Source organism: Salarias fasciatus, chromosome 17, assembly GCF_902148845.1.
Source record: "Salarias fasciatus chromosome 17, fSalaFa1.1, whole genome shotgun sequence".
Classification (NCBI taxonomy): Eukaryota; Metazoa; Chordata; class Actinopteri; order Blenniiformes; family Blenniidae; genus Salarias; species Salarias fasciatus.
Window position 1 is genome coordinate 18914428 of NC_043761.1, and position 72089 is coordinate 18986516.

Here is a 72089-nt window from a genome sequence, read left to right on the forward strand (position 1 = left end):
CGATAGCTGACAAATCTCCTCTTTCAGGTCAGCAATCTTTTGAGACTGGGAGACGTGATCGTCCCTGCAGCACTAAGTAGGATAAAGGGAGTCTGGAATATGTATGGATGAACCAACAGTATCCCTATACTGACAGCTCCACTGAAGCTGTTTTTCACAACTGATTGGATTAATTTAAAACAGCATTCGTACCTATTCTGAGAGAAAGAACACTGTCGAACAGAGAACATTCCTTTTAGAAGGGAAGAGCTCACATGAATGAAAGAGAAAGTAAAAGCATGTTGTTAAACCTCCCTTGTGAGGTGTGTTTTGGCTTGTCAACCTGACAAACAGGTTATACACTCATTAAACCTCTGAAAGGAAGATTTTATTTTGAAACCACACCTCTCCACTGTGTACCACGCAGTTTTAAGTAATTGACTTCAGCCCCAAAAAAGGAAAGTTGAATGTTAGCATTAATTTTGACTCAGGACATCAAGTCAAGCCAGAAATCTGGATGTAATTATGAACAGAGACCTGACATTCACCAATGACAAAGTCAGCTGACTAATATCTGAAAAATACTGCAAGAATTAAAGGATTTATGACTGAACAAAATTTGAAAAAGCCTGTTCGTGCATTTATCTTCAGTGGGTTGGATTATTGCAGCAGTGACAAGTCTTAGTGTAGCTCTTCTTCTCCTACTTTTATGAGAATGGGCCCCAGGTTCATTTCAGTTATGCTCTCATATATTTCTGTGATGTTCTGGATTAAATAATTCGGTCACTAAAACACCTTAAACTTAAAACTGGACTACTACTAAGACTATTGTAATTAACTGGATACATCGATAACTGTATAACTAAATCATAAAAAAAAGCATTTTTTTACAAACACAAAACATGATTTAACATGAAATTTAACAATAATGAAAACATCAGATTTCTGATGTTGTGTTGTGCTGTGCGCCTGTATATCCTTCCATGGAGCACTGTGCTTGCGCAGGTCTGTGTGTATCAAAATGTTATTTTAATGGATTGAAAAGAAAACACAACTTTTAAAGTGTTTCATAACCATTCGGATTTACTTCATGTGCTAATACACCATCCCCTGGACCACCGGAAGGAGTATTTTGTCCACTTTCGTCAATCCGGCTCTGTCTCCTCTTCACCTCCAGCAATTGAGCTCAGCTAACTATGATGCCAACAGCTGGGATCCAGCCACTGGATGCACAGACACAAAAAAGATTTTTGTGAGCTTGTCTAACTTAATCAATGACAGGGAAAGGGCGTGGGCCCAAAATGTTCGGAGTATTCCTTTAACTCTCGAGGGATGTGTTTTGGCTTGCCAACCTGAGAAACAGGTTATACACACAGCAAACATCTGCAGGGAAGATTTTATTTTGGACCCACGCCTCTCCACAGTGTACCATGCAGTTTTAAAGGATACTCCGAAGATTTTTGACCACTGGAAGATTCTGTGACTCATTCCAGAGCAGACCTGTCAATCATGTAGTCACGCCCCCTCATTACGAAAACTTTTAACGCTCTATAAAAATTTCAGTATTAATATATTTTGAGATGGACCACCTGATTTCTCTTCCTGATGATGAAATGCAAAAAAAAAAAAAAAAAAATTGTTAGCTGTAGAAACTCAGCTGATCCTGTTTTATTGACGTTTCATTTTGAATAGGATCCATAGAGTCACAGCCTTTTTGGAGCAGCCGCTGGTGGACACTGTGATATTGCAAGTTTTTGACACGAACCCCAGGTTTTCAACGGAGGCGGTGAATGCGACTGCATTCACACCGCAAATGAAATCGCACGGCGCTAGACACTCGAGTTTTATCGCTGGTACAAATCATAGATCATTAATACAATGAATAGACCTTTCGTGATGTCACCCATAGCGTCCCGAAATGCCATTCTGAAGACTTCAGCGAGTCCAGCAGGACGTCTCCACATTGAACGTTTGAAACTGGATGTGATTAGTCCAGCCCGTCACGTGGTAAAATCAAGTGGACAGAGGAGGCGCTGTGATAGGGCGATTTATGCAAAACTTTAACTCCTAATATAAAATCAACAGATAATTTATGTGAAAATCAGTCTGGTGAAGCAGCACGGTTGTAGAAACTAGTGATAGAGATGAAAAACATGTTCTGAAACCGGGAACTTTATATGTTTATTTTCACTCTGAAAATCAGCATTTTTGTATGGGTTCCAATGACACCGGGGCTCTTTTATGAAACCAGCATCATCGCCCCCTGCTGGAATTTCCCTGGAATTACAGTTTGTTTGTTTTTTGGGTTTTTTTTGCACTTCTGCATTATCTTCATGCTTTTATGAGTGGAAGTTGGCGCTTGGTTCAAGTATGCAAAAAAACGTCCGCCGCTCGCCGCGGCATCACGTCACTACAAGCCTGCCAATCATTTCACTGTTGAACACGGCACATAATGGGAGTGTGTCACATGAGAGTGTGTCTGTTTGTATTTGTGTGTGTGTGTGTGTGTGTGTGTGTGTGTGTGTGTGTGTGTGTGTGTTACAGCCCTTGTTGCCTTGAAAAAAGACGTCAAAAGAGTCCAGCTCATCTTTGTGGAGGAGGTTTGCGACTCATTAAAATAAAAAAGCACTCATGGAGACCTTTTTGTCAGAGAGGTGATATTTATTTCCATAAGCAAAATTATGTAGGCTCTCCGTGGTTGACTTTCTCAATACATAATTACTATGCAGTGTGAACTGCATACAGAAAAATACAAGAACACATGTGGAGGTTAATATAAACAGAGGGGAGGGAGCAGGCACGACATGATAGATAATGGGTAACAGGTAACAGGATAATCGAATAATAGATTGGTAGTAGGAGAGAGGGAGACATAACACAAGAGGAAAGGAAACATAAACTAATGAGGAGGGGGAGGAACCCTGATTCAATAATTATTCCACATTTGAACATTTTCTTTGAATAAATATTTATATGACCAAAATAACAGCAGGAATCTTTACATTTGACATTCCTTAGGCCGTGTTTCCACCGGACGCGGTGAACGTGACTGCATTCGCGCGACAAATGAAATCATGCTGCGCTTCATGCTCAAATTTTATCACTGGTACAAAAATCCAAAAAACCCTCGTCACTCGCCGTGGCATCATGTCACTCCAAGCTTGCCAATCATTTCACTGTCGAACACGGCACATGATGGGAGTGTATCTGTTTGTTTGTGTGTGTGTGTGTGTGTGTGTGTGTGTGTGTGTACTGATCGATGGTGTGGTTTTTGTTCTTTTTTGTTTTTATGACTGTTTTTACTGTTCAGCACTTTGCATTGTTTTTATGAATATAAAAAGTGCTTTTACAAATATAGACTGAGACTGAGATGCTCCACCTGCCACCATCGCTGCTCTGTATTTGGCATGGAGAAGTCAGCTCCGGCTGTGGGCGAGGCGCCGGCATCGCTTCTGGATGCATGCTGCCCTACGGAGGCAGTATGAGCTCGGTGAGTTCCACCATCTTCTGCAGGAGCTACGCCTGGGGGACGGCCTGTTCCAGCGCTACTTCAGGCTGACGCCCGGTTTCCGCCAGACTGTGAAATTCACTTGTGCAGAGATGAATAATTCATCTCATATCTGGAGAGCAACTTTAATTCATTTGATTTATTAATCGAGAACTCAGCAAATTGTGATCCTGCTGACATTGTTAACATTTCAGTTCTGTTTTCAGCTGTTAAATGTTAGTGTTTTTATTATCACTGTTTTCAGTCATGTTCCATGTTGTGATTGATGGTGATGTCCTAAGTGCCATCGTTATCTGGGGCAGACTGGTCATTCAGGAAGTCTTCTCCGTAGTCAAGGATCTTTCTCATTGCGCTCAGTATCAGTGAATCCGTCTCATCCTCTGTATCGATTTCTGAGCTGTAGTTCTTGACTGGGAAGATGCAGTTCATTGGAATTCCCAGCACAACATTCACTGCTTCCATCTAAGTTTGAACAGAAAATTAACTGTTTGAGAGATTATCATGGTCAGACTATTTTAATTCACTTCAAAGACCCACTCCAATGAAAACCATGTTTTTCACATGTCCATGTGGCATTTTTCTGATGCTACAGGACAGCTGTTGTGAAAACTATGCTCAACGTTGCATTTCTGAATATTTCTGTATTCAAATTGCTGTGAATCATAATCCAACCAGAAAATTCAGAATGAAAAAGTTAAATTTAGTACGGAATTTCATCAAATTGTGAACTTTGGAGAAACACAAAAACATTTTTTTAAACCCCCACTTTGTTTCGTGTGTATTGCACTGCATTTCAGGATAAATAATTTTCTGCAAACTAGCCCCTTAAACATTGGACGTCGTATGGACGTCCAGATCATGTCCATATTGCGTCGGTCCGTCCAAGACCAATTATCGACCTATTTTAGACGTCCAAAATAGGTGCGGTATTTGGACGTCTTATTATTACCCAATTTCGACGTCTAGATGACGTTGAAGATCTGGACGTCGAAATTAGGACCCAATATCGACGTCTACATGCGATTGAACATTCGAAAGTCGGGGAAACTTTATGTTCCTTGATTAAAAGTGTTTACCATCTGAAAGAGATGAGATGAGTATTATGTATGAAACGGGTTTTGATGTATTTTATTTTTGTTTTATTTTGAAGGGCGACAGACAGGAAGTTCTGTGTCTGTGTTCACTTATTGGCTGCCATAATGTATATTAGCTTGACTGAGTGAACCCGGAAGTGGAGGTGTGTCAGATGCGTACACTTTACTGCGAAAACCATGGAGCTGGAGACGCTGCTGTCGGGCTAATTAAGTGTTTTTCCCTTGATCGCTAGTCCAGCGGTTGTCGGGGAACCCTGATTCCTGTTTTGTGGACCGACGGTAGTCTGGAGCCACCTTGGACTGGCCGGTCACAGTCCCTTTTGAGGGCAGTCAGCACCATAGCATGCTGGGACAGCGGATGGAGGAAGAGTTAGCTGCAGATTCGTCACTGGTCCGGTATTTTGAGTACTGTGAAGTTTTTGCAATAAAATATGTTTAAAAAGAATTGGATTGTGATCGTAGTTTCCTGTACCTGTGAATTTTGCTGTACCTTGGCTTGTCAGGAGGTTGGTGCCGTCTTTACGCATTTCGAGTTAGCATCTGCAGGTGATTGATTCAAATGAAGTAATAGGAAAATAACCTTGGACTCAAAACAACGTTGATAGTAAATGGTTGAAGTTGTGTCGTAAACTCACTGTGGATTCAACATTGAAATATCAACATTCTTCAGATGTATACACTCGTCAGTATTTTTAAAATCATGACTTATAAAAATTTTCCTGAAATATGTCAGTTGAAAAACGTTTTTTCAACATCCAGACAGCGTTGATAATTTACCATTGGAAAAGTGTTTGTGTGAACGTTAACCCCGCCTTGTATTTATTTTTCTTTGAGTCTGTTTGTTTTCATTGTCTCGTAAAGATAGAATTATGTCTAACAAAAGAGCCGCCCAAGCGGTTAAATTTAGTACGTAATTTCATCAAATTGTGAACTTTGGAGAAACACAAACATTTTTAAAATCACCACTTTATTTCAGGATAAGTAGTATTCTGCAAAATAGTGGTCATCCTCCCGTTTACAGAAGGTTTACACAATAAACTAACAGCTCAACAGGTAACGCTAAGGATCGCTGAACAGTAAGTCGTGAGTTCGAATCTCGAGCGTCTCCCGTGTGTGATAAATGCTGAAATAACTGAAAGAATATACCGCGAATTCGGGCCGCAAACCCGGAGGTTTTGGTCAACTTAAATTAAATTTTCCCCTCTTTTTTTGGCCCTTGTCTGAAGGTCCTGGTGACGTCGATACCCGACGTCGAAATTACGTAAAAAAAAAGACATCATCTGGCGTTACATTCTGCACCTTGTGGGGACGTTGCTGGGACGTCCAACAATGACCTTAAAAAGACGTTGATTCAACGTCTTTTTGCTCAGTGGGTATGTGGATATGGGAGTATCTAATTATCTCCAAACCAACTGCAAATCACACGAAAGTGAAATGGGCAAGTAAATGTTATTGTTTTGAATGTGAAATAAGGCCAAATTGTAAAAAAAACGGCTGTTCCGCTTTAACCTCAGATACAAGGGGGAGAAATTAGCCGATTGAAGAGAATTGAAGGATCTAACTACCGTATTGGCCCGAATATAAGACAATGTTTTTTTTCCAGAAATTGGATCCTCAAAAGTGGGGTCTTGTTATAACCGCGGACTTACGGTAGATGGTCAATACGCATCCGCGCTGCTAGATGGAGCCAAAGTATCACTGACCAGAGAGCGAGTGGAGCGATGAAATGAGATCAAACGATCTGACGAAAAATGGCGGATCATCTGGAACAAAGGGGCTGAACGCTGGACAACTGAGCAAACAACAGAGGCGAAGTTATACCAACTTTAAACTGATGGTGATCAACGCAGCAGGAGATCTGGTGGAGCAGAGCCTCGTTCTTATTGGAGAGCACAGAAAAAACGCCTACAGATGCTAACACTATGAGAAAAGCTTTCCGTGGTCCCAAGAGCGACGCTTCAGAGAGACTGATAGAAGGGTGAGTGAATACGTCACTGAAAAACGGAAAGACGGAATGTCCACCACCAGAGCCTGATTCAGCTGAAGGAACTGGAAAGTTATTTGCATCATTTATGCAGTTTGGACCCCTTGAGGCTTCTTATTTGTTGCTTATTTTTTTCTTATTTTGGGAAAGAGAATATATTTTTTTATTCAATACTGTAGTAGTATTTTTTCATTTTATATCTCGTGAAATGTTACCTCAAGTTGTGAGTTTTTGAGTTTATAATAATTGTATAATAAAAAGTTGTTTTATGAGTGACCTTACTGTCTTCAGCATTTTTTTTTTTTTTTCACAAAATGATCTTTGAAAAATAGGGGTCGTGTTATAATCGGAGTCGTCTTATATTCGGGCCAATACGGTATATTGACACCTAAGCACCTAAAGCCAGAGGGGCTGAACTTAAAGGTAATATCTGATGGGCGAAGTTGCATTGCCAGTTTATTAATGGGGTAGCATTCACTTTTTGATATATTAGTTTCATATCCTGAAAATAAACCAAATATATGAAAAAGGGAGATAAGATGTGGAAAAACAGACCTGGGATTTGTAATATACAGTAATAAATCATCCACATACAGTGAAAGTTTGAATTCTGTTTGAAGCCTGGTAATACCGGTGAAATCGGAGGAAGACCTCAAATAAATTGACAGGGGCTCAATGGTAAGTGCGAATAAGAGGAGCGACAGAGGACAGCCCTCCCTGCAGTCTCTATTCAGAGTGAAATATTTAGATATAACATTATTGGTGATGATACAAGCATATGGTGATGTGTAAAGGAGCTGTATCCATGATATAAATTCACTGCCAAATCCAACTTTTGATAGAACAGCAAACAAATATTGCCATTTGACTCTATCAAATGCTTTTTTCTGCATCGGCTGACAAAATTATTTCTGGTGTATTGGTGGTACCCTTAGAGTAAATTACATTCAACAGGGTGCGAACATTATAAAACGGCTGTCGCCCCTTTATAAAACCAGTCTGTTGCTGAGAGATAATACTTGGAAGCACTTTTTCCAAACAATGAGCAAGAGCCTTAGATAGTATTTTACAATCTACATTAGAAATAGGTCTGTATGAGGAACATAAATGTGGATATTTTTCTTTTTTTAGAAGAACACTAATAGAAGCTTGTTTTAATGTAAGGGGTAGTGTGCCACAAGACAAGGATTCTACATAAACTGAATATAACATCGGAATGAGTTTTGTGTGAAGTGTTTTAAAGGAGAACTATGCAAGATTTGCTTTAGTGCTCCCCCTACTGGTCTCCTGTGAAAGCTCACTGTCGTAAACAGTCTCCGCATCACCCCCCATCCCCCGCCCCCGCCTCCGCCCCCGGGTGCAGCGCCGTCCCACTCCCGTTTCCTTTTTTTTCTGCTAGACAGACAAAGGTTTTTTCTGTCTTTTTGGTTCTGCCATCCGTGAGCACCTAAGGGTGGCGTTGCTAACGCTAGCGAAGGTTTTACGTGCTTTTATCCTTGTACTCCCGTATGAGTGCCGTAAAGCAGGTTTGTTCTCACGAGATGTAGTCGGGTCTGCTCCCCTGCGAGTTGCAAGTGCTGTTTTCAGGACACAAACCCCGGGGGGAGTGGAGGGACCGGCAAATCACCGTGACAAGTCTTTGTTTACCCCCACAGTGATTCTGAAACACATTTATTGAGGTAAAAAAGTTGCATAGTTCTGCTTTAAAGAACTCCACCGGAGCTCCATCTGGACCCGGCGCTGTATTATTATGTATGTTTTGTGAAGCCAAATTAAGTTCCGCAACTGTCAATTTTGAGTCCAATTGGTTAAAAGTATCTGAGTTTACAGTAGGAAATATAAGCCCATCTAAAAAAGCTTCCATATCTGTTGAGTCAGGGGGGAATTCAGATCTATACAAGGACTCAGAAAGAAGAGAATAAAGAATTAATAAGGGAAGGTTCCTCCACCAAGGCACCAGAACCACTTTTAATACGAGGTATTAGTCTGGATGATGCTTGGCGGCGCAACTGATGAGCAAGTAGTCTGCCCGATTTATCTCCATGTTCGTAGTATCTGCAACGTGAGTGTAATAAGAGACACTCTGCCTCATTGGTAGTAATGATGTCCAACTCTGTCTGTATGGCAACTCGACATTTAAGAGATCAGCAGATAGGACAGTTGCAAGCTGTTGGTCTAGGGATTTAAGATCAGCTGATAATTTATGGATTTTTGATGTCCTTTTTTTACATGTGCAGAGTATGACATTATCTGGCCTCGTAAATAGGCTTTCAAAGATTCCCCTAATAACGTCATTGAGACAGGCTGTGATTCAGACTGATTAAGGCTGATGAAACCTCGACACAGATCTGATGCTGCACTGGTCGTCACCAGCTCATGGAATCTCACCATACCTGCTTTTTGATGTACTTGCTCTTGTAGACATTCTTCAGGTCTTTGTTGACTTCAGGGCAGGCTTCATCGATTTTGGTGAGAACAGCAATTTGTGGGATTCCTGCCAAGAAAGAGCAGAAACCATGGAAATTAGTCTCAGAATTTATACGAATGTTTGACATTCAAATGTTTAACCTGGAAACTATCAAATCTCTTCCCAGAGTTTACTTTGTCTTTTTTTTCGTGCTGTCAGTCCAGTACATTTCTTAAACTAATCAATGACAACTCTGACCAAAATTAATAGTGCTGAATCATCTCATTTGTAAACTTGAAATCAACACAAAATCACCAATTTGATGCCGAAAAATGTGTTTCACATCAGAAAACACTCTGAAATGTAGAATTTGAACCATCCAACATTTCTAAATTGAGATGTTCAAGGGAAGGCCAGTCCCGTTTTCTCTTTGGGTGTTGAACAGTCCAGAACATCGACGTTACAGGAGGATATTTGTAACATTTTCAAGTTTCAGATGTCACACCCCCTACCTCTGGCTCCAGCTAGTGGCAGGACTTTCTTTTGTTTTCTCCCTGCTTTCTTCTGGGCGTGGTCTTGTGTGGACTGGTGCAGGGAAGCAGTTGATTACCTGAGTGCATTCACCTGCAGTGGGGCGTGGACTAAACCTGATAAAGCTGGTTCAGACCACAGTGCAGCGTTGGACTGTGAAACTACCAATAGTCAGTTGAACCTGTGTTGCTCTGCTGCTCTAACCAGTTTGTCCTCTGCAACATTCAGGAATCACCCTGCTGATGACAGCAGTCCTTTTTTTTTTTTTTTGAATAAGATGTGTGTTTTGTGATGTGCAAGATATCTCATCCTCGGTTTGAATGCTGCATCCTCTGCTTTCTACAAGGAGGCTTCATGAAAGGAAAGACATTTGGATCAAGGTCCAGAGTATGATCTACATCTAGAAAGTCAACAGTATTTTGAGGGGAATGAGCTGATGATACACTGGTCATGTACACGGCCTGGCAGGAGGCTTCAGGACAGACACGTCTGGACATATCCTCGATGCACATTACATGTATTATAAGTTTTTCTGCTCCATAACAAATGCATATCTTCACTCTACATGATTTAGCCAAGATGGTGACCAGTGTCATCACAGATTACTTGAAAAGGTAATCCAATTACTGATTACTCATCAAAAAGGTAATCTAGTTACTTTACTGATTACTTCAATATCAAAGTAATTAAGTTACTTTAAAAGTAACTTAGGTACTTTTTACCGATTTCCTCCCTTTGCTGCCGCAACGTAAGAATGACAACTGGCTTTAGGTGTAATACAGGATTTTCTATTTGCTTTGAGTTCCGGGTGGATCATCAAAATAACTGGTGGGTCTGTTTGTCAATCATTCTGACGAGCTGCTTTCGTCAAGCTGCTGTGTGCTCTCTCCCAATCACGTTCTACGTATTGCGCATGCGCATTCAGAGTGTTTATGTAGCCGGTGAGCTTCCGTTTCAGCTAGTACTTACCAATGGCAAGTCTGACATAATGAAACTGTTTCGTAAAATCAGCTTTATGAGCGAGGCCGATCGCAGAAACTGTAAACAGAGCCGTGCACGCCCGGGGAAGATGGGTCGCGCTTGCACGCTTCCGCCACTGATAGGCGTTTCCTGGGAGAAGCAGGAGAGCACTGTGGATGGTCTGGCGCGTGCGCGTTTTTGAAAAGTGAGTAACAGACATTTGGCTTCGTCTTTTCAAGAAAATCCGGTATTACACCTTCAGTATACGTGACCCGGCGTTTTGTCCTCCTCTGGGAAAACGTGACATGCAACGTCACTCCCAAATGCAAGAGAAACATTTTCTCCTAGAAATTCACTTATACATATTAGTCAGTTAAATGTGTTGTTGCACCATTGTTCCTGAAGGTGGCCCTCTAAGATTAGATAGGTGGCTGAAGCCAGCCTGTTGGTGTTATGTTCACGGACTGTTGGAGAGAGTTTGAGTGGAGAGTTTTGACGTGGGTTACGGCTGCAGCAGTAGCCCTGTGTTAATTGATTGTCTGCTTGGCCTCAGTAAAATAAAAAAGCCATTTGGAACGATCCAGGGACATCTTGTGCTTCGTGGATTGCAGAATGTTACAATATATTATGAGGTAATAACAAAATAGTAACGCACAGTCACTTAGGAAACTAACTTTAATCAGATTAATGGTTTGGAAAAATGAACGCGTTAGATTGCTCATTACTGAAAGAAAGTAATCAGATTAAAATAACGCGTTAATTAGTGGCGAGTCAGTGACAACACTGATGGTGATTGTTAAGTGTGAAACAATTTCAACAGTGAACAATCTGAATAGCAGGAGAACACAGTCTGTAGTCTGAAATTTCTCTGCTCAAGGATGAACACACAGGATTTACGTTGATGTGGGATGAGGCACAAAAGTATTTCAAAAACATGACATGAACATCATAAAGCCCTTTGGGGAATGTTCAAGAGTTGGAAAAGCACGATATCAGTTTATCATTTACAAAATATATACATCAACTCTTACCTAACTCACTGGCTGCTTCTCTGACGTCCCGTATCTTCTGAACGACTTTATCATCCATTAGTGCTTGTGTGTTGGCAGGAACAACACAAACTAGAACACTAACTTTATCATTCTTAGTTGGTGTACCGTTGTAGAAGGGGTCAGTCTCAGACAGGGGACAGCCAGGGTTGAACTGAAAAAATGAAAAAAAAGTTACATTTATTCCGTTTATTCCTGCAGTTTTCAGCTTATGTGCCATAAAAATACAAATTATTCATTTCGGTCAGAATTTCAAACATTTATTGCAGAGCTGTGCTGACTGTTTTGAATTAATTAAGTCTGAGGGAAATTCCTTGGTGCAGTTGTCTCACCTTGTATCCTTCTTTGATCTTTCCTTTTAAGATCAGTTTGATGTCTTCGATATGTACCCCTTCCTTGTCGCTCTTCTCAATGCCCATGGTGTCATTGAAGATGAAGGGATAAAAGGTTCCAGGATCTTCTTTCTCGATTTTATAACTTTTATGCTGCAAAGTAAAAAGTCATAATGTCATGACAATGTCACCATTTGCTCTCAGGTCCAGTCAGCTTCTCACTCGACCACACTAGTTCTTTTTGTAAATTTTCATAACACTTTAAAGGGGCACAGCGCAGTTTTAAATATTAAATTATCAATTATTCACACCCACACACGTTTGTACCTTTGCCTGATGGGCAGCAAGAGCTATTTTTGCAAGATCGCAGTCGCTCCCATTTCCCTGAGCAGGGCACTGAAGGCACAGCAATATGAGTGATTCGGGTACGAATCACTCTGAGCATGACGTAATGCACGCTCCCGCTGGCCTGGTAATCCTAAGTTTCGCTTTGTCCGCCATTACTCCGCCAGATGCTGAGCAGCAACAACTGAGCAGTACTGAGGATGGATCTCCCAGAAAGTAAGAACAGACCGGCTTCTAGCACTGCCACAGCTCCAGCACAGACCCCACCAGGCAGGGATGATTTAGAAAAAGGACAAATGTAATGTTTTCATTGGCACTGATGGAAGGACAATATTTTTGGGCACTTTAAGGCCCTGTCCACACGGAGCCAAGCTCAGACAAATCTGCACAAATATTTGCACTAAGTCACCCATCGTCCACACGGAGCCAGCGTCACAGGGCTCTGAAAACAACAAAGTTTGAAGCCGGGTCCCAGAGTAGAAAAATCTGAAGACGCGCCTAAGACGTCTCCGCTGTTACGCCTTTGCTGCACATATTTATTGAGACGATTGCGTCATTGCCCCGCTTCTACAACAGGACGCATGCGCGGAAGTCCAACAGAACCACAACAACAATGGCGCTTCAAAATGTCTTTTAAATATCTGTGCAAAATAATAATTGTACCTCGTCATCCGTCCACACCAAACTTTCCTTAACTTTCGCTCCGGAGGTCGCCGTCTTTGCGTTTGTTTGCAATACAATGTGAATATAACGCGTTTTTATATACATGCGCACTACCAAACTATTACTGCACTGCAGCGCCGCCAGTGGGCGTGGTTATGTATTACAGCGTTTACATGCGTCTTCAGTTCACTGATGTGGACTTTTTTTTTTTTTTTTTTGCTGACTCCGTCTTTATGCAATTCGTTTTGTAAAATATGACCGTTTTGGCTCCATGTGGACAGGGCCTAAAAAAAGAAGATGCTACCTTGTAGCCTACAAATCCGGATCTGTAGGACTTCCAGTCTAACCTGACACACCAGATGGACAGTTTCATATGTCCACCATGGAAATATTACACAAGTCCATCTGGGTAGCCGCACTGCCGATTTGATTTCAGAGGCGGGACCTTCAAAACAATCAGTAGCTGGCGATTGGACGACCGTTCGAACCAAAGAAGAAGATGATTGGACCACCGTTCTGATTGACACACGACACACTCACCACAGACCAATCCACATCAAGCCACGGTGTGACGGAGCTGATGTGCGCTTCTGCTGAGAAGCAGTAGACATCGTTTCCTGACAAAAAGGCTTGAAGTGATGTTCTGTGCTCCTCTTTCAAAGAAGAAATTGAGTTGATTTCTTATAAAACTGCAGGTATTGAAGTGTCCACAGAGATATGTCACATGCCGCCATTGTTTTTGAACTTTCAGGCGATCCCGCTGTCGTCACATTTTCTTGTCACTTCCACTCTTCGTGCAGCTCCCGCCTATTTTCCCAGATTGGGCCGGTAAAATTTTAACTGAGTGAAACCATTGGTCAACGGAACGCTACAAGATGGGATCGGTAGGATTTCAGGAACTCAATCAGGCAGGCCCATCTGCTATGCAAGGTTACTTCCAGTCCTCACAACTGCAGTTCTGGGGACAAAATGATGCTTTGAGTATGTTTAGCTGTTTCCTGTTCTATGTTAAATGTCTAATGAGCTGTAAACCAAGCTGCAGTTATCTCTCAAAGTCAAAGTCTGCCTAGCACGAATGTGTTAGGCGGCGCCTATCTCCGTTTCATAACCCCAGGCCACACAGCTACTCTAAGTAGTGAAAGTTACAGTGGGGGGGCAGGTTTAGACCTCGAGTAGCTCTGTGCGTTCAGCACTAAAAGGCAGTAGGTATCATTTTTAAGGTCTTTGGTATGACCCGGCCGGGATGCAAACCCACGACTTCCCGGTTGTCAGGCAGATGCTCTTCCATTAGGCCATCACTCCAGAAGTTATCTCTAAATACAAAAAAAAGGAAGTCTACTCTAAAATGTTCAGAAACATTTATGGAGTGTTTCCACCGGACGTGTTGAACGCGACTGCATTTGCGCGACAATGAGATCGCGTCGCGCTAGACTCATGAGTTCTTAATTGCTGGTGTGTGAATTCATTCATGTGACAAAATCGTGCCGCACTAGGCTGGTACAAATACGCAAAACAAAACATCCTGCAGAAACATCACACCCCTCCTCATCGCCGTCTCCTGCAGCAGCAGTGGGCAGGATTCTTCTGATGCTTGTCCCACAGTCCTGTGTGCACCCGGCTGTCTGTCTGTCTGTCGGTCTCTCTCTCTCTGTCTCTCTGTGTGTGTGTGTGTGTGTGTGTACTGATCGATGCTGCGTTTTTTGTTCTTTTGTGTTTTTATGACTGTTTTTACTGTTCAGCACTTTGTGTTGTGTTTATGAATATAAAAAGTGCTTTTACAAATAAAGACTGAGATTGAGATGGCTCCGACTGCCACCATGGCTGCTCTGTATTTGGCATGGAGGAGTCAGCTCTGGCTGTGGGCGAGGCGCCGGCATCGCTTCTGGATGAATGCTGCCCTATGGAGGCGGTATGAGCTCGGTGAGTTCCACCGTTTTCTGCAGGAGCTGCAGCTGGATGACGGCCGGTTCCAGCGCTACTTCAAGCTGACGCTGTGTTTCCACCAGAACCGAACAAATGAAATCGCACATGCCGCACACTGCTCACCTTGGCATCAAGCCAACAACTGTTTTGGTGGTTGGAGCCCTGCATACCCTACGTCAGCACGTCCATGACGACCTCCACGCTGATAGGCTGTCCTGGCATGAATTCAGTTGAAAAGTTCAATAACTTCAACTCGAGCGACAAGCGTTGAGTGATGAAGTGGCGGGCGGGGAGCGGCAGCGGGTGGCAGCGCGTGTCTACCGGCGTGCCAATTTTTTGCTGGAGATGCCCACCGCCGGCATCGCTTGCTGCCCGTCACCGGCCTCTGAAGATTGAGCGACAATCGCGTCATTACATTGATTTTGTATGTAATCTCATCGTGCGAAAAATTCACATCGCGTCTGGTAGAAGTACGGGGTTAAACTTCTAACTTTAAATAAATTGCATTTCCTTAATGAATTCAACCATCTTTGATATATTCTTCCTCGTTACAGATCAAATATAAAATACAATATTCATCCCTGTTCACGTCTTTCAATAAAATTAAAATCTTCATCAAAATGAATCCATTTATACACCTTGAAGAATGTCAAATGTAAAGAATAGCTGCATCAGCTTCAGGAGCAACACTGCTGCCCTTCAAAGAAAAATAGGCGGCATTATGGTCGCAGCCAGATTGGTACATGCATGACCATATTGGTACATGGGTGCCACCATATTGGATTCTGCACCGCCTTCCTCTACCAATATGGTGGCATCTTTAAGATCACAACACTACCAGTGGAGGGTGGGATTACATAATCATCGCCAAGATCACCGCCATGTTTATTCTGACACCACCACAGGGCCACTATTGGCGGGAGGTCATAGAATAGAAACAGCATAATGCAACTGTCCACAGGTTGTTGTTGTTTTTGAAAAAAAAAACTCTTCTTCAGCACATTTAAATTATTTTAAAAAAAAGTAAAAGAGGCATCCTCTACACAACCAATAAAGGAGGAAAAAAAACCACTAGAGCTTAGAAAATAATTTACATTTGTAAGAAAATAAATATTTATTTTCAACTTAATCCAAAAATAAAAAGGAAAGCATATGCATTTACACACAAACACACGACAAACACTTTTTTGCCACTATTGTCATACTACATTCACTATTGTGTGCCAACTCCATTACAGTTTGCTTGCAGATGTATTAATAATTTGTATGGTTTGAAATAAAGACAGACAAGACAAGACAAGACAAGACAGATTCATTGTATGTGATAAAATGAAACAGTCCTACATATTTTTTCCAACAAATGATTTTTTTTTAAAAATGCATTTAATAAAAGACTGTATAAAGATAATAGTTGTGTTTCAAGCAAGAAGCATAAGAGAAGTATGAGGCATATTTCCACTTTATTTCATTGTAAAAACTGAACAGCATATGGAAGGTATACAAACAATGAACATCAGTAGATCATAAGTCAGCTTGTTGACGCCACTCTCTCTGAAAAACAAAGATGAAATTCCAATGGCCAAAGTCTATACTGTAAATTATGTTATATTTATAATTCATATCACTGCACCCACCTACTTTTTCTATAACTTGTAATATAAGATATAAAAAAGTAGGTGGTATTAGCTAATACCGACCGACCATACCATACCTCTTCTGGAAACATCCCTGTTTGACATATACATTTCAGGGACACATGTGAGACTCAACTGTGTAGATTTTAAGACGAGAACCCAAAATGACAACAAGGGGTTCCAGTAAGTTCAAACAAAGTTCTCAATGAAGAATTTGGCCACTATATTTGAGATAAATTCAATTCAATCACATTTCATTCTGTTGAGCCTCACATTTCTCCCTGAAACGTACATGTCAAACAAGCCTGTGTCAAGAGGAGGGAAAATTAAAAATGTGTCATAGGACTAAGCATGATACATCACTGTAAATGACTTCATCAGGGGAGTAAGATTATGGCAGACTGGAAGTTTGAATTTGCTCCTGCTCAGATGTATTGACTTTTGAACCTTGACTTTGCTGCTTCTTTTAAAGCTTCTATTTTGACAATGAAAAATGCTAGAATCATGGGACCAACTGTTACACAAAGCTCTTGAACTCCACTATCCTGTCAGGTTTGACTTGATATTATCACCAGCAGGGGGCATCACGATGTGTGGTAAAAACTAAATTTCATCTATGTATATCAGTTTTATTTGAAAAAATAATCCAAAGGAGCATGTTCCATATCACTCTAAAACCCTAAATGTACTTATTTTGTATACTTCACTCTTCTATTTAGGGAAAAGGGGTATTTTGAAGATAGAACTACAACTCCCATGGCGGCATGATGCAAATCCATTGATGACGTCTTGGATTTTGTAGTTCTTTCTGGGGTTTTAACGTAGGGTTACGTTTATCAGTTTATGAACACCAATAAGCCATATGAACAGCTGAACATGTACTATTGGTAAAGTATAATGCGTGCTTTGTGAATTGAGTGTGAAGAAATACATCGCTCTGGATTTATTTCAGTGCAGTGATTTGCCAGCAATCGTGTGACTGCTAGGTGTTGCAATTCCCATGAGATCTTGTGCTCTCGCGATACCGACAATCCTGCTCTCCGAATCAATGGGTGCGCGACGCAGGGAGCAGCTGAGCAGCCCGCGGCTGAGCTGTCGGCAGCTGGTGACCAGTCGTGGCAGCCCCCTGCGCTGCATGTCCGTTCCTCCCCGGTCAAACTCGCTTTGATGTGTCGCTTTACTCACTATTGAACACATTTGAACTGAGAATGTAACCACGTAGATCGCCGAAATGTATTTCGACCATGCAGAAAGTGGATAATTTTCTTCTCCCCATTTATATTTGAATAGATACGATCGCGATGTTTCCAGAATATTCCTGTTCAGCAGTGTGGGTGCACACATCTTTAAAGTTAGCTTCAGCGTGGACAGGGCAATAACAGTAAAACTGGCTATTATTTGAGTGTCTGGATAAAACAATAGTATATACCTCATTTAATCATGAGGGGGGCGTGGCCAGGTGATTCTCATTGAAATGTATTAGTTTCAAAAGAGAGGCATGGGACACGAAAAAACTGCAAATCGTGCTCCCGGACGCGATTCAATAGATTAATTTATGTGACTCATAGCACGAATTGCCGTGAGACTGCCGGTTGATAATAAAAGTGCTTCAAAATATGTTTCAAATTTCCATATCCCATGAGGTTATGAGGCTTGTTCAATCTGGTTTTTAATACTTTTTTGCACTTAGTGAACATTTTCATGACAGAGTCTGGTTAAAGAGTTTAACATAAATAAATAAATTAAAAAAAAAACATCAATAAAGAATTCCACTGGTAAGGCACTTTTCAACTGCTTCAACTGTCCCCAAAGGAACTGTTAATCACATTCATCCATTCACACATACAGAGCTTCCATGCAAGCACTCAGTCTATTCATTGGAATCAGTTTGGGGTTCAACGTCTTGTGCAAAGGGGAGATGGGAATCTAACCTGCAACCTTCCAACTGAGAGATGACCACATCTGAGCCACAGCCAACACTGAACTTGTATTAGCACATGAACTGTAACATAACCAGCCATATCTGGAGACTACAGAAAGCCAAACAGCCTGAAATGAAAAAAGAGAGATCTTTCAACACTTAAATTCATGAAATGATTGGTGCTTATTCATCCGTTGAGACAATGGCTTGTGTGTGTCTTTTGTTTTGTCGATAAGCACATTCTGATCTACCAGATTTATGATTGCCATACCTGTTTTCAGGTATTTCTGTGTCTTGTAGACTCACCCTCTCCACTCATATTCATATGATGTGCTTGTAGTCAGGCTTGCCATTCTCGACATATCTCTGATGGTTTATCATCTTTTCCTGTTTTTAACCATTGTTTTTGTGCATCCCCTCATGGGACCATAACCGCTTTTATTTTCTTTTATAATGCAGCCTGTCTGACTAGCTTCTTATCTTATCTTAAAAAACTTGTTGTAAAATGACTCTTGCCTGTCAGAGATGTTGACTGTCTGAGCAAGGCAGGGCCCTGTGCTCTTCAGGTCAGCTTCTGCTGAAAGTCCAAAGGTCGAGGCTGAAACAGTGGGGTGACTGTTCTTTCCCTGTCACAGCTCCCAGATTGTGATGTCGGCCTTTTCAAATTGAAGTCGAAGACTCATCTTTTAAGACTGGCTGTTAATTTTGACGAGGGTGATCTTATTTTTTTAGGTTACACATATTTTTTCCTGTTGTAAGCTATTTATTTCTTTATTCATTTTCTGGAAGGCTTTGAGAACCTCTAACATAACGGCACCTTCTTCAGTACTTGGCACCTTCCACAGCCAAAGCCTGTGTGTTTTTTTTTTTCTGTTCTGTTTAATGACTCATTTTTTGAAGCACTTTGAGGGCCTTTTGGGTTTTGAAAAGGGCTCTATAAATAAAATTTGATTGAATTAAAAGGCTACACGTCCTCATCAGAACAATGCTCAACCTGACATCAGCTGATATATTGTCTACAGTGGTATTGTAGAGGATATATCACACACCTTGACTGTCACTGTTTTCCAAAATGCTGTTAAACTGTAGCCGCCAGTAGCCCCTGAAGCAATGACCCGTACTGTACATGCGCATGGCCTCTGAACTGAAAGCTTTGTTTACGGCTGCCGCGTGCAAGCGCAGTACAGCTCATTGCTTCAGGAGCTACTGGCGGCTACAAAACACGTTTCTTCTTCCAGTTTAGTGCAAAATGGGCAAATATCTATCGAATGAAGATGTTGGGGACGTGGAGGAGTGGCGTGAGTGGACCATGATGAAACTAATGAGTTTTTGAACGATTAAAGCCGTTTTAGGAGCGGCTTGACGCAAAATCGCGTTTGGTGTGAAGGCAGCATTACACATACCCCGTCTGCTAGCCGTATTCGATTTTGGATCTAAATTTGTCCCGAAGCACTGTTTGGATCAGAAAAGCCTTCTGGGTGAGGATATTGCTCTACTTCATTCTATAAACAACATGAAAGCTGTTTAAACCGTACTTTTCCTTTAAGACAAAATAAAGGCATCCAGGCCAACAACATTATCGAACATAAAATAAAAACTTATGCGGATGATGTATTACTTTTCCTGAAGAACTCTTAAGCCTCTATCTCCAAGACAAACACACTTATTGACACTTATTGCTCATGTGAAAAATAGAATGAAGCGGAGCGGGCGCGCTGCAGAGCGCGTGCCGCGGCGCGTGCAGCCAGTCAGATAGGTTAACATGGGAGGCGATCAGAAGCGCTGTGCGCGGCGCTTCCGCGTCCAGTGCGTTCGGGCCATCATGCCGCTGTCTCGGTCCTACTTCCACTGGTAAAAGGCCTTCGGAAGTCCACACAGACAGCCTTTGAGTCTGTGCCTGTCAACTCCTTCCAAACAGCAGCTGCAGAGGAGATTACTTCAAGGTTATTATCACTTTTAGTCTCATAACGTTATTGTAGTTAGCTTACTGAAATACTGAATGTCTTTTTTTAATTCACCTTTCCCAATTTGCATATTTTAATCAGTATTTTCCCACTATGGATAGAGCTATTGATTCGATTAGTTTTATCTCTCTTGTAAAGCAGCTTTATTTTGTGTTGAAGGATTTCATTCTGTGTGCTAATAAAACCCATGTTTTTATTAAAGGTGGGTGAGCGACACTACTTTCAAGGATGACGGTCAAAATGTGTGCATCATTGCCACAGCCCTTGATCCTAGATTCCGCAAACTGAAGACCCTGTCTTCTGAGGATATCCTGAAAGTGAAGATCAAACTTCAGAGCCTTCCACTTGAAGCCAAAACACATGTGAGGGAAGAGCCTCAGCAGGATGACTCCCCCAAGAACCCAGGCAGAAGACCCCAGACAGAGGCCAAAATCTGTGCTCCGTGTGCTGGACACGTTGCTTGGCTCAAACAAATCAGAGGAGCACAGTGGTGGTGAAAACAGTGATGGCCAACAAGAGATTGATGACACTGTCAGGAATGAGACACTTGTGTATTTTAGTGAGAAGGCCATCCCGAGGGACAAGAATCCACTCATGTGGTGGAAGGAAAACGAAGCAAAGTTCCCCACACTGGCACTTCTTGCAAAATTCTACCTGGCTATCCCTGCAACATCCACACCCTCTGAACGCCTATTCTCAGCTGCAGGGAACATTGTGACCAAAAAAAGAGCAAGTTTGACCTCCGAGCATGTAGACATGCTCACATTCCTTCACTCTAATGCATAGGCTGGAGAACAGAGTAGAGATGATGGACACAGTTAATCCAGAGAAAAGAGGGAGGGGAGAGCATTGAGACAAACGGAGAAAAGTGTGGTGATTTGTTTCTGTTCAGAAAGTTATTTCAGTTAAAAATTAACAGAGTTGTTGGCTTACGTTTTGGTAAAGGCCTATTTTTCATAAGAAATATTTTATGTTTTGTTGTGCATTTATCTGATGTTGGCTACAGTCTGTGAGAACTTTTTTTTTGGAGGTTTTGATATTTGATTAATTTTGCACAGTGCTTTTGTTTAATTTGACCATAGCCAATTTTTATTTTATTTTTTAATTTATTGTAAATCAGAATTTATTTTTATATATATTTTATTCTATCCAGAATTGGATTTTTGCTGTGTGCCTTTATTTAAATTTTTAAGATTGCAAACTTTGATAAAATATTTGAAAATGTTTTTGATATTTATTTGGGGAACATTTGGAAGGAAATAAGATATTATTAATCGAGAAATTGAAAAATAATCATTAGATTAATCGTAAAATTAGTCGATAGATTAATCGATTAATCGAAAAAATATCGCTAGATTAATCGATTTATTAAATAATCGTTTGGTACAGCTCTAATGTTAAACAGATGTGCCTCCCCCTAACTGGGTGGGATATGGCTTTTGTGTTATTGTTTTAGAATGCATTCCAGTGAGTTGGGATCTTGGAGTGTCTGTTCTTTTGTCGTTTGATATATTAAATGGGTGTCTCTTCCTAACCGAGTACAGCATCTAAGACATGTTAATGACACTCTGCTGTACCCCTAGCCACAGGGGTTCAAGGGGGACAGGGGGAGAGAGTATAAATATCTAGCCTCATAAACCAGCCCTGCCCACTCCTCATCCACATTTGGATTTTGGAGCTGGGGAGGGTCTGGAGACAAGGCAATACAAACTTTGTGCAGGGGTTGTCGGTTACTCCTTTGACTGACAGCACACTTCAGCCAATCAACGCTTCAAAACAAATACGTCATCAAAATGTGTTAGCTTCTCCACACGCAGAGACATGCAAATATGTCCTTTCCTGTGAGAAACTCACCAAACACAGACTCTTGCTCTTGGTTGATTGTTGTAATACTTCGTATTTTGGCTATAACTTTACTTATTGCAGCTTTCAGATGATGGCCATCTCCGTAATCTCCGCTATGTCTGTTTTGGAAGAAGCCACGCACAGTAACGGCGTCAGCCCCGGTTTAGCCACCGGAATTCGCCAAAAAAAATTTCAAAACAAAAAGCAGAAACACTGATCTGCTCAGTCATTTCACGGCTCCGTCGCATTCTCTTTCTATTGCGTTGTCCCCAGACCCTCCCCAGCTGCAAAATCCAAATGGGGATGAGGAGTGGGCAAGTAGTGCCGGTGCCTCAGGAGGAAAGCAGGTTTCCACTAACACTGTTTACAGTGGAGGCGGGGAGCTGCTGACCTCAACTGGGGATATTGTAGGACTGTGGCAGGAATACTTCGAGGACCTCCTCAATCCTGTTGCTACGTCTTCCGTAGAGGAAGCACAGGCTGAGGTCTCAGAGGTGGACCCGTCCACCTGAAGCTGAAGTCACCGAGTTGGTTGGGAAGCTCCTCGGTGGCAAGTCACCGGGGGTGGATGAGGTTCGCCCCGAGTATCTTAATTCTCTGGATGTGCAGGGACTGTCTTGGTTGACACGTCTCTGTAACATCGCGTGGCGGTCAGGGAGGGTGCCTCTGGATTGGCAGACTGAGTTGGTGGTTCTCCTTTTTAAAAAGGATGACCAGAGGATGTGCTCCAACTATAGGGGGATCACACTCCTCAGCCTCCCTGGGAAAGTCTATTCCAGGGTACTGGAGAGGAGGATTTGACCAATAGTTGAACCTGAGATGCAGGAGGACCAATGCGGTTTTCGTTCTGGTCGTGGAACAGTGGACCAGCTCTATACCCTCCATAGGGTGCTCGAGGGTTCGTGGGAGTTCGCCCGACCAGTTCACATGTGTTTTGTGGACTTAGAGAAGGCATTCGACCAAGTCCCTTGTAGCGTCTTGTGGCAGGGTGCTTCGGGAATACGAAGTCTGGGGCCCCTTGTTAAGGGCCGTCCGGTCTCTGTATGACCAAAGCAGGAGTCTGGTCCGCATTGCCGGCAGTAAGTTGGACCTGTTCCCGGTGCATGTTGGACTCTGGCAGGGCTGCCCTTTGTCACTGGTTCTGTTCATCACTTTTTTGGACAGAATTCTAGGCGCAGCCAGAGCCCGGAGGGGATCCGGTTTGGAGACCACAGGATTTCATCTCTGCTTTTTGCAGATGATGTTGTCCTGTTGGCTTCATCGAACCCAGACCTACAGCATGCACTGGGGCAGTTCACAGCCGAGCGTGAAGCGACAGGAATGAGGATCACCACCTCCAAATCTGAGGCCATGGTCCTCGATTGGAAGAAGGTGGCTTCCCCCCCTCCAGTCCGGTGGAGAGACTCTGGCCCAAGTAGAAGAGTTTAAGTATCTAGGAGTCTTGTTCACGTGTGGGGGAAGGATGAAGTGTGAGATTGACAGACGGATTGGTGCAGCGGCTGCAGCAATGCAGTCGTTGTTTCGGTCCGTTGTGGTGAAGAAGGAGCTGAGCCGAAAGGCGAAGCTCTCGAATTACCGGTCAATATACATTCCCACCCTCAGCTGTGGTCATGAGCTTTTGGTCATGACCAAAAGGACAAAATCCCCAATAAAAGTGGCTGAAATGACTTTCCTCCGTCGGGTGGCTGGGCGCTCCCTTAGGGATAGGGTGAGGAGCTCAGTCACCAGGGAGGAGCTCGGAGTAGAGCTGCTACTCCGGGTTTCACATTGTTTGCGGGGGACAGCGACAGATCTGGCAACCTCTTCCAGCAGACTGCAGAGACACCGGAGGTGGTGCGAATCACAGTGCTGTGGTGATTTCGTTCCGTAGACAGACCGCAGCTGTTCCAAAACTGGAATGCATCCAGTGTGCATCAGGCCTTAGAAAACTCTCTGTCAGTGTCTCTGTGTATTTGGATTTAATACTGATGAGGCTGTTCAAGTGTGAATTTGGAAACAACCTAATGAAGTCAGCTTTTTCCTGGTAGAAGTAAGAAGACTTTAAATAGTTCTTATTGTGCTACTTATATCATCATGAGGAATCATTCTATGTGTGTTTCAACATAGAGATTATCATGAAATGGGCTCTGGACAAATATGTTTTAACTGTGATAGGTTAAAGAATTTAATGACGCAGATCTATGGCATGTATGGAATGTTTGAGAGCAGAAAGCATCTCTGGCTGCTGCACTTATCAAACCTTGATCCGATCAGTCTGGATCAGATTAGATTCCTATTTTTAGAGGTAGAAGGACTCAGATGTTATGTTTTCATGCAAAAGGTTTGCATTAGCTGAAGCCTGTCCCAGGTCATATCAGGTAAAGTTGAAGCAGGTTGCAGATCCATCTTCCTAACAAGTATGTCTTTGAATTGTGGTAGCTCACGCGAGTATCTGGAGAAGCTATCTGGACTACTGTCTGGGTTGGAACATCAATTATCCTAAGGTGTATGTTTCAGTCTGCAGGTAGAAGCTGTTGAAAAACCTCTGCAGCGTAGAGAATGATAGTTACTCACACGCTCAAATGGGGGATTTCATTGTAACAAAATGTTTTATAGCTAAAATGAAATACATCCATTTGATTTGCTTATTCTGGTAGTCTAACATCATTACAGTATGGGTGCTATGAGATCCCTGAACTGAAATTCAATTCAGTTTTATTTATGAAGTGCCAATTACAACAGTCATTTCTAGACACTTTTACAGAGAAACCCAACAGATCCACATGAGCAAACTTAAGCAACTGTGGCAAGGAAAAACTCCCGTTTTGACAGGAAGAAACCTTTGCAGAACCAGGCTCAGAGGTGGCGGCTTTCTGCTATTCTGGTTGGGGACAGAAAGAGAAAGAGAAAGAGATAGAACAGACGTGTTACTTTTGAATTACTTCAGTGTGTTTAGCAGGGCTTTGGTTGTTAATTTAGATGATCAATTGTAGAAATAAAGAAAACAATCTTGGATTAGGGTTAATAATTTTTCCTACCTCTGTCAAAGGAAAAAAAATCAAATTAATTGCAAAAAATAATAAATATATTAACATATTAATTCACAGAACAGATGTTACTAATTTCATGTTTTTTAATATAATTAAAAGTAAAACAATAAAAGTCATTTAAAAGAGCCGCAGATCTGCTGAAGCACTGAATCAAACCCGCCTCTGACAGAAAATTGTTGCATCTGAGATGATTGATGAAGAGAGTATGCAAAGGGCTAATGAAACACGCCTAAAAGACAGTTAAATTGACTGTCATTTTAAAAAAGAAGGGGGGGGGGGGGGGGCGCGATGATGACTCAAAACGAGTCCGAATAACACCAGCAAGTGACGCTGAGTTGAAACAGGGAGGAGGAGGAGAATCCGGACATGGCCGTGATATGGGCTGTTTTGGACTGTTAAATATGGTCAGCACACTGTCTGTTATTAGGTTGCCGTGCCAGATTTTAAATGATAACAATAGAAGATTTGTGTGATCCATTGTAAGCTCAGTGCAGCTCCTTCTGCTTTCAGGGACACTTCGGAAAAGTAGCCTGTTGATAGGCGCCACCCGTGTCTCAGTCAGCTGATGGCTTAGCTTTTAGCCACCAACGAACTAGCTGGATTTGAACGATTCCTTCATGCTCCAACATCAGTGGATGGGACGAGATCTCAACTTCTGAGACGGTGGAAAGAAGATTTAAATGCTGAGCTTCTGGGACAGAACGGGAAAAGTTGTTATTGACGGACAGTTCAGTTCTGAGAGGAAGTATCTGAGCGTTGTTGTTTACTGTTCTGTTGTTGTTTTATCTTGATCTTGTTGTTCAGTGATCATTATGTAGCTCTCAGGAGTGAGGAAGCTGTAGCTGACAGTTGCAAAAAAAAATCCAAACAAAAATTGGCCCGACGCCAAATCAATCAATCATACAATAATAGAAAATAATCTTCACAACATTTATACCATGGTTGCTATTTAAAATGTAGGCTTGTAAGTCCCACAGCATGGTGCGTGGGCATTTGCGTGTTGTTTTCAGCACTGTTTTCTGTATGCGTTCCGGTACCTGTATCTGTCTTGACATTCCCACGCTGTCATGTTCACCATGCGTTCCGGTACCTTATGATTTACAAATTAAGCACCATATCTATCCATCTATCTATCTGTGTCCAGCTGGGAGACGTGATCGCCCCTGCAGCCCTAACCAGGAGAAAGGGAGTCTGGAATATGTATCGATGAACCAACAGTATCCCTATACTGACAGCTCTACTTATTCTGTTATTCACAACTCATTAGATTCCTTTAAAACAGCATTCATATTCTGAGAGCAACAACACTGTCTGGACAGAAAGTAAGTCTACTAAAGTTCCCTTTAAGAGATTAGAAGTTTAAAAGCATTAAACGTAACAAACGAGTGTTTTGACAGTTGTATGGGAGAAGAACACGCAGCATTGATGATTCATGACTGAAGAATAAGGCTTTTATTGGAAGAGCTGCTTCATTCATAGTGCGTTGTTTACTCACTGGCACCTTAACTGTGGCGATATGCTGTTAAGTATTCAAACAATATGACCCAAAACGATTACTTTAAATACGGGTTACGGGTCGGGCTGCAGGTCATGTTTCAACAGGTCAGATCGGGTCGTGGTACTAATCGGGCTGATGCGGGGGTTTGTGGTTCAGTTGCGGGTTTGTACGTCCCCGGGTCGGGCTGGGGCGGATCTTGAAAATTGGACCCGTGCAGGACTCTGGTTTGGAGTCAAGCTCACAGCTTGCTGTGTTTTGTGCGGTGTGCTGTGATTTGAAGAGTGGCTCTGGCCTTACCAACCCCTGGCAAAGCTGAAGTTGGTTTGCTCGACACTTGCCGCTGACGTTGGTGACTGTTGGTGACGGCCTACCCTACCCTTCCCCCCTATGCAGACTTATCCCTCATCTGTGTGTGAGAGGGAGCAGAGAAGCAGCTGGGAGAGACGCACCATGGGGCAGTGGAGGAGGGCGTCTGCCAGCTCCCCCCTCCCCAAGCCATTGTCTTCAGAGACATTTCCAGCGTGGTTGAATGTTTTATTTTATCAGAGGGACTCTAATAAAAAAACAATCAGAGGACTTGACAGAGTGAGTGATTTTATTCCAATGCAACAATCTAACAAGCACAAGATCCTCCATTCTCAAACTGTGGTACGTGTACCACTGGTGGTACGTGAGCTCCCTCTAGTGGTACGCGGGGGAATCACAGAAAGTTGAAAGTCAGAACTTTCAGAAACAAATAATACCACCAAAATACATAATAATTTCAAATTTAAACACATCAAATCCACTGCAATTCACATTCAGTTTTTCTCTTCTAATATAATGTGTTGGACTGCGACGTGGTCACGTTCAGTCACGTAGTAGTCATCAACGATTAACCTAGCTTAGCTTCACCATCATGAGCGTGCAGAGGTGAAACGAGAGGTCCGAAAACTCTACAAATGTAGCTCCAAACAGGAGCTATTAGGAAAAGAAGTGAGAACAGGAGGAGAATACAACCAGCAGCCCTGCTGAAACTGAGGTTGACGTCACTGAAGCGAACACGAGGCTATCAGGTGGCTAATTAAGCAGCGTAGCCAAAGCATCACCAGCATCTGCTAGCGTTAGCAACAAACGACGCTGCATGAGTGCGCACGCACGTGTGTGAGAGAGAGAGAGAGATTTTTTTTTTATTTTTAAACCACACTTTTATTTACACAGTTTATAGCGATAAAGTGTGTGTCAGACACTTAAAAACCGTTCATATTTTCAAATTAAAAAATGTGCAAAGTGAAGTTCGTTGTTTTCCAGACAGCACAGAATGTCCTTAAAACACCAGACCTCTTTAAAAGCGTTTAAATCATTGTTTTGTTTAAAAAAACGGTATTCGAGCCAGAGTCTGGATTTGACGTTGACCTGCCACACTTCCTTGACATCCTGTCCTTCTCTGCCCTCCACCTTGTTCCTCCTGCTGATGTAAATTGCCATCTTGGCTTCCCCTGAGATAAAATTTAGGAGCTGCCACTTGTTTTTTTCTTTTTGTTTGTAGCCAGCTCCCATGATAAAAGTTCTCTCAGTAAAAGCAACACTAAAAAGACAAAAAACCGCCGTTAAAAGAGTGAAGAAGCCTGTGAGCCTCTTGCACTCAGTAAAAACGTGGTAGACAGTCTCTCGCTGATGGCAGAAGGGGCATGTGTTTAAAACAGCAGGGTTGAGGACAGAGATAAAAGCATTGGAGGCGATGGCACCGAGTAAAATCCTCCACTGGAGGTCTCCAGTCCGTTTTCTCAAGGGGGGCTTGTTTAAAATCCTCCACTGTGGGCCGGGTCCAGGTCCAGCCTGTCCCAGTCTCTGTGACCGCACAGTGGGGGGCCTGCTGCTCAGTCCACCCTTGTGGATGCTCTTCACACAGTTCCTGTAAAAAATCCTTTTGTCTGCTCTGTGTAAAGACAGCCTCTCAGGCTGTGTGGTCTTCAGGAGGGGGCCGGACAGATCCCCCAGTTCCAGGCTCAGCAGGACCTCAGGGAAGGGGTCGTCAGCATCCGGGGAGAGTTCTCCTCGGCTGTATCTCCTCAGCAGGCTCCTGTCTCTTGGCATCAGTGCACTCCTCCACTTCTCCAGGAGCCCCTGGGACACCGAGATGGACTGCTTCCCCAGCAGTGAGCCCAGAGCCTGGGCGTCGTTCGGCCCCACAACATCCACCAGCTGACCCACGGTGAGGGTCCCAGACTGGATCAGCCTTCCAGTCAGGCCGGGGGTCGAGGCTCCGCTGATGTCCAGTTTTGGCTCCGTGGATCAGGGGTTCTTTCAACAGCCAGTGCAAAGAGTCGGCTTTCAGGCACCTTCTGCGTGAAAACAAGGCCCAGCATTTAAATAAACTCTGGTAAAACGGAGGCAGCCACTTGAGATTTAGAAATTTGGGATCAGTCAAAAACAGAGCATTATTAAACCCCAACTTATTGGCACGCCTCAGGATGCAGCTGGCCACGCCTCTCCACACCAGATCCGCCGGTCCTGCGAGGTACCTCTGCAGGAACTGGAGTCTAAAAGTGGCGGTCCGGCTGGCCAAGTGGACCAGGCCCTGGCCCCCCTCCTCTCTGTCTAAAAACAGCACCCCCTGTGGCACCCAGTGCAGACCATCCCTGAAGAAATCTATCATTTTCCTTTGAATTTGAGCCAGGAGACCTGGAGGAGGGTCTGCACTGGTGAGTCGATGCCACAGCTGGGATGCAACCAGGTTATTTAAAACCAAGACTCTGCCCTGAAGTGACATTTTTGGGAGGAGCCACCTCCACTTGGAGAGCTTAGCCTCCACCTTTTCCATGACGGTCTCCCAGTTCCTCTGAACAAAGTGTTCCTTTCCAACATAAATGCCCAGATATTTGAGGCCCTCCCTCCTCCACGTTAAATTTTGGGGAAGAACTGGGAGACCGCCATGCCACCTGCCGACAGCAAGGGCCTCACTCTTCCCCCAGTTGACCCTTGCTGCAGATGCCATATTAAATCATTAATAATATTAACTAAAATATCTACGTCCCCTTGATTCCTTATAAAAACAATAAGATCGTCTGCATAGGCCGATAAAATCATGCTTTCACTAAAACCCGGTAAAAGCAGACCCTGCAGACTGGAACGTAGCTTAGAGAGGAGGGGCTCCAGGGAGAGCGCATAGAGCATCCCAGACAGAGCACAGCCCTGCCTGACACCTCTACACACCCTAAAAGGAGCACACAGACTGCCGTTGATCTTCAGCACACTCTCAATGTCCCTGTACAGCACCTGGATCTTAGCTATGAAACCAACGCTGAACCCAAAACTTTCCATGACCCTCCAAAGGAAGCTGTGTTCAACACGGTCAAAAGCCTTTTCCTGATCTACTGAAATCAGACCAACATCGATGTCCAAAGAACTAGAGACTTCCAAAACGTCCCGAATCAGGTTGGACGTTGTCCACCATGGACCTGCCGGGGACACAGTAGGTCTGATCCCGGTGGATGACCTGCTCCATAGCCCTCCCCAGCCTGGAGGCCAAGACCTTGGACAGGAGTTTGTAATCCACACAGAGCAAGGACACGGGGCGCCAGTTCTTGATGTTCTGCAGGTTTCCCTTCTTGGGGAGCAGAGTGAGCACTGCTCTCCTGCAGGACACTGGCAAGGAACCAGAGGCCAGACACTCGTTGTGGACGTCCAGGACATCCCTACCCAGGATGTCCCAGAACGCCTTGTAGAACTCGGCGGTGAGCCCGTCGATCCCAGGAGACCTGCCCGTTGGCATCGCCTGCAGCGCTGTCCAGGCAGGCCTCCAGTTGTTTGTTGGCCTCAGAGACCTGAGGTAGTCCCCTCAGGAACCCCTCCAGGAGCTCCTGCTCCTCCTTGAACTCACTCCCATACAGGGAGGAGTAGAAGCCCACCGCCGTCCTCCGTATCTGGCCTGGTACGGTGATCTCCTCCCCCGTGTCTGAGCGCAGTGCGTGGATCACTCTCCCCTGTCCGGCCTTTTTCTCCAGGCTAAAGAAGAAGCTGGAGGGAGCATCCATCCCTGTGATGGTCTGGTACCGGGACCGAACCAGTGCGCCCTGCACTTTAACGTTCAGCAGGCCGGCTAAAGCCATTTTTTTTTCCTTTTGAGGTTTTCAAAGTCACCTCGATTTCCTGAGGACTCACTTAAATGCTCCAGCTCCACTATCTCAGTCTTCAGATCCTTCATAGATCTGGTGATATCACTGGTGACATTGAGGGTGTGCTGCTGACACAGAAGTTTGATCTGCGTCTTACCGTGGTCCCACCACTGCCTAAGACTGCTAAAATCTCCCTTCCTCTGTCTAAAACCCTTCAAAAAACATTAAAGCCTCCCTAAAACTTTTATCAAATGTTAAAACAGAGTTAAAATGCCAGTAAGCACTCCTTGGCCTGACATCCCTCTTAAAAATACTGCTTAAAAGTAGACAATGATCAGTAAAACCAACCGGTAAAATATCACACCTCCTAAAAACGTTAAAATGATGCTTAAAACAATAAATAGGATCCAGCCTGGCTGAGGAGACCCTGCTCTCTCTACAGTTGGACCAGATGTCCTGCCGACAGTCAGGATGCATCCTTCTCCAGACGACCACAACGCCCTGAGAGTGGACCAGCTGCTTCAAGACGTGCTGAGAGGCTGGATGAGGCTCTGCATGGTCCAGATCTAAAGTTGCGTCTTCTGTGCAGTTAAAATCCCGACCCACAAACAAATAGTCCTCCGACCCACACCCACTTACAACCTCAGATAGTTTGAGGAAAAACTGCTTCCTCTCTGCACCGGCTGTTGGAGCATAAATGTTAATAAATACAAGTTTAAAATGGTGGAACTGAGCTTTGACTAAAAGTAGCCTCCCCTCTACACAATGCTGGACCTCCAGTGAGTCGGGGTTAAAAGCCCTGGAGAAGAGGAGGCCCACTCCTCCACTGAGAGGAGTAAGATGGCTTCAGATGGCCTCCCCCCTCCATTCCCTCCTCTTTTCAGCCTCAATGCTAAAATCACGATGCGCTTCCTGAAGGAACAGGACGTCGATCTTCTTAAGTGTGGCTGTCTCATAAACTGACTGTCTCTTTCTCAGATCTCTGGCTCCATTTATGTTTAAAACACCCAGCTTAAAAACATCCATGGTAAATGAGATGTCTAAAACCAGGATAAGAACAAATAAATTAATTAAAAAACACTTGGCTGCCACCCTCATCATTTAGTTGTTTTTTTGCCTTCGGCACCAGTTTTTTCAACCTGTAGCATTCCTGGTCAGTTAGGCCGGACTCATGTCTATTCCTCATGTGTACCCTGGCTGGGAAAATAAAACCATTTAGATCCGGAAATGATCCCCCACCTTCACCCTGTGCTGATTTTTGGTCTGGTGTAAAAATGTCTTGATTTTGTCTGTGCTGTATGGTGACCTGTTTTTCTGTGAACTGCTAAAAGAAATATCGCTGCTGTCTGACACACACTCACTGTCACTGTCTGACACTTGCCCCTCCACACAGCTTTTCTTTGCATCTGCATTCTTACCTTCTTTCTTTCTTTTACCTGGTTTAACTCTGTCCATTCTATCTGCCTCCATCTCCTCCTCCTCGACCTGTTCACCCCAAGAGGCGCTCCTGCCTGCCTCTCCTTCCTCCTCCATCTCTTTTCCTCCCTGTTCCTCTTCTGCTTGCTCTTCTATCACTGTCTCACCCTGATCCCGCTCCACCTGTCCCTCCACCTCACCTTGCTTCTCCTCCCCTCCCTCACCCACTTTTTTTTCTTGTTTTTTATCTTTTTTCCCCTCCACCTCCGCAGTGTTATTTACAGTAGTGTCAGTGTCCCTCCACCCGGCAGACTCGCTCTCCTCTCCCCTGCCGCCACCCGCAGCTTCACCCGGTGTATTTACACTACTCCCCCCGTGCTCGGTGCTCTTCTGTGGGGCCACGACAGATCGCCTCCTCGGGAAGGTCCGAGGAGCCGCAGTCGGCCGCTCGGACTGAGCCGGGGCCGCCGCGTCCCCCGGGAGCCCGGAGCGCGGAGCCGCTGCCGGGGGGGGGACCCCCCAGGCGTTGGCCCGCGGCGCCAGGCCCGGAGCGGCTGCGGCCGTGGCGGCAGCGCCGGGTCCCCTGGAACCCGGTCCCGCCAGATCCGCCTCCGCCGAGCCAGACCCAGCAGAGCTGGACTCCGCTGAACCAGATGGAGCAGACGCGGCCGGGCAGGCCCTGATGGTGTGTCCCTCCTGTCCACAGCCGAAGCACTTCATGCCAGCTGAGCTTGCGAAAACCACGTGATCATAATCATTTACTCTCACGCGGAATCGGAGGTTCAGCTCCTCGCTCCGGTTGTTGAGTATCATAAATACGTGTCTTCTGTGGCACACGGCGTTCTTCAGCAGCTGAGACTTACATCCAGACAGGATGTCCTTCACCGAGGACACCACCTTTCCAAATCTGGACAGCTCGCGGATCAGAAGCTCATCTGGCACGAAGGGAGGGACGTTGGACAGGACGACCCGGACAGCAGGCTGAGACAGCGGCTGGACCGGGACGAACCTGTCCGCGATGGTAATGCCCGACTCCACCACAGCGTTAGCCTGCTACACCTGGTCCAGGAAGACCACCACGGCGCTGTTCATCCTCGCGACCGACCTAACATTATCGTAGCCCACTTTCTCCCCCACAGCCAGGGCCACGTCCTCCACGCTGCAGGGGGCGGGGCCACCACCCGGACCCCGTGTTTGCGGGTGAGCTGCCTGAGGTTGGTCATGGCTGCAGCCAGACCTCCCCCAAACAGACCAGAACCACCAAGAACCCAAATAAACGATATAAACTAATAAATGTGCTCTGTGATTAATAAACTACAGTGAATGTGAACATTAACAACTTAAACAGAAAAAGCAAGCTAAACGCCACACACCACGCTCTCACACACTCCCGCCGCCGCCCACTCCCAGCATGCACCGAGAGAGAGAGAGTGAGTGAGTGAGGATGTAAGTGAGAGGGAGAGTTGCCCCTTGTGTGTGGCAGTTCTGGTGTTATGTCTTTGCTAACTGTGGCTGACAGAATTAAACAAAAACACAAAGACTATTAGAAATATACCTGCTTCCTGTGGGTGTTTTTTTTGTTTGTTTTTGCTTTGGTTATAATGGTGGTACTTGGAAAGCCTAATTTTTTCTGAGATGGTACTTGGTTTAAAAAGTTTGAGAAACACTGCACTAGATAAAGGTAATAAACCATCAGAAATTAGCCAAGAATGGGATGTCTGCTGTGATAACGGGTGTAAACAGCGTGGCGTGAGCGGCGGAGGAACAGTGAGTACGAAGAGTAGTTAGTCGAAGTTCAGTGGTCCACTTCTTTTTTATTTTCTTGTGCAAAAAATCAACGATAAGGTGCAAAAAGGTGCATTGGAGGATTTCTGGAGTCAGGCTTCCCCAGCAGCAGCACACAGCTCACAGCTGCCGCCAGCACAATCACAGGTCTCGGTCTCTCTGCTGAGTGTCTTCGGACCCTTAAGTACACCCAGCTTAATAGGGTAAAACCATAAAAACTCCAGGAGGTATAAAACATAATATTAGATCTCTAAAAATATGTTAAAATCCTCCACTACAAACTCATAATATTAACCTAACGAAAACAAAACCCATACTTAAAAATAAACCAAACTAACGACCCAAATAAATACATGAAATCCTAAAACCATATCTAAAATCCGTGAAACCACCCCCCACCCATTTCCACTCTTGGTCCAGCCCAGAACTTTCTTTAGTGGTGTCCGTCCCCCGGGGAATCTTTTGGCTGGACACCACTTCTGGACACAAGAGCAGAAAGGTGAGTTAAAAATCACACACACACTTCACCACATTCACACACCCAACACCTTCTCCACACTCACTGCATGCATGCCAACACCTAAAAGAAAAGCTAATTAAAACCAAGCACGTATATTGCACATTCCCCAATTTCATTTGTCATATGTTTGTCTTGCAGGTCCGCCGCCACACCCGACCAAACCCACAGACAAACAGCCTTCAATAAATAAATAATTTAAAATGACAATCGCTGTGACAATCTTCTTTAAAGTGCTGTGTGCAATAGTGCAATGTGAATGAGAGAAAGGTGTCTCAGTGCAAAGTGCAGTGCATTTAACCAGTGACGAACGCCTGTTCGTCACAACGGGTGACCAGCGTTCAGCACATAAATATAAATGGTGAGAAATGTTGAGCCAACAAGGCTGAGAGCTGTGATCAGTACAGAGATATCTGGAACCAGGCCTGGAAAACAAAAAACAGGTCAATCCAGAATCTACTGATCTCAGGGGATGAATAAACACCAATTCACTTCATGAATTTAACTGTTGGATTTTTTTTTTCCAGAGTAATCAATAGAATGTGAAAATAATATCAACAGATCAACAACTGTTGCTGTTTGTTGTGAGTTAAGTGGAACAAGTTCAAGTCATTTTGCTTCCATGTTACAGGTCTCCCAAACTCTTTCTCCCGAAGCACATGTTCAGTGGAGGCTGTGGCTCAGATGGTAGATGGTCGTCTCTCAGTTGGAAGGTTGTGGCTTAGATTCTCCATCTGCCCCTGTCAACACGCTAAAGTGTTCTTGAGCAATACACTGAGTCCCAAACTGCTGCTCTTGGGTGGACAGAGACTGACTGGTTATTTGGAGCTGGAGGGGCATGGCCCCACCTGGTGTCACCAGTCAGTACTGCAGGCAATCAATGTCAAATTCTTTAAGACCATCTGCAGTATTTATCTGTGAATATCACTCCCTAGGAGAGAGGGAGACATGACACAAAGGGAAAGGAAACATAAGCTAATGGGGGGGGGGGGGGGGGGGGGGATGGGCTGACAGGAAGTCGTGACATTGAATAATTATTCAATCAACTTAATCACTTGGACATTACTTTTTGGATAAATAATGATATAACCAATTTATATTTGGCATTCCTGAACAGCAGAACCTGGGCTAACCAAATACATCAGCCATTTTTACACACCCCAAACACAGCTCAAACATGAACTAAATGAATTATGAATCATATTCATGACCATGTCAACCCATTCGCTGAATTATTAGTTGTAGCGCTATGAAACTTGATACGAAACACACAAACCCCTACTCAAACAAAAGCAAAACGACCGCTGAATACAACCATATCACTCAAAGCCCTCGAAAACCACAGCATCTGCAAGAAATTGCCACAGAACAGCGAACAGCAAAATCGCTTTTTCAAACTACAGTATAAAAATTGCTTCTTACCTGTACTTTTTGCCATATAAAGTCCAAGTTATTCCTTACGGCCCGAACGCACTGGATGCCGTGCACAGCGCTTCTGATCGCCTCCCATGTTAAACCTACACTAAGGAACTTTTCAACCTTAATAAAACATTTTAATATCTTTTGTGATGATACTTCGACTTACAACTAGTTGAATGACCCTCTGTCACGGGCTGAGGGCGTCAGTATTGCTTTCACTTGGACTGAGCAGCTGTGAGGAGGGTGGTGGGAACCCTGCACACTAAAAAACTCCAAATGTGCAGACTGCTTTACAGCATGCGTCACATCACGATATAACATTGTTTAGCCACTATTAGATTCATTTAGATTCATTACCTCGTCGCTATCCGTCCTTCACACAGCCACTGGAAACAAATGAAGGCGAGTTCAGTCCGACAGCATGCCCACCGGGAGCAGCATTTTACGATGTCCCGCGCTAGTCCTCATGGGAACTGTAGTATTCGGTCAGGCAAAACACTACCGCTTTTGTCCACTGGCGCCGCCAAAATCAACGAAAACTGAAAGTTCCTTAGTGCAGCTTTAACTGACTGGCGGCACTGACTGACTGGTCGCACACAATGCGCAGGGGGGCGCCGCACGCGCCGTGGCTCCCGCCGTGGCTCGCGCTCTGCAGCGCGCCCGCTCCGCTTCGCTCTATTTTTCACACGAGCCGCGAGAGCGCCAACTGTCAAGCTGGATCAAGCAGATCGGACCAGACAGGAAGTCGGAAACAGAAAAGGCAAGAGAATCCGGTCAATTTTCAAAATAAAATACATTGAACGACGATTAGTTACAGTGTTGCTCGTCCATCTGTCACTTGGGTCTAATCACAAGAGAGATGGACACACACAAACAGACAGACGCACGTACGCACCCAATCGAACACACACACACACACACACACACACACACACACACACACACACACACACACACACACAGCGACAGAGATTCGCATGATGCAGAAAAAAAGAGGACAGGAGGAGAAAGTCTCTCCACAGGTCACCAAAACACACACATCCATACTGGCAGAGCGAGACAGAGGGAACAGATGTGAAAACCGAGAGCAGACGGATCCAGCCGAGTGCAGTCAATGTGTGACCAGCGCAGAGAGCGCAGGCAGTAGATACGCCTCCAGTGCGAACAGCCAAGAGCCGGCGCGGAGTGGTTCTCGGCGCGCACAGCGCCTCCGCTACGCTTCCGCGTCCAGTGCGCGCGCCGTGGCGCTGGTGATTCGCTCCAGTTCTATTTTCTGCACTGCCGCTTCAAAGCCTCGTAAATTCCCTGTTGTTGAGAAAGCAACAGACAGGAAGTTACACCGGAAGTTTCAAAATAAAACAGAATGCACGACCTCACGGAAGTAACTTTTTTTTCTAAATGTTGTGATTACGCCGCCTCGGTATAGGCACGAGAATCAGCTCAACAGGGTCCCAGACAGTAACAAACGCGGAAATTACTGTTTTTATCTAGAATAAACCATACAAAAGCAACTATTGGATAAAGAAAAGTACTCATTTGAGATCAAAACATAAACAAGGGATGTCCTGATCAGGTTTTTTTGCCTCCAAGTCCTGTCATTTTGAGTATCTGCCGATTCCGAGTCTCGATCCGATTCTTTTCTAATATAGTGAAATATGTACATTATCTATGAAAAAAACTGAAAAACTTATGAAAAGTTCTCCTTTTTTATTTTCTTAATGTCAATTCAAAACAACACTTAGAACAGTGCATTTCTGTGACTAAAAATAACGATCTCATTTAACTCATTAAAGCCGGACATGCATTACCGCTGAAGCATGCGTCAGTGTGCAGCAGTGGCCAGAAACATTCAATACAAAGGTAGGAGGCAGTGCAGCAACACGATCTGTACCCGGAAACAGGATCAGTTATGCATATGCGCGAGTTTGATGCATTTCATTGCCCAAGAAACAGCTGATTAGCGCAAGAAAAAAAGACCCAGCGTCAATGGTAGAACTGTGCAACAGCGCTTCTGGGTTTAATGATAGAATTGTGCAACAATGCCACTATCGTAAATCATGTGATCGGATCGGGACATCCCTAACATAAACCATGTTCTCACCCTTGCTGGAAGTAATATAAATTACAGATCAATTGGGCTGGGACAAGCAGAGCGACCTTGCAGAAGCGAAATGAGGTGTTTTTTTTTGTGTTTTTTTTAATTTTCTGTTTATATCATGTGTTGTTCGAGTGATATCGGGAGCACGAGAGCTGCGCTGCGCTGTAGGTGTGCGTTGAGTTTAGGAGCAAGACGCTGGCACTCTGCGGCGCGGCGCAGCGCCTTTGCATCCGATGGAAATTGGGGGTAAGACAAGCATGCTGCGCACGGGCCCTGCAGAGCGCAAATCACGCACAGGGTGCAATCGCAGCTGTTTTTATGCGTGTAGGTGATTGTTTATGAGCACATTATGCATGACACAGAAGCGAAAGTTGTTTTTTTTTTCGTGTTAGCAACTGGTTGCTTCTTGAAAATGGCAAAAAAAGCACCAAAAAAACTTTTTACTGCTGTTGAGGTGAGCACATAATTGGACATTTGAGTGATGAAAAAAATATTTTGCGTGTGCACAGAAAGCTCACACCATACTGCCTGTTTAATTTCATTCATGAACATCCATACAGGACTCAGTAAATTGTGATACTGCTGACATTGATAACATTTCAGTTCTGTTTTCAGGTGTTAAATGTCAGTGTTTTTATAATCACCATTTTCAATCATGTTCCATGTTGTGATTGAGGGTAATTTCCTGGACGCCATCGTCATCTGACGCAGACTGGCCATTCAAGAAGTCTTCTCCGTAGTCAATGATCTTTCTCATTTTGATCAGTAATAGTGCAGAGTCCTCATCTGTTTCACAGTTCTTTACTGGAAAGATGCAGTTCATTGGAGTTCCCAGCACAGCACTTACTGCTTCCATCTAAGTTTGAACAAAATATAACCAAAAACCTCATTAAGAGATTATCATAATGAGACGATATTAATTTACTTCGATGAACAGTTGATCAGCCATCATTTCACTTCTGTCGACTGACCTTCTCATCCCTGCTGACTTAGTCTGCTCTCTCCGTCCACGAGTTTTTTTGCTATCTGGATTTCTTTGTAGACGGGGCTACAGCGTGATGGCTTCACAGAGTCACTCTTCAAAGTTGGCGTCCATCTACAGTATGTTTGTTTACTGTGGCACTCTGGCTCATGCACGACTGGTATGGAGGTAAATTTGTGTCTTTATTTTTCAATAAAAAAAAAGTTGCTCCAATCGCAAAACATGTTTTCAATCAGAAAATACTTCACTTCAATAAAAAAAGAACGTTTTCAATCAAAGAAAAAACTTGTTTAAACCCAAAAAAGAATTGGATACCCCAAAAAATTGCATATAAACACGTTTTTTTCTTTGATAGAATTTATTTTATTTTTTTTTTTTGAAAATACATTTTTTGATTTAAGTCCTATTTTTGGATTTGAGCCATATTATGGGTAGGACATTTGTGTCTTTATTATTCAATCAGACATAACTTCAATCAAAAACAATGTTTTCAATCAAAGCAAAAAAAAAAAAAAATGTTCGAGTGTTTTGACTTTGTTTTGACATTCAAACACCTTTTTTTTTATCAAAGTGAAAAAAGTTTTGAAGCCTCTTTTTTGAAGCCTCTTTTTTGGAGCCTCTTTTTTGGAGCCTCTTTTTTGAAGAATGTTTTTTGATTGAATCATTTTGACACAAACGTCCCGCAGTGGGCGGATGCTTCTCCATTGGTCGGGCATGTTTGAGTGACAGGTGTCCACACCAATGAGGAATCTCTCCAGAAGAAGCTAGAAGCTGGAAGCTAGCTGCTTGTGTGTGCGGGGGAAGTCAGTTTCTATTTCGGGGTCTGCTGGAGCTCCGACGCTGCATTGCTGCCTCCGACTTCGGCGATAGAAACACATGTATGTATGTGTATGTGAGTGTGTGGGTGTGTATCTGGATATGTATGTATATGTGTGTGACTGTGTATGTGTAAATGTGTATGTATGTGTGGGTATGTTTCTGTGAGCATGTATGTATATGTGTGTGGGTGTGTATCTGTAAGTATGTATGTATGTCTGTCTGTATGTGTGGGTGTATTTGTGTGGGCGATTGGAGGTATGTATGTGAGGAGAGAGTGTGGTGCCCTGTGGGGGGTGGCCCCAGTGGGCCTGGGGGTGGTGGGCCCTGGGTCTGGGTCCTTCCGCCCCCCCCTGTCTGTTCTCACTTTCACTCCTCCTGATGCATGATGGGTGTGTGCTTCTTGGGTCGGTGGCTCTCTGGCTATGGTCGCTGTCCACCCTGGTCCTGGGGGGAAGTGGGGGGCGTGGTGCTCCTGGCCCTGTCCTTCATCCGGGGGCTCCTGGGTGCTGCATACCCGGACCCCCCTCTCCCCCCGCTCTCATGCCCACACACGTAGGGCTTTGGGAGACGGGCTTATCATGTTGGGTGTGGTGGAGGGGGCCGTCTAAGTGGCCTCAATCACTGCACCCTTCAGTGGCTCACCTCTCAGTCTTAATTGCACTTAGTCATCTAACACAACCAAATACATAAAAACACACACGTCGGGGGGTCTTGGCACGCCGTGCCGGGGGTGGGGCTGTTCAGGTAGATGGGACTGCTCGTTAGGCGTCGCTCGCGGCACGGTGTGGTTAGTGCCCCTCAATTTTAATCGCAAACAACATATACTCCATCAACACTCACGAGCCGGGGGGGGGGGAGAGGGCAATGGGGTCTTCTGCGCCCCCGTTTCCGGGTTCCTTCTGGTGGGGGGTGGGGTGGGGGGGGAGGGGGCTGTTGTTTTCCCCACAGGCCTGGGGTTTGGACCAGCTGTGGTTTGGGGGGCTGCTGGCTCTGGGAGGTGCATACCTGTCTGCAGCGGTGGGGTTTGGGGGTGGGGGCGGTGGTTGTGGGTGGCGGGGCGGCCTGGATGTGGGGTTCGGTGTTCCCTTGGATGCCCTGGATCTCGGGGTGCGTGGCCGGAGCGCTGGGGGGGGTCCTGTCCTGGGGTGGGTAGCCGCCCGTGTGGGCCGGTTCTCCCGGGTGGGTCATGGCCCTCCGCCTGTGTGGGGGGTCGGCTCTTTGGCTCTTGGGCCTTGGGCTCTCGGCTCTGCCCGCCCCGGGTGTCCGGTGCCTGGGGTGGACCAGCTCCTGCCAGTCGTGGCTCCACGGGCCCCGGACCACCGGGGTCCACGGCCGGGGCTTTCCTCTGCCCCATTTCTGAACCGGAGCGGGGGCGTCTGCCTGGGGGAGCGGCTTGGATCCAGGCTCTGTGATGACCGCCGGCTGTCTGGGCTCTGAGGGACTCTCTGGCCTGCTTCTGGCCTTCTCAGGGGTCAGAGGTCATATATGCATGATCACTGTCATCATCACTATCACCATCATATTTGCATGATCACGCTGATCTTTAATCACTCTTCATATACTCGGTTACCTCGTCTTCTTGCGGTGGTAATGGTGATCTGTAGTAGCCCTCTCTTGACGCACGCCCCGAGTTTACTGCTAGTTACTACTAGCTATATTCTCAAAAAAAAAAAAAAAAAAAAAATATACATATATATATATATATATATATATATATATATATATATATATATATGTATATGTATGGTTCTGTCAGTTTTTGTGTTGGTTGTCGGCTCTGTTTTGGTGTTGTCTAGATTTGGGTTTGGGACTGTTCTTGATTGCGTGTGGTGCGTCGACAACACTGTTTTGCATTTTTACATAGGTTGTGAGAGAGATTGAGATTCAGTCTCGTCCTGCTGCTAACATTAAAATCTGTTCGGATACAATCATACAATTTCGCATGCCTCACCTGCCGAACAGGACAAGGGGGAAAAAGAAAACAAACAAAAAAAACCCAAATGTCCTACCGATAATATGGCTCAAATCCAAAAATAGGACTCCAATCAAAAAATGTATTAAAAAAAAAAAAAAAAATTATCAAAGAAAAAACGTGCTTATATGCAATTTTTTGGGGTATCCAATTCTTTTTTGGGGTTTGAACAAGTTTTTTCTTTGATTGAAAACTTTTTTTTATTGAAGTGAAGTTTTTTCTGATTGGAAACATGTTTTGCGATTGGAGCAACTTTTTTTTGATTGAAAAATAAAGACACAGATTTACCTCCATAGACTGGCACATTTGTGCAACGTGGACACAAAATTTGGCATATGTGGTTCAAACAGAAATATCAGAACCTGGGTTTAACCCTCCAGACTGCTCACAAAGGCTCTGATAGTGTAAAGGTCACAGACCCTGTTACCCCCCCAGTGTTATTACGGTATAAAATACCAGAGAGAGTCAGAGTAGCCTTTATCGTCATCGCAACAAGTTACCGAATTTACAAGTTTCAACAAAATTACTGGGTTTTAAAGATGCCCATGCAGCCAATTATGGCACTCTGTCTTAAAAAAGAAACAGAGTTAAAGAAACTCAGACAGAAATTGGGGAAGGTGGGGAGGGTTGGTGGTAAAAAAAAGATACACCAATTCAGATCACGGTTCCAAAAGGGAGTAGTGATTAGAAGTGAGAGACCAAAAAAAGCCAACCTGCGCACAAACACAGCAAGACACGTGAGACATGTTGCTATCAGACTAATGGATCAGCGGTCGCAGCTATAACATCAGCGCAACACGTCATCACCACTCGTCGTCAGCAGAAAAGTGTGGTGGAAACATTGAGAGTGGGGGAGGGAGTGTGTGTGGCATGTATGTGGCATTTCCGTTAATCAGTCCATGTAGTGTGTGTGGTTTGGCCCGCCTCCCCTTTGCGCTCCAGCTGGGATGGTATTTGCCGGGATGGCCTTGAACGAAGCAGTCCAGAGGTGAACTTGGGTAGCAGCTGGGAGAGAGAGAGACAGGGAAGATAGAAAAAGCAACCATTCTTGTTCTTGAGTCTTCAGGGAGATGTTTAGTCTTCCAGGGGTGCCAAACACAATCAGAAGGTCTCTTGTTTTGGTGGAAGGAGCCGTTTGACCTTCCTTTGCTCAGTTTCTCCACATTTCAGACAAAAGCTGGTTTAACCCTCTCAGCGATGGTGACATCTGACTTGCAACTCAATTGTCCATAACCCAAATTGTCCACCTTTCGAAAGAGTTCGCACCAACGGTCGGTCTCAGCTTTTGCCCGTTGATTTGAAAAGACCGTCCTCCCTTGGACGTCTTTTGTGGCGGCGGTCTTCTTAATCCTCCAGAGGATCAGTTCGCAGCACAGGCCAATCAGCAGCAGGCCGATCATCATAAATCTGAAAATGTAATCATCCACAATGACCTCGACGGACAGGGGTGCCAGGCATGTGACACCCCTCCACTTCTCCCGGGCGTCCATCACATACCCAGCATGCCGAGTCCCATCCGGACAGGCAGGATCCTGCTCCTGTGCTCTTTGTTGAAAAACTCGTATCAATTGCGTAGAGAGACCAGCTGATCAATTCCCTGGATGATAATTGGTTTGTTCGGAAAACCAAGTCAAGTCCAGTAAAACAGACAAGACAGAGAGCAGCAAGCAGAGAAAAGAGGGAGGGAGAAGCAAAGTAGGGAGCGATAGAAAAAGCATCCGCCTCCTCCGAGAACCAGTAAAGAAGACCTCCTTTTCAACTAAGAAATCTGAAATTTTAGTATGTTGTTCTACCTTCCCTCAGGATCACATCCTTGGTGGTTTAACTCCACTTAGACCTTTCTGCTGTCCGTACAGGGCGCCGCAATGTCCAGTTCAGACAATCAATTAAGCATCATCATTTAGTCAAATTTGCTTGAAATAAGATGACATTTGTGGAATGTGTTCACACCTCTGACAGAAAGTCACACGTAGAATTTGGAAGCCCCGCCTCCTTCCTGAAGATACTTCAAGTCAAGTTCAAGACCACAATGCAGGAGGATCATATAGGGACAAATACACATGTACATACACACACACATGTACACACACACACACACACACACACACACACACACACACACACACACACACACACACACACACACACGATTCAACCCAAATGGTATAAACTGCAGTATGTCTGTGAGGGCTGCTGTCCTTTCTTTGTATTTTTTTGAATAAATGATGAATCATAATCATCAAAAATAAATAATACATTAATATTATTTGGGAAATCAAAACAGAAGTTGTTATTTAATGGAAGAGTATTCATGGAAAAACATTATTATTTAATGAGCAAAAACTTTAAAATATTTCAAACAACCACAAAAAAATTTGGTCTGTGACACACACCAACCAGTACAGCAACAGCTCTGCAGAGAAAGCTGTCAGAATTTACATAGAAATGAAAAAAAACTACAAATCACATCCATAAATTGAATAAAAACTATGAAGATAAAACATCTATTTGTCTCTTGAGAAGCATATTTTTTAAATTACAGATATTTCTCCATTCTGTTGCTTTTATTATGGTTCTTCCTTTGATCTGTTTCAGAAAATATTTGATCAAATCAAATCAAATCAAACTGAAGTCATTCAGTGCAGGGAATCATATTTGTGGTTAAATGTAACTATTAAGTGCAATTCACTCTGCTAAAAACAAACAAACAAAAAAAAACCTCTTTCGTCCGAAATGTATCCGTGACATTATTTACATGGCCACTAGGGGTTGCTTGATGTTAAAATGCACCCCATGGTCGAAATTTGAGGCATGAATTAAGACCACTGTGCTTGTTTGAGTTGGAGGACTTGATCTGGAGAGCAATTTTAATTCATAACTAAACAAAAAAAATCCAAGAAAAAAAAAAGAACTCCACAAAGACACCAAAGTTATAAAAAAGGCAGTGCAAGAATCTCAATGTTTTGGTCTGACCTTTTACATTTATAACATTTCAGTTCTTATTTCAGGTGTTAAATGTCAAAGTTTTTTACCTGTTCAAAAAAATCCTTGTCTCAGATTTTTATTCAGTACTACCTGATTCCCATTCTCCAAGCTCTAAAATGACTAATTATACCAATTACATGTTGGTGGGACCGTGGTTATGCCTATTGCCTTCCACCTTTGCCAAAGCCACACTATTAAAAAAAGTTTGTAAAAAATACAGTAAAAAACTGTCAAACAGCAACAGCAAAGCACCATCAATTCCAAAATTGTGTATCACCGTAGGAAATACACTGAGTTTCTGTAAATCAAGATACAGTGCATAACTGTAATTTTCCAATATATAAAAGACAGACAACTTTACTGTGATCTTTTCAAAGAATTGTAAAATTTATGAGGAAATATCATGAAGACAAAAGTGGATAATAAGTCTATAATCTGCAGTAATATTCAGGATAAATCATAGATTCCACAGATGTGTATGTTTAAATTTACAGAAAACCGTTAATCATTCAGCATGTTAGGCACCAGTGATAGTCAAATGGCAGCCCGCGGGCCGAACCGCCCAATCCGGCCCACGACTGGATTGCAACGGACGCACGCAAGCAGGCACGCACGCACGCACTCACGTACGCACGCACACACACACCCCTCGGGCCCGTGGTGGTACACGCACCCCGCACCCAGTCCAGTCCCCCCAGCCCGGGTTCCAAGTGCCCAAAAAACAGTGGCCTGAAGCCGAATCGCATTGACGACCACTGATATACACTGTCATTTCTACAGAAAAAACATGTTCAAAATGTGGTCTATATGTTGATGATTTAAAGAAAAACAATATTTCACAATGACATAATATCAGCTGTTGTTATTTAATGTTTTCGATTGACTGTTTCGATTGACTGCTTGGAGCGCAAGTTCATGAGCATATCCTAGAACAGATAGCAGGTATGGGCTGCACGGTGGCGCAGTGGCACACTCTTGCCTCACAGCCAGAATGTCCCCGGTTCAAATACCAGTAGGGGCTTGAGGCCTCTGTGGAGTTTACATGTTCTCCCTGTGTGTGTGTTCCCTCTGGGTATTCTAGCTTCCTCCTGCAGTCCAAAACCATGCATACCAGTTTAATTGCCCCCAGTGAATGTGTGTCACCCCTCCAACAAACTGGTGAACTGTCCAGTGACCCTGTCCTTGCCTGAAGTAGCTGGGATTGGCTCCACCCCCCTGTGACCCTGGTAAGGACAAAGTGGCTTGGGAAATGAACAAATATTAATTCAATTAATTTTTGAGATAGACTGTAATTTTGACAGGAGATTATTGTAAACAAATAACAGTTTTATACTGCAAAATTTACAGTCACTATACCGTAAAGTCATCTACATGGTTACTGTAATTTTTACGGGGAATTTCTGGCAACCACAACTGCCAGTATTTTACCGTAAATTCTGCGGAATTTTTTTTACAGTGCAGGTAATGTACATATTTTAGTGATAAAGAGAACTCCAGATCCTCTAATTGTGTATGTGCTTTGTGTCATGTGAAATAAAATTTTATAAGCTTTCAGTTGGTACCACCAGTTATGCCATAACATTAATAGTGTCGTTTTTAAGAAAAAAAGAACCACATGTTCTATGTTTTCAAGCAATTTCACCAATACATCAACAATACAACTTCATGGCTCTTGTGGCAAGCATAACACCAGTCCCAGCAACATGTAATCGGTATATTTAGTCATTTTAGAGCTTGGAGAATGGGAATCAGGTCGTACTGAATAAAAATTGGAGATAAGGATTTTTTTGAACAGGATGTTACATGTTGCGATTGAGGGTGATTTCCCAAATTTCATCGTCATCTGAAGCAGATTGGTCATTCAGGAAGTCTTCTCCGTAGTCAATGATCTTTCTCATTGCGTACAGTATCAGTGAATCCGTCTCATCGTCTGTTTCAATTTCTGAGCTGTAGTTCTTCACTGGGAAGATGCAGTTCATTGGAATTCCCAACACAGCACTCACTGCTTCCATTTAAGTTTGAACAAAAAAAATTAACTGTTAAAAAGATTATCGCAATCAGACTATTTTAATTTACTTCAAAGACCCACTCCAATGAAAACCATGTATTTCATGTTTTTCACATTTTCATCAAACATTTTTCTTATGCTACAGGACATATATTTTGAAAACTATGCTCAAAATTGTATTTCTGAATATTTCTGCATTCAAATCACTGTGAACTATGAGATTAGACCAGAAAATGTCGATTCAAAAAGACTGGATTTGTTACGTCACAAACAAACTGGGCAGGCCATAAGCTCTGCCCCGCCCAATTCGACAGAGGCGAAAGGCTTTGCCCCCCAAAGGTTGTTTTATGCTTTCTGCAAGGATGTGGGGCTGACTCCGCCCAAAGCTGAGAGGCGAATTGCTAATGAGCTCTTTCGCTCTGCAGATACAGAGGCCTGAAAAATGCCACAGGTTTTGGCTAAAAACTTCATAACCCACAAGTGAAACACTCCTGAGAATGTTTGAAAAATAGCTATGAAAGAGGATTGGAGTGGGACTTCATTGTCTATAATCATGGTCGTCCCCTCTGTGCAGATCTGATGCTGCATTGATCGTCACCAGATCATGAAATCTCACCATACCTGCTTTTTGATGTACTTGCTCTTGTAGACATTCTTTACATCTTCTTTGACTTCAGGACAGGCTTCATCGATTTTGGTGAGAACAGCAATTTGTGGGATTCCTGCCAAGAAAGAGCAGAAAGCATGGCAATTAGTTTATCTCAGAATTTATATGAGTGCTTGAAATTCAAAAGTTCGACCTGAAAACTGTTTCAAATCTCTTCCCAGAGTTCAATATGTGTCTTTATTTTTTAATAAAAGATGTCTATTCCTTTATGTCTTTTGTGATGTGGAAGATATCTCATAATGCTGCATCATCTGCTTTCTACAGGGAGGCTTCATGAGAGGAAAGACATTTGGATCAAGGTCCAGTGTATGATAGACTTCTAGAAACTCAACAGTATTTTGAATGAAACAAGCTGTTAATGGACTGATTGACTGTCCTGTACAAGGCCTGGCAATGTTTCACTCTTTGTGGTGTAGAAAATATTAGTGTAAACAAGTTTGTGGGTCCAACCTTCCATGTGGAAGCAAAAAAGCAGGAACTGTGTGTGTACAGCTGAATATATATTTGATATGCTTGTAGAACAAAGGTTTCTGCAATGTAAATAATACAATTGACGCTGCAAACATGAATTTATCAATGTGATGTATCTCTTCCTAACCAGAGTCACTCACACTGCCAGCCCCTCATGTTTTTCATGTGATATACAGGCAGCTTCACGTGTCATGCTCTGCACTCCTGCAGTCACTTTGAAGAAATGCTGTTTTGTGTTTTCTGTTTTTTTTCAGGTGGGCATTTGCTGGGCTGGGTTTGCAGAGGCAGGATTCTGGCTGCTGACTGCAGTGGTCTGTATCACCTGTGGTGTCGAGTGAGGATTGTTCCCCTGATAAGCAGTGGCTCTATTTAACTGGCCTCACCTGGCGTGGGATTATAAACCTTCATTTGCCTATGTCGGTGTGTGACGGCCAAATTCCACATCGTCCGCTCCACTCCGTCACATCCAAAATACGGATCAAGTCCATTAACTGATCTGTTGGAGCACTGCCGGATCAAGATCAAACAGGAAAAAGAATGGTGGCAACGCGCGGATTTTCAAAATAAGATCAAGTGTCCATTTGGAATGTTCACTACATTGCAAGAAATTTAATTGATAGTAAAATGAAAGTTTAGACATATAATTGAATGTAATGTGTAATGCACTTATTGCACCAAATTGTCTGTTGAATAATCCTGAATAAACTATTTCCAAACTCTTTTGTATGAGTATTTTTGTACCTCATAATTTAGAATTTTATTTTTTATTTTATTTTGAATGCCCTCACAGGGCTCACATCCTGTCACATTCCTATCATTGACACTCACAAGAGCAGCAATGGATGAGGAGACACTCTTTTGGAAGCATAAATGTAAATAATACTTTTTCACCCTTTCTTCAAAGACACCAACAGAAAGGGGAGAGTCTGGGTGGACATAGCGCCAGTTTCTCAAGTGTAGGGTGAGTTAAATTCACTTAAATACTTGTAACGACTGTTTATTACTGTACTGGTTTGTGGTACTTTGGTATTACTCCTTTAAGTTGTCCAACAAAACTTTAATAAGAGGCCAACCCATCACAAAAACATAGCGATAAAGTGTGATGTCTTACATCTGGCGCATGCTCTCCTTGGGGCTCTGTGGCTCGGCGGAGCACAGTGGATGGATGCAGTGGGAGTTGGATTTCGCATCCAAGACAGAGGCGGACCAGAGCAGAGCAGACACATGCTGTAGAATTTGACCCTAACAAGTGATTCAGTCTTCAGATTTGTTAATTTCCTCTCACCAGTACCCTCTGCCCGAAGTCTGGTGAATTGGACAGCTGGCATTTCCAACTTGCATTATGGTTCTGGCCATCCACCTGTCCACACTCTGACCACGAGGTCTGCTCCAACTTGAAACTCAGCCCCAGAAGGACTTCACCAGATGTATAGAACTACACTGGAATATTCTCTGTTTTCTGCAGCTCGGACTAAGTTTTGTTTTCTTTAAAGGTGCAATAAGGAGTTTGCACATTTTATGCGAAACAGCGTCCTCTGCAGGCCTTGGGCATAACTGCAGCTTAGTGAAACCCTCGTGCCTGTGGCAACAGTATCTGTCTGCAGGCTGCAGGACAGAGGCATGCACACAAGAGGGGAACTCCTTCCTCGCTCTTTAAGTTGCGCTGGAGTAAAATTTAAGTTTCTTTTCCCTGGTGGAGTCTGTGCTGGAGTTGTGGCAGTGCTAGAAACCAGTCCTTTCTTACTTTCTGGAAGATCCTGCTCAGTCGTTGCTCGCTAAGCATCTGGCGGAGCAATGGCGGACAAAATGAAACTTAAGGCCCGGTCACACCGCCCAAACTTTGCTGGAGCGTCCCTGGAGCGGTGAAAAAAAATCCATCACCGCTCGTGACCATTCACCACCGTTTAACAGAAGTTGGCCTCCGTTAAAGCAACGCCGTATACACTCGACCACCACTGATGTTTCCAGAGGGGCCCTCCTACCGCTCCGAAAGTTTTGAGCTGCACAAAATATTCAGAGCGGTGAGGAGCGTTGAATTGTCCGCCCCGGCAACGTTCACCCCCGCTCCACCAACACCCAGTCCAAGTTTGCACCACCAGACACAAGTTCGTGGATGCTTGGGTCCGCCAGGACAACGCAATCTTGAACGCTGGACCACCGCTGCTTCGCCAGTGCTGCCTGGGCGGCAATTAAACGTTTCACAAACGTCGGTGGAGCGGTTGTAAGCATTCTACGAGTGGACACGGGGTTGCTGGAACGTTGGAATGGAATAATAAATGAAAAAGGTTGAAGTAATATATAAAACAGTATTTTTTCACAGTTGTTAACACCAGAAAAGCCAAGACGCTCTGACAGACCGTTTGGGTTTTTATAATTCAAATATATCTGTTAAAATAATTCCCCTGTCCTCTAATTCTTTGAGTTTTCCTAAATATGTGTCTTGTATGTTTTTTCTGAAGCAAATAAGGTTTCTGAAGCAAATAAGGTCCTAGCAATGATACACATAATATTAGGGATGCACCGAAATGAAAATTCTTGTCCGAAACCGAAAAATGAGGAAAGTAAAGTCGAAAACCGAAAGCCGAAAGACAGAAAGAAATGAATAATTATTAGCTTATATTCCTCAGGGATATTCTCCAGGGATGATCAGGTTCATCGGATTAATCACTGCATCCAATTAGGACAGGACAGGAAAAGTTCCTGTCTGTGGCATTTAACCTACCGTATTTTCCGCTCTATAAGTAACACACAAAAACCTCTAACTTTCTCAAAACCCAACAGTGCACCTTATAATGTGGTGCACCTTTTTTGCAGATAATACGGTAATAAAGACCACCCGGTTGTCAGTCCGTTGTCTTGACCACGCTTCCCATAATTCGTTGTGACGTGATCACATGAGCAAACAACCTCTGCTTGCTGTAGCTAAGCTAGCCACTTCAAACTGAATGGTAAACAACAACGGCATCCACCTCGAACCCGTCAGTCACAGTTTGTCCTTCAGTCTCCCGACCAAAGAGCACGGCCCGCGGTTGGCAGTCCGCACGCTGTGCTGCCGAGAGCGGACAGCCGGGACGCTGGGAGCGGCCGGCCACTGGCCGACAGTCTGTCTGCTGGGCCGCCGGGAGTGATAGGGGACTTCACCAGCTGGCTGGACATCGGTGACCAACAGCCAAGACAGTCTGACAGATCGTTTCGGTTTTTATAATTCAAATAAATCTGTTAAAAATAATTCCTCTGTCCTCTAGTTCTTTGACTTTTCCTAAATATGTGTCTTGTATGACTTTCTGAAACAAATAAGGTCCTAACAATGACACACATAATATTACAAAGCATTCAGTGTCTCCAGAGGTGCCAATTACATCAAAGTACAGCAAACCATGTATTTCTCGTTTCGAAAAATTAATTTTTTAACGAACATATTTTCTGAATAAATACCTTTGTCCTGTAGAGCCTGCAGTCCCAGAATCAAATGAGCAGGGTGAGAACGGGACTGTGTGGGAAGGTGTCCATCCTGGTGCGCAGCCGGGGAGACTTATTTTACTAATTTTAATATGTTCTTGATTATTATTGACGGTCAGTAATACATCAATTTTGTGTGTGTTGGTGTGTGTGTGCGTGTTTGTCAGGGAAACGAGTGCGTGGAGTGTGAGAGGTGACGCTGTGCAAATGTGCACTGTAAAAACTTTAAAACCTGATTTGAGGCATTAATACAGCAGACATGAGGCATTAAAAGGTTTGCTTTAGCATTACCGCCACGTCTTTACCATTTTTTTTCAGCTGTATTGTTTCTGTGATTTTTTTTCTTTCGGCCGAAAGCTGAAATACACTTTTGAGTCATTTTCGGCCGAAAATTTTCGGTGTATCACTACATAATATTACAAAGCATTTATACCTCCAAAAGATAAAAAAGACGCACTTTGCGTTGCTTTTTTCTGCGATTGATTTGTTTTGGTTCATATGCGTGCATCTGAACAGGGAGCTAGCTCTGACATTAGCCAATCAGACAGACGTCCAAAAATCAACCAAACCCCCCCCCCCCCCTCCAAAAAAAACAAACAAACAAAAAAACAATGACAATAAAAAGAGGCATAAGAGACATAAGGTGGAAGAAGCTTTAGCAATGATACAGGAGGTCAGTGAGGGGGAATCGGATGGCGGAGACGTGTCGGACATCAGCAATCTTGACTGGACTGAAGAGGAGGAAAGTTCTAAATCACAGTCAGAATAGCCACGGGCCAAAAAGCGAAAAAAATGTAATTCTGCTGCTCCAAAAATGCCCAATCGACCTCCTGCGGCTGCACAGTCCAGCGCAGAACCTGCAGTGGCGAATGGAAGCATTGCATCACCTTCAGGTATAGAGAATTATTGTAGGCCACTGTCAGTTTACAACTAAATAATAATAACATAAAATGGTGTAAAGAAAATAAACTAATGTAATAAATCTCAATACAACAGTGAACACGGTAGTTGGAGCACTGCAGCGTCTCCAGAGGAGCCAGTTACAAATTCGGGTAAAATATTATATCCTCCATCAAAGTACAGCAAACCAAGTGTTTTTCGTTTCCAAAAATTAATTTTAGAACGAACATATTTTCTGAATAAATACCTTTGTCCTGTGGAGCCTGCAGTCCCAGAATCAACTGAGCAGGGTGAGGACGGACCGTGTGGGGAGGTGTCCGTCCTGGTGCGCAGCCGGGGAGACTTATTTTACTAATTTTAATATGTTCTTGATTATTATTGACGGTTAATAACACAACTGTTTTGTGTGTGTTGGTGTGTGTGTGTGTGTGTTCATCAAGGAAACGAGTGAGCGGAGTGTGAGAGGTGACGCTGCGCAAATGCGCACTGTAAAAAGTCAAATAAATTTTAAAATCTGATTTGAGGCATTAATAAAGCAGACATGGGGCATTAAAAGGTTTGCTGATCCTCTTGACTTAATATTTTGTTTATTTATGTTAATTTCTAATATATTAGATTACAGAAAAACAACCTGTTGTGCTCCTGTGCAAAAACACTGCAAAATTTATGACTGCCTGGCTGACCGTTGCAGCCTTTGGAGGGGGTGTAAGAATATTTCTTGACACAACCAGTGGGCCACATCTATTTACCTGACTCCATTGCTTCAGCTGCCTGCTCAGTAATGAATGATCTTCTTGGAGGCTGCTGCCTTTCCTTCTCCAGCCTTCCTCTTCTTTTGTCCATGTCGCATGATGAACTTCAACTATCCACTTCTATCAAAAATCGATCAGAACTTGTATCAAAACGGTCCGTTCAGCTCCGTAGTCACAGAACGAAGCTATACCAACGCTCGCTACTGCTCTCTGCTGCTCTCTACCGCAAAACCAATGCTAAAGCAACGCCGGCTTCAGCGGTGCACCGCTAAGCCAACGCCCATGTTATCGATTTTTTTTCCCATTTTGTGCGCGGTGACGAGCGTTCGGCCCCCCTCCCTACCGTTCAAGGAACGCTCCGGCAAAGTTCGGGCGGTGTGACCGTGCCCTAATGCACCTTTAAAGACTTATTTTTGAATAAATCCTGTGAGCTTTGCAAATTTCTGACTCTGGTTTACTTTCTGTGTCTGAGCCTCCGACTCGCACTGTGACATCAGGCAAGAGAATTCTGAAGTCAAAACATATCCTCGAAGTACATTATATGGATTATAAATTATTCAGCTGCATAACAAATGCAGATGCTTCACTCTCCATGATTTAACTGAGACGGTGACGTTTAAGTGTGGAACTAATTCAACAGTGAACAATCTGATTATCAGAAGAACACAATCTGTACTCTGCAATTACACTGCTCAAGCATGAACACACACATGGCTGAAGTACCTGATGTGGGATGAGGCACAATGGTATTTCAAAAACATTAGATTAACACTGTAAAGTGCTTTGGGGACTGTTGGGGAGTGTTGTTGGGGAGTTGGAAAAGCGCCACATAAGTGAAATATATTTATCATACAAAAAATATGTACGTCAACTCTTACCCAACTCACAGGCTGCTTCTCTGACGTCCCGTATCTTCTCAACTATTTTAGCATCCATCATTGTTGCTGTGTTGGCAGGAACAACACAAACCAGAACACTAACTTTATCATTCATAGCTGGTGTATTGTTGTAGAAGGGGTCGCTCTCAGACAGGGAACAAACAGGGTTAAACTGAAATGACAGCAACATTTTTCGTCACATTTATTAATGCAACTCTTCAGGGTTATTTGAGAAATTTTTATTTTTATTGCATTTTTGGTTAGAATTTCGAACATTCATTGCAAAGCTGTGCTGACTGTTTTTAAAAGATGAAATCTGAGGGAAATTTATTGATGCAGTTATCTTACTGTACATCCTTCTCTGACATTTCCTTTCAGGATCAGTTTGATGTCTTCGATATTTACCCCTCCCTTGTTGCTCTTCTCAATGCCCATGGTGTCACTGAAGATGAAGGGATAAAAGGTTTCCGGATTTTATGACTTTTGTACTGCAAGTGAAACAGTTATTTTGTCATGACAATATTCAACCCAGTCTCAAGGCAATTTATGACATGTCATTTAAATTAATCGACTGAATCGTGTCCAGGAGCATGTTACGCACACTTTTTCATGTCTCAAATGACATTTTTTAAACTAATACATTTCAATGGGAATCATATGGCCACTCCTCCTCCCTATTTCAGTAAATTATACATACATTATTGTTTCTTTTATTCAGTCAGATACCGGTAATAACCATTTTAACTGTTGTGATCTTGTCCACACTAAAAGTAACTTTAAAGATGTGTGCACCCACACTGCTCAACAGTAACATTCTGTAAACATGGTGATCATACCATTCAAATATCAAAGGGAATAATGCCGTGCCATGTCTCTTTTGTATGAAACATACTGGGAGTGTGTCTGTATGTGTGTGCGTGCATGTACACCTCAGTGTGTGTGTGTGTGTGTGTGTGTGTGTGTGTGTGTGTGTGTGTGTGTGTGTGTGTGTGTGTGTGTGTGTTCTCGTATTTCTATCCTTGTTGGGGCCAAATGTCCCCACAAGGATAGCAAAACGTGGAACGACGTGCCTTGTGGGGACCTTTTTCCGGTCCTAAGTAGGAGAAACAGTGTTTTCTTGACCATGTTGTTGTTACTGAAAAAAGTAAAAGTGCAAAAACATTTCTTTAGGGTTAGGCTTTGTTGTGGTGTGGGTTAGGGTTAGGGTTAGGGTTAGGGTTAGGGGCTAGACATGAATGGGAATCAATGGACGGTCCCCACGAGGATAGAAATACGAGACCGTGCGTGTGTGTGTGTGTGTGTGTGTGTGTGTGTGCGCGTACATATGACCCTGATTAATGATAGTTTTGTTTTTGGTTTTTATGACTGATTTTACTGTTTTGCACTTTGTGTTGTTTTTTTATGGATATGAAAAGTGCTCTACAAATAAAGATTGATTTGATTTGATTTGATTTGATTTGATTTGATTTGATGTGATTTGAACAAAAAAATCCATCCATTTTCTGTATGATCTAAACACGTATTGGCAATCTATGTGGTTCCATTCTGGGTTAAAATGTGTTCAATACTGAATAAAGCAACATAATAGGAGAGTTTGACTGAAGACCTCCTCAGTGTTCCCATGGCGTCTTGTGACCAGCTGCTGTTTGAACCTTGGACTCAGTCACACAAAGACTAGTCAAACCTACTGTCGTTGGTAGGGAGATGGGAGATGGGGCCTCGCGAAGACCTGGGAGTTTGATGACAGAAACTTAATGTTTCTTAAAAACAGATCCGCTTATACATGTGTTTTATCTATGGTGGAGCCACAAAAGTGTCCATGCGCCTCATGTATTACACTTCCTCATTTAAGCCCTGGTCTATTCGTGTGTCATTGTTGCTGCATTGTGAATCAGTATGTGTACATGTCAGTCAGTGTAGTTAGTGCTCTCCTCGGTGTCAGCCCAGTTCCTGTTTATCCACGTGTTTATGGAAAGAAATTAGTTTCTTCACAACCCAGCTGCCTGCATTTGCTTCAACCTGCACCCTGACAGTGTCAAAACAACTGAAAAGAAGTTTTTCATCTTCATACAAATGTTGAACAGTACATGATAATAAAAAAAATGAATGAGTACAATTTAAGATTTCAAGATATTCAGCAGTCTTCAAATACCTGTTTGGTAAAGCTGCCATCATAGGCAGTGGCTACCAAAGCTGGAGATGTGATTTTGCCTCGCAGAGCACTTTCAACAGAGTTGATGAAACTGGATTTCCCACAGCCTGGTGCTCCATGCAGCAGAACCCTGACGTACTGACCTTCTTTTTCAGGCTCATAGTTCTGAAAAAACTCATGTTGGCCTCTATCACTGGTCAGAAAGAAGGTTGATTCAGTTAACGTTTACAAATGTATTCTGCAAAGGATCCACATATTTGATGAAGCATTGTCCAACAGTATAACTGACAGGCAAACAGAAAATATCAGAGGCACGATGCTCTGAATGCTCACCCAAACTGGATCTTTCTCCATGGATCTTGCAATGCTACAAAACCAAAGGTAAATTATGTGAAAGACAGTTCTCACTAATCAAACTTTAGATTGATTTTGTATTGTATCATTAGTCTTTCATTATTTTCTCATTTGAGTTCAAACGTTTCTCTGCATCTAAAGTGTATTACTCGCAGATGGTGGGCAAATCCGAGGATCAGGTCGGGTATCATTCAGGAAGTCTTCTCCAAAGTCAACGATCCTTCTCAGTACGCTCAGTATCACTGCATCCATCACATCATCTGTTTTCAATTCTGAGCTGTAGTTCTTCACTGGGTATATACAGTTCATTGGAATGCCCAGCAATGTACTCACTACTTCCATCTAAGTTTAAACATAATATCACAAAAAGTTGAATTGTTTTCAGTCCTAATATACTTGCATGCTGTTGTAATTTACTTTAATAACTTTAATCACCTTTTGATTGATACACTCACTCTTAAAACTCCATAAAATTGTAAAATACCTGTTGTTTCATGTACTTGCTCTTGTAGATTTTCTTCAGATCTTTTTTGACCACAGGACAGGCTTCATCAACTTTGGTGAGGATCGCTATTTGTGGGATTCCTGCCAAGAAAGAGCAGAAAATTATTGTTTAATTATTTCAAATTTAAAATTTTGATAACAAGCACCTCAAATCTTCCCACCATACACCATGAGTCAAGAGGCCATGTAGCCCCGGACTCAGAGGTCCAGGGTTAAAATCCTGGTGTGGTCATCATCTACCAAGGCTTTTCAGACAAGACCCCCAACGCTAAGGCAGCCTTCCTCAACCATGGGTGAATGTAAGACAAATAGCCATACCAGCTTAGGCGTTGCCCAGGTTAACAACGTGTGCTACAGCTGTTAAGGTACCAGTGCAACTTGATGACAAATGGACTACTGGAACCAGGGTTGACAATACGGGACTGATGGAATGCTGATATATGAGCAATTCCAGAGAGACGACATAAATCCAGGCAAGGTGGGATCTGTGGTGACTTCAAAACCCACAATTGAAATTAAGAAACATCTAGTTCGAACTGTTTGAACATTTGTTCCCACCACCATGGGGGATCAGAGATCAAGAAAAAACAAAAATGCTCCGGCAAGGGAGAGCCAGCGCTCCAGGGGCCTGTTTAACAAAGCAGGTTTTGTGAAAACTCTGCGTCTCTTCACCCGGAAATGAGGGAAACGAGGAGATTTCAGTTTCACAGAGGGAGGGAACTCAACCCAGAGAATAAATGGTAAATGGACTACACTTTTATACTGCATTGACAGAGCCCAAAGCGCTTTACACTGCATTATCACATTCACACACCAGTGGAGGCAGCTGCCATGCAAGGCGCTCAGTCCATCCACTGTGGGCAATTCAGGATTCAGTGTCTTGCCCAAGAACACTTCGACATGCAGATAGGGGGAGACAGGAATCAAACTAACAACCTCCCGACTGCAAGACAACTGCCCTCCCCACTGAACCACAGCCACCCTAAGAATAAGGAGTAACTCCAATCTATTTCATATCTAGAGTTAACTTAAAGGGATACTTCAACATTTTGGTGAATTGGCCCATTTAGCGCAATTCCTTTCCTTTCACTACGCTGTGGAGCACCGACAAACAATATTGTAGTGTTATGACATTGAAGCAAATACTGGAAACTACTTTTTCTTTTGAAATCACTCCGCCCAGACCATATTTAGTAAGTAGTTCCATCTTAGCAATTTTCACAAAAACGACTCAATCTGGTAATTTTACATTAATATTTCACAGCGGAGTGAATCTGCAGATTGTAACGTGTTTTGGGGTTGTTGGATTGTGTATTTGATGAGTTTGATGAGGGGAAGCAAAAATACTGTTCACTTCCATTGTGTCCATCCCACAAACCTCCTCGACTCACCTCTGGATAAACAAGAGCTCGCCCTCACAAAAAAGTAAGTATGCTGTTCGAAATGACTAAGGAATTGCGCAAAATGGGCCAATTTGCCAAAATGTTGAAGTATCCCTTTAACCTCTCAGTAGCGTTAGGGAATTTTGAGCGGAGAAAGCTCCGTTTTCGTTTCGGGCAACCTTATCCCTCGACCGGCCACCAGGCGGCAGGCTTCGGGCAGCCGTCTTAAAAAGGGCAACCCCACCGGGTCCCGCCCCCGGACCGCCCAGGGACCGCCCCCTTCGATTAGGGGGACTTTCGCTTCGGTTTGGGGGAAGGTTTCCCGGGGTGCCCCGGGACCCAAGAGGGGCAACTTTTTTCCGCTTTGGGGGACTTCTTCTTCACATTGGGGCGCTTTCCATTCGTTACGATGCCGGGATGCCGTAAGGGGTATTTTCCTTCAATTTGGGGGACTCCCCCTCCCATCCGGGATTCTTTGCACGCCGTCATCGGCAGAAGGCCCCGAGAGGTCTCGGGGCGACCCGTGGGGGGCGGGGAGGTTCCGAGCGGGGCATTTCGGTTCACTCCGGAGGACTTTGTCCCCACGCCTTTCCGGAAGCCTCCCGACCAGGTCGGCCGGGCGGGCGCTTATGCTCCCCTTGCCTTCGGGGGTACTTTTTTCAAATTTGGGGCACTTTACACAGGAGCCACGGGACAGCGCCCCGAAGCGACTCGAGGCGCATGGGGTGTCGTGGGGCGGTACCGTACGGAATGCCTTTCTTTGATTCGGGGACTTTTGTCACCGGACCGGCTTCTCTGGCCGTCAGAGCAAAGCACCGCCTTATTAGCTGTCCGTCGACACATTGTGCATCTCAAAAATCTCAATTTCTTGAGATTCAAGTGCCCCAATTGTACTGCTTCGTTTTCTGCTTACTGTGTCAATTTAGAAAGTGCCCCAAAGTTACCTGCTTCAATTAAGGGCACTTTCAAAAATTAAAAAAGTAGCCCAAATTTACCTCCTTTGGTCGGGTGACTTGAGGCCACAGTGACCCCAAACATCATGTCTTCATTTGGGGCGACTTTGTCAGTTTGAGAAGTACCCCAAAATGACTTCCATTGCCAGTCATCTCATCTCACCCTAACCAAATTGAAGATTTCATTTTGGGTTACTTCTCATGATTAAAAAGTAGCTTAAATTAACCTGCTTCTGTCGAGTGAATTGAGGCCACAGTGACCCCAAACATCATGTCTTCATTTGGGGCTACCTTGTCAGTTTGAGAAGTACCCCAAAATGACTTCCATTGCCAGTCATCTCATCTCACCCTAACCAAATTGAAGAGTTCATTTTGGGGTACTTCTCATGATTAAAAAGTAGCTTAAATTTACCTGCTTCTGTTGGGTGACTTGAGGCCACAGTGACCCCAAACATCATGTCTTCATTTATGGCTACTTTGCAAGTTTGAAATGTACCCCAAAATGACTTCCAATGAAAGTGTTCTCTAACGCTAACCAAATTTAAGTTTTTATTTTGGGTTACTTCTTATGATCAAAAAGTTGCCCTAATTCATCTCCTTATTTGTATGATGCAAATTCAGTTTTTAATTTTGGGTTACTTTTTAAAATGGAAGAAGTTGCCAAAAATTAAGTCTTCATTTTAGGCTACTTTTCCAATTTGTAAAAGTACCCCAAGTTTACTTCCCACTTTTGTGGTGGCAGAGACAGTCCAGCTTTTCATTATGGGCTACTTCTCTAAAACAAAAAAGAGCCCAAAAGGAAAATGTAGTGTTGTTGCAAGAACAGGATTGCTGCCTTCACTTCAGGCAATTTTCCAAATACCAAAAGTAGCCCAAAATGCAAAGTTGGGCTTTCCCTGTCGCTACCAAAGAGCGAAGTAAATTTGGGCTATGTTTTACATTTTGAAAAGTTGCCTAAATTGAATTCTTCATTTTGGGCTACTTTCTAAAATTTGAAAAGTAGCCAAAAATGAATTCATTTTGGGCTACTTTTTAAAATTTGAAAAGTAGGCCAAAACGAAAACTTCATTTTGGGCAACTTTTTAAGTTTTAAAAAGTAGCCCAAATTTACTTCACTTTTTGGTAGTTACAGGGAAAAACAGCTCTCCATTTTAGGCTACTTTTTGAATACAAAAAGGAGCCCAAAATGTATTCTTCATTGGCTTTAATTTCGGCCACTTCTAAATGAAGAAAGTAACCCAAATTTACCACCACGGAGTACCAGGGGCACGTAAATTTCATTTCAGGGCACTTTTTATTCACAAGAGTTACACCGAAATGAAGTCTTACTTTCCTTGAGAAGCGCTCAGGTTAATGTCTTCAATTTGGGCTACTTTTCAAAATTCAAAAAGTAGCCTGAAATGAAGGCTTCATTTTTCCCAACTTCTCAGATTTTGATAAGTAGCCCAAATTTACTTTCCTCTTTTGCAGTTGCAGGAAAAGCCAGCTTTTCCTTTGGGGCTACTCATCAAACACAAAAAGGTGCCCAAAATGAAAACTTACTTTTGTTGCAAGGAAAGGATTGACGCCTTCAATTGAGGCAACTTTCCAAAGACCAAAAGTAGCCCAAATTGAAGTCTTTGTTTCATGTAAGCTCAAAAACCATGCCTTCAATTTAGGCTACTTTTTTCACTGTGGAAAGTAGCCATAAATAAAGACTCCATTTGGGGCACTTCTCCAATGGACAAAGTAGCCCAAATACACCTCTACGGAGTACCAGGGCCACAAAATTTTCATTTTGGGCTAGTTTTTAAACACGGGAGGTTGCCCGAAATGAAGTCTTCCTTTCTTTGAGGAGAAACGCTGATTAATGTCTTCAATTTGGGCTACTTTATGCTATTCAAAAAGTAGCCCAAAATGAAGTCTATATTTTGGGCCACTTTTGACATATTTTGACAAGAAGGCCAAATTGAAGACATTACCTATGGATCCCTTTCAAACACAGATGCGCAAAGCGACCTCTTCATTTGCGGCTACTTTTTTTAAAATAAAAAGTAGCCTAAATTTACCTCCCTTTGGGTCTCCTGCAACCACAAGTACCTGTGACCTCTTCAGTTTGGGCAACTTTGGGTGCTTTAAAAGTAGCCCATTTTACTGTGTCATTTGAGGCTACTTTCTGTGGGATATAAAGTAGCCCAAAATACAGTAGGCTTCTTTTCACTCTGGGGCCTCGAGTGGGGGATGGGCAGTGGTGTCAGTCTTCTGTGAGTGAAAACAGATTCTGCAGGCTGGCTGTGAGAGCAGTTCCCATCCCCCGCCTCAAAAAGGGGCACCTCACATCATATTGGGGAACCCTGGCCCCGAACGTCAGGGAAAGCCTCCCGTTGACCCTGGGGGTTGGTGGTCGCCTTTACCCCACCCACTTGCAAGGGCAAGGAGGCAAAGTTGACCCCTTGAGTTTGGGCTGCTTTCTCAGCTTGAAAAGAAGCCCAAATCGAAGACTTCATTAGGGGCTACTTTTTTTTCCATGGGAAAGGTTGCCCAAATTTATCTCCTTCGGACCGGTGGTCCAGAGACCCCCGACCTTGTCTTCATTTGAGGCTACTTTTGGATAGGAAAAAGTAGCCCAAACTTACCCATTACCTACGGTGGACTTTCAAACACGCGTGCGCACAGTGACCTCTTCAGTTCGGGCTACTTCTTGTGGTTAAAAAGTAGCCCAAGATGAAAGTGTTCATTTGCGGGTACTATTTTAACGGACAAAGTAGCCTAAATTTACCTCCTTCTTTCAGGTCTCCCGCAATGACGGGCGCCCAAGTGACCTCTTCAGTTTGGGCAACTTTGGGTGCTTGAAAAGTAGCCCGTTTTTAATTCGTCATTTGTGGCTACTGTCTGTGACGCTTGAAAGTAGCCCTAAATGAAGTCGGCCCTCTCGTCACTCTGGGCTCTCGGGTGGGGACATGGGCAGTGTGGCCGGTCTCGCCCGAGCTCGTCCGCGCCAAAGTACGTTCCGGAAGCCGTGCGGAGTCGCTCGTTTCACGTAAAACCTAAGTCCCAAAGTGCCCGTTGGACCCCGGGAGTGATGTCATGGCCCCGCCCACCTCATTAAGGGGCACCCCAGGTCATTTTGGGACACTTTTGCCTAAAACACCTGGAAAGCCACCCGTTGGCCCTGGGGGCGGTTGTGGTGGCCTCGCCCAATTCAGTAAGGGGTACTTTGATTCATTTTGGGACAGTTTGGGACAAGCTGTCCCAAATTGACCTGGGGTGCCCCTTATGGAAGGGGCGGGGCCGCAACGTAACTCCGGGGGCCAACAGGACACTTTGGGAAAAAGTGTCCCAAAATGACGTGGGGTGGCCCTTCAGTTTGGGCTACTTCTTGTGGTTGTAAAGTACCCCAAGATGGAAGTATTTATTTGGGGCAACTTTTTTAATTAAAAAAGTAGCCCAAATTTACCTCCTTGGCCTGGGGGTCTCCTGCAATGACAGAAACCCACAAGTGACCTTTTCAGTTTGGGCTACTCATGGAGCTTAAAAAGTAGCCTAACATGAAGTCTTCATTAAGGGTTACGTCTTTCCAATGGGAAAAGTAGCCCAAATTTACCTCCTTAGCCTTGGGAGTCCATCGAGCCCAGACCTTGTCTTCATTTGAGGTTACTTTCTTATGAGAAAAAGTAGCCCGAACTTACCCATTACCGTTGGTTCACTTTCAAACGCACGTACGCAAAGTGACCTCTTCATTTATGGCTACTTTATGTGGTTAAAAAGTAACCCGAAAAGAAAGTCTTCATTTAAGGCAACTTTTTTAATGGTAAGAGTAACCTAAAATTACCTATGACCTGTGGTTCACTTGGAAACACGTGTACACCCCCCAGGGGCCGAGAGCAGTCACCCACAGGCCCGCCGTGTCGTTTCGGAGCGTTTTGGGACAAAGTGTCCCAAAATGACCTGGGGCGACCCTTATTGAGGTGGGAGGGGCCATGACATCACTCGCTGGGGCCAACGGGACCGTTTGGGACAAAGTGTCCCAAAATGACCTGGGGCGCCCCTTAATGAGGTGGGCGGGGCCATGACATCACTCCCGGGGGCCAACGGGACACTTTGGGCTGGAAGTCCCCCAAAATGACCTGGGGTGGCCCTTATTACAATGGGCGGGGCCAGGGGAGGGGCCGAAACCCAAGGGGGGTGGCCAACGGAAAAATTCTAAGACGGGTTCACCTAGTGCCCATTGGCTCTCATCACAGAAAGTAGCCTATTCTTTCCTGCGGTTGCCCAAAAAACAGGCTACTTTTGGGTGATTTTGGGCTACTAGTTGCCCAAAATTCCCAGGTAGCCCAAATAGAGGGGCCCTTTTCCATTGGGGTCACTTTTGGGCATTCGTAGCCCGTTCCGCCCAGTTGGGGATTCCCAAAATTGAGGATTCCCCCAGTCAGTTACTGTAGTAAGAGACACTCTTGGACTGGCCTGGCCCGGAGCAGGTTTTATCCTAAAAACCTTAAGTTGCTCTCTGACTCTACCCACTTTCAGCCAGCATGGAGTTTAATTTTACATTCATTCATTCAGCTGGAGAGTTTAGCAGAGCATATTTCTGCCTCTGTCATTTGAAACAATTGGTCCTAAAAAAAAACAGTTAGTTTTGCTTTATTAGCAGGAAGTTTTTAAACTCAAGCAGCATGGTTGACGAAGAGAAACGGATCCTGGAGGAACAAGAGCATAAAATCCTCTCTGACACCAGTAATAATTTTTTATAAAGACACCAGCAGAAAGGAGAACACTCGGGCAACAATAGCTGAAGTTATTGGCGTGAGTGGTGAGTAAATTGTAACGATATAAAGTGCCTGATCAAACATGTTTTCATGGAGATCGTCATGGAAACATAATCCCAGACAAAAGCGGAGTGCTGTGGCGCAGCCGCACCGCATCAGGTGGGCGCTCTAGTACGGCTGCGTGAGTGCTGCGACCTGCGCGGCGCAGCGCAGCGGAGCCGTTCCGCAGTATGTGGGCGCTCGGCGTTATTGGGTCAACCAGGAGCAGCAGAGCTTCATCACCTGATGCCCCCGAAAGATCCTAAACGAAGTAAGAAACATCTTGCTAGCTTGTTGCTCGGATAACTTTTAACAGATCAAAACAACCCTTCTGCTTCTTTGATAATTGTGAAATCTAAAGCGATCGCCCACTGGTCTTCCTCATCCTCCTCTGCTCCTCTACATGCAGGTGATTACTGACTGTTACTGAATCATGCATTGCCAGAACTGATGTGAATGCATTTTCAATTTCAGATTGTGCATCCAGATGTGGTGCAACTGCAGTTGACTGTGTGGAGAGGGCAGGTAAAAGAAAAACAATTCTCACATTACACAGCAGAACATAATAATAATAAAAAAGTACAGTAATTGTATATAATTCTTTAATTCCCAGATGATGCAGCAGCCACTGTTCCCACTCTCCCTCCTGTTGGTCGTCCAAACAAGAAAGGTAAGAAAAAATAAAAACATCTCCACATTGCAATGAAAACATCAGAGATTGTGGCTTTTTGGGTAATTTTATCATTTCTAAAATGCACAGGTTGTCCATCAAGCAGAGGTCACGGGCAGGATTTCGGCTGGTGTGAAGCTGATTGGAAACCCACCCAGATCCCCTTCACTGTGAACCCTGGGCTTCAAGGTGCTGCAGCTGAGTTGGAGTCTGATCGACCAGCTGACTTTGTGGAACTGTTCCTCACTGAGGAGCTGGTCCAACTACTGCTCTGTGTACATGTCTGTCTTACTCACCACATGGTGGATGCGATAGTTTAGAAGATGTAGAAAGGTGAGGGTACAGGATGAAAACATTCCAAAGCGCACTGAACGTGACTTCCTCAAAGTGTCTCCCCTCATGTGCAATCATCACCCACTCACTGTCTGTCTTAAATGTATATTTAAATTATATCGAACTTATATCTGTTATTAGTATAGTGTACATATCTGTCCGTCCTAAATGAATATCGTAACTATCTCTTTGTTTCTGCCAATGCATATCTTTATATCTGATGTTTATTTCATTATATCTGTCTTGGATCTTTATGTAAATTATATTTGATTTATATCTGTCAGCTTATATCTATCACTTAATTAAATGTGTCTTCGATTGTATTTCTGTTATATTTAATTTAAATTTAATATTTAATTGTATCATTCAGTATATTTCTGTGATGTAATTATATCTATCCTAATTTTACATACAAATTATATTTAACTTTTCCTTGTATGGTTGGGCTTTGTCTTTGACTGCTTTTCTTTCTATGTTTTTGCTGCTGCGACCCTGCATTTTCCCCATGCGGGACAAATACAGGACATTCAATTCCATTTCCTTCTGCTTTTTCGTCAGTTTTTCTGAATTGTGTGGTCCTGTACAGCAGCTACTTTGTTGGTGGTGAGGACCGCAAAGTCACACGCATTTTTTCCCTTCGCAAAATTTGTATAGGTACCTGCTTTGGCGCAGAGGAGCCGCTGCGCAGAGTTTGGGGCTCGTTTTGTGCTCTGCAAGCTCTATAGGTAAGGCCCCTGGACTTTCCGTCTTTGACTACCTGTCCAATTCTGTCCGAGTCACACAACGTGAGATCACATCGTTCACAAAGATGTTGGCAACAAATCGTTCAAAACTAGCCAAGGCACAACAGGTTGTGCAAATGCAGATATGAGGTTTTTTTTTTTTTTACAGTCGTGATATTTGTTATTGTTTTTTTAAAATCCTGACAACTGCCGAGTCATTTATTTGTGTGCGAAATGTCAAGTGTGATATGTAGCGTGTGAATGGGCTAAAATGTGTGTCTCACGCTCAATGTTTGTGCATGTCTCTCAGGAATTTGCAATGCTGCTCTCAGCAGATATTTGCTGTTCCAGAGGGAGAGGCTATAGAGCAGGGGTCACTAACTGGTGGACCGCGGTCCAGATCCGGACCCAGACGCCATCCAATACGGACCTATATTGAGCGGAGCGGAGCATGGCGTGCGGAGTAGTACGGCGTGCGACGCACGGATCGGTGCGGCGGTGCGCAGAACGGTGCGGCATGGTGCCTGCATGCGGTGCCCGTCCATGCTTCACATGTCCGCGTGGGTGCGCGTTGCGTGTCGGTCCGCGTGACGTAAAAATCGTCATGAATTCCTGTCCGCTAGGGTCCCGCGGAGCGATCCGCGGATGTCCGCGCAGCAGCCAGATTTTGAGACCGCGTTGCGCGCAGCTCGTGGTGGTGTACGCATGCGCCAGACCGCTACAGCAAACCAAACATGACGGTAAAAGTGAAAATAGATGGAGCTCCAGCCTGATGGCTCCACTTAAAGACACCGAAAGAGTGAGAAACTGGTGGGAAGAGAAAGCAGACTCTGTCTGGAGGGAGGATAAGGTCCGCAGTGAAAGTAAGTAATCGCTCTGGCGCCGCCCCCGCGATTCAGAAACAGGAAAAAAAGGCTAAATAAACTTCAATACTTAATAATAATGTACTGACAATGTATGTGCTTAATTTTCTCGAAATAATCTGTAACCAAGGAGCAGATAAACAGCCTGTAGTGCCGGAAAAGCTTCGAGGATGCGTGGGTCAGCGTTCCAGCATTGAACGTTGCACAGCTGAGCTCAAAATGCAGGCAATGTAATATGGAAGAAATATGGGAGAAAGCGCGTGCGCATCGGTGGTGCGCAGACACTCCAAAGCGGACGCGGAAATGCGTACATGTGAAGCATGTGTGAGCCTTGGGTTGGGGAGGCACGGAGCGGCGCGGTGCCTGCATGCTGCATCGTGATCCGTGAGTGGGGTGCTGGATGGGTCCCCCCCGCCTTTAATTCTGGGCCCCCCCAACCCTGGGCCCGGCACAACAGACCCATTTCTCCCCCCCTGTCGGCAGGCTTGGAGCCCAGTATGATCAGTCCACCAGGGTCCTGACAGTCACTCACTGCCCAGCAATGTGCAAATGAATGTTGCTTCGTTCTGTCTCGTTACTGTAAATATTGACATATTACCATTATGCTTATTCACTGTTTTTACTTTTACCGACAAATGTAACATCTTGAAGCCCTCTGAGGCAACTGTTGTTGTGATACTGGGCTATACAAAAATAAATTGATTGATTGATTGATTGATTGATTGATGAATGTTCCCTCAGAGTTGCTTGGATTTTGGGGCACCACAAAAAAACATTTAGTGATGGGAGGTTGTCAAGGAGTGCATGAATTCATTTGATTTGATAGTCAGCTATTGATGACATGCAGACCTCATAGAACTACTAGGTTACATCAGCATATATCACACTAATTCAGTTAGACATTATGATGTTCCGGACCTTTGCTTTAACAAAATACCCCTGACCGGACCTCTGTGAATTTTAGTTGCATACCCCTGCTAAAGAGTAATCTAATAATACATAAAATATTCATGACAAGTGAAATTTAAAATAAAATGAACTCTGTTACAAATGCAACAATCTAAGAAGAGCAAAAAAAATATGATAAACCACCAGAGATTATTTAAAATTGTGCAAAATTTCATTATGTCCTCACAATGACAATAGAACTCTCATCTCATTAGCCAAGAATGGAATGTCTGTCTTGATTACTGGTAATGCCAAAAGCACCACATAAATATGGGTAGAACGAGTGAGTCAACAGGGCTGAGAGCTGTCATCAGCACAGCGATACCTGAAACCAGGCACCTCTTGCACAAAAGTAGAATTCCTCTATCCAGGATAAATGACTGAGCCTGGCTTATTCAATCCAAAACCAGAGGGTTCAGGCTTATTTGCTTGCACAAAAGACTAATCCAGGAGTATAGAATACATGTATTCATCTAGCCAGGATGAGAACAATCCACGATCAGTGTATGCACACAATTCCTTAAAACAGGGGTTCCCAAAGTCAGCACTGCCTCGTCTTAAGAATCTGACAGGTAAACTGGGCCCACCCTTAGTAACACTCAATTTTGAGCAAGCATATAACAGTTTTATTTTTATTTATTTATTTTTTTCCGGGAACATTTATTTACGTCAGAGAAAAAAAAATGTATTTAAAAAGATATCCAGGCCAAATCCCTGATCTTGGTTTTGTGCCACAGGCCATAGGTGTGGTAAACACAAAACAGGTAGTGTAGTGGAGGAATCCCGGTTGGGGTCAGGACTAGTTCTGGGGTTATCTTGAGTTCATGTCATGTGTGTCGGCCAGAACACCACTTGAGGACACTTCAGAGGTGAGGAGTAATGAAGATGCCAGTCACAGGTGAATAAAGGGCTTTACTTACAGTTAGCAGGCAAGATACAAACTGTATCTGTATCTGGGTGCGTGTGTGTGTGGTTTTTCTTCAATGACGCACGCAAACTCTATGATCGATCCCTCTGCCCGTGCTCTGCTGCTCCAGAGTGTCATCCCTGAACTAAAGGTGTGTGTGTGTGTGTGTGTGTGTGTGTGTGTGTGTGTGTGTGTGTGTGTGTGTGTGTTCTTGTATTTCTATCCTTGTCGGGGCCAAATGTCCCCACAAGGATAGCAAAACGTGGAACGACGTGCCTTGTGGGGACCTTTTTCCGGTCCTAAGTAGGAGAAACAGTGTTTTCTTGACCATGTTGATGTTACTGAAAAAAGTAAAAGTGCAAAAACATTTCTTTAGGGTTAGGCTTTGTTGTGGTGTGGGTTAGGGTTAGGGTAAGGGTCAGGGTCAGGGGCTAGACATGAATGGGAGTCAATGGACGGTCCCCACAAGGATAGAAATACAAGACTGTGTGTGTGTGTGTGTGTGTGTGTGTGTGTGTGTGTGTGTGTGTGTGGTGGTGGGGGGGGGGGTGTGCCGGCGTGCCATATACACCTTTGTGGACTATAACTCCGTGACAAATACATTCACTCAACACACTGAACAAACTTTGCGGCCTTTTCTACAGCCGCCCCCAAATGTATGCAGGACATTTGAATAATAAACAAAGGCACCAAAGTCAAAGTTAGGCAGAAGGCATTAGAGCAGGATCGTCCTCTCCTCCGCAAGGGACCGCAGGAATAATAACCAGCCTGGGAACTGGCCGGGTGTAGATTCGCTCCTTCACCTTCACATCGGCAGTCCTGATGAGCCCATCAGAGCTGGAATGAGTCTTTACCATGCTCCCAATGGGCCAGAGGGCTCGCGGCAGGTGAGGATCGGCTATCATTACCACGTAGTCTGATGCCATAGCCTACCCTCAGTCGTGACCTGCCACTTCTGGCGACCCTGCAGGCTGGGGATATACAGATGGATAAAACGGGCCCAAAAGTGGTCAGGCAGAACCTGGGAGTGTTTCCAGTGATGGCGGCCGATGAGCTCTGTCTCTGGGTAGACCACCTGAGGCAACAATCCGTCAGGCCGCCCCATCAAAAGGACGTTGGGTGTGATGGGGTCGGGGTCCCTGGCATCGGCGGAAACATATGGCATCGGCGGAAACATATCCCAAGGGTTTGCTGTTAAGGTTCCCCTCAACTTTTATGAGCACTGTGTGGAGCACCTCCTCTGGTACAGGCTGGGTGCCCACCGTGCTGCAGAGGGCACTCTTTACTGATCTAATCTCCCTCTACCACACCCCACCAAAATGGGGCGACGCTGGAGGGTTGAAGTAGTAGGCAATCTTCTGTGGGGCCAGGAGCCGCTGCAGTTCCGGGGGTAGTTTCTGGAAAGTCTCACAAAGCTCTCATTCACCACCCCTGAAGTTGGTCCCCTGGCCCGAGAACAGCTCGGCTGGGATTCCTCGACAAGCGATGAAATGCCAGAGTGACCAAAAATTAATCGGTGTCAATGGTGGTGAGTAATGGTGGTGAGGAAGTCCAAGTGAACCGCTCTTGTGGTGAGGCATTTGAAGATTATGCCCCACCTCTTCTCAAGGCGCCGAATAAACCTTCACCTGGAATGGCCCGAATCAGTCCATACCCATTGAGTGAAACGCAGGCTTGAATAAACACAGACGGGACAAAGGCACATTATCTGCCTTAATTTTGAGATTCTACCAGACCTACCTTGGAGTTAAGGATAACCCAGAATGCTTGTTAAATAGTTTGTTTTGCTGTTATTTTATTAATAAAAACTTGTGTATATTACTTTGGGAGTAATTGTATTAACTTTCTATCACAGATAATACGTATTTACAAAGGCTATTAGAAAGAAATCAAGAAAATTCATTAGAATGCATTTATTAACAAGGTCACACATGCAAAATGTTAAATATTTCTAATGCAGGGCGCATTACTTACAGTTATAAAGGGCGTCGTTATTGATCATTGACCAAAATTATTACTGCTGCCAGCCCCCCACCACCACCACCGCTACCGCGCTAAATTCTGCAGCGCCTTGACAACGGAGAGGGGAAAAAAAACCAGCGGTCCACGCGTGTGCGCTCTCTCTTCTTCGGACGGTCCAAAGAAGCGTCGCGCTGGCCGCTAGCACCCTCCCAACGGCCCAAAAACTCCCCGCCGCGTGCGCTCCCCCCTGGCCAAACTCTTTTCCTGCAGGAAACACTGCACTTCTGGCTTTCTTCTACCCTCTTGCGCAGTGCTGCCCCCTGTGGTCCAAGGACGTAACTGTCTTTAAGGGTTGTCCCATTTCCAAGTGACATTACATTCCTTAACACTTGTTTTTAGGTAGCACTTAATTTCAGATTGAGGACCAAGGTTGAGGAGTGAGGATTAAGCAGAGAATTGGGATTGGGCCTTGTACTGGCTTAGGTCTGATGAAGGTGTAAAGGCTGCAGCCATAACTCTGCAGAAGGTTGCTTTCCGTCGCTTGGAGGCATCCTCTTCCTGCTCCTCCCTGGAACGAGTCACCAGCTTCTCATTCCTGTATGGGACAGTGTTCATTCGCCATAACCTTTCCATATACTTCATCAGCTCAGTTGTTGGAGAGGTGACTGATGTGAAGAGGTATTGCTGAGATGGGGTGTGGTGACAAATGTCACTAGAAGTACCCTGTATTGTCCAGTCAAGCCTTGTGTGTAAGGCATCAGGCCCACCTGTTGGTCCCAACCTAACAGGCTCCATGGGGGTGAAGAGGTGAGGGTGGTCGCTGCCAATGAGTAGTGATGGTTGGACATTGGTGAGGGTCCTGATGTGAGTACCGATGAGGTGCTTATATCTCCTCCTGAGCTGCTTCATGGGCTAAGTATGGCTTGCTAGACCCAGGTGAGCAGACGTGAAGGCGCTTCTAATCTTGAACTTTGTCTTCGACTTGGCAGAGGAAGAGATGAAGAACGACACTGATGAACCCAGGAGGGTCTGCAAGTCCTGCCGAATGGTGCATAGTGGCAGGTCCTCTGGGGTCCTTCAACTCCTCAGCTGCATCAGACAGTAATGTCGTCCTCTCTGAGCCATCATCCAGAATGGCGTAGGTGTTGGGTGTTCGGCTGCCATGGTGGCGGTGGACCTGGACGACGTTCAGGAGTACTCGTCTTCCTTCGGTGGGTCTGTCCAGATAAAGCACCTCCGTCGTAGACTTGGGACCTTGGCTCTCTGCTGACTGAGGCGTTCGTGGCTCCTTCAATGGCTTTGCATTCACCTCATGGAGCACCCGGAGATGTTTCCCTTGGCATAGGTTGCATGGCTTCTTCAGGTTACACCAGGGATGGGCAACTGGCGGCCCGCGGGCTGTATATGGCCCACACCCTCCCTCCATACAGCCCCCCCAATTAATTTTTTAAAAAGAAAAAAAATGTGTCTTTTGCTGCACACATTCAGTTGCAATGACATACTTTGGCCACCAGATGGCATGTCCAAGGCGGCTCCAGCCTCCACCAGTGTGGAAGAGAGAGGCACGCTGCCGACTATCCCCCACCCCGCTCGACAATTTCCCGGGAGCATGGCCCGCCACCGGGGGCATCAAGAAAAAAAAAAGTGGCCTTTTCCATCATTTA

General features: G+C 44.2%; 1 protein-coding gene and 1 long non-coding RNA gene across 2 annotated transcripts; both read right to left on the reverse strand.

Annotated features, from left to right (window-relative positions):
- Positions 1-3695: 3695 nt before the first annotated feature.
- Positions 3696-56062, reverse strand: LOC115403882 (interferon-induced protein 44-like). Its single transcript, XM_030112920.1, has 5 exons — positions 56044-56062; positions 11845-11997; positions 11495-11666; positions 8959-9059; positions 3696-3949 (listed from the first exon to the last, which is right to left on the reverse strand). The coding sequence occupies exons 2-5, from the start codon at positions 11929-11931 to the stop codon at positions 3764-3766; spliced, it is 546 nt and encodes a 181-aa protein (XP_029968780.1). The 5' UTR covers positions 11932-11997; positions 56044-56062; the 3' UTR covers positions 3696-3763.
- On the reverse strand, positions 38827-53941 carry LOC115403889 (uncharacterized). Its single transcript, XR_003933258.1, has 3 exons — positions 53892-53941; positions 47386-47486; positions 38827-38854 (listed from the first exon to the last, which is right to left on the reverse strand). It is a non-coding gene; the product is annotated as an uncharacterized LOC115403889 (long non-coding RNA).
- Positions 56063-72089: the final 16027 nt, after the last annotated feature.

Bases quoted from the DNA above. Each gene is read 5' to 3' on its own strand.
- LOC115403882 (XM_030112920.1), bottom strand. From the start codon at position 11,931: ATGGGCATTGAGAAGAGCGACAAGGAAGGGGTACATATCGAAGACATC. The intron at 9,060-11,494 runs GTAAGAGTTGAT...CTTTCTTGGCAG, and splicing joins AGAAGCAGCCAGTGAGTTAG to GAATCCCACAAATTGCTGTT. The intron at 3,950-8,958 runs GTATGGTGAGAT...GTTCAAACTTAG, and splicing joins GCAAGTACATCAAAAAGCAG to ATGGAAGCAGTGAATGTTGT.